The following is a 72089-nucleotide window of genomic DNA, read 5'->3' on the forward strand; positions in this document are numbered from 1 at the left end:
AACTGCTTTGTTTGGCTTCCAAAAACGGATGAATCAGAGGTTAAGATTTATTTACAGTATAAAGCTGTTTCTGAGCAGTACAAAAGTTTGCTTGCGCACAGCGCATTTGACCAGTTTTACCATTTATTTATTACCAAGTATTTTTTGGGGAGAATCTATACTTTACTTGAGTTTTTCTATTTCTGTCAACTTTCACTTTTACTCTACTATATTTCCTAAACAAATTTTTACTCTGATACATTTCCCCAAAGCATATTTCTTAATTACTACAAAATAAGTTCGGAAGAAAAAAGACTACAAGCAAGCAGGTTGGACGAATCAGTGGTCTGGTGCTTGCAAGTTCCTTTGCGCATGTGCAAACAAGCGCTCACACAACCGCTGTTGATTTAATTTTCCACTCAAGCCCAAGCCAGATACCTGCCCATGTTATGCTAGCAAGCAACTGAGTTCCACTGGACAATAAGACTAAAGGCCCGGGTATACTTCGGCCGTCCGCGTTCGTGCACCGCCCGCATGACGTAATTTTGCAACAGCGCATGCGCCAGCAGTACAGAAGAGTCCACTAGGTGCCAATACGCACAGTATTGAGCACAGTGTTCAGCCGTCGAAGAAGAGTGTGCAAAGACCGGTTTAAAAACAACACACTTGAAAAAAAGAGGGAATTTTTGATTCTTCAGTATTTCTTCCAAACTATGTTGCAATGGTGGATGCACTACAATTCTTCTCGATCATGCCCAGCGAATGTCCCGTTGATGACAGGACTCAGTGCTGCCCTCCGATGTCTGGTAGAGCATAGACACTTTTTTACTGCGCATGTGTCGAACGCGATCCTCCGCGCGCATCCGTTGTGTAGTATACTTTGAAAGACGCACGGACAGGGCTGCGCGCGTGACACGTCCGGGCGCGGTAAGTGAAGTATACCCGGGCCTTAAGATTTCATGATGGAAACAGAAATAGCGGCGGCTCCTCTCTGAATGACACTCAGCAGAAGCACTCTCTCAGACAGCGTGCAATCCCGAAATCAGTTCTCTTTGCACCTAAATGGTCAAATACAGACACAGTTTTCAAAATGACCATCATGCGGAGCTTGGTTTAAAAAAAAAATGGATAGAAACAGGAAAAATGGGCAAGTGTAAGGATTTGAGTGAGTTTGACAAGGGCCAAATTGTAATGGCTAGATGACTTGGTCAGAGCATCTCCAAAACTGCAGCTCTTTTGGGGTGTTTCCGGTCTGCAGTGGTCAGTATCTTTCAAAAGTGGTCCAAGGAAGGAACAGTGGTGAACCGGCAAGAGGGTCATGGGCGGCCAAGACTCATTGATACACATGGAGAGCAAAGACTGGCCTGAGTGGTCTGATCAAACAGACGGGCTACTCTAGCTCAAATTGCTCAAGAAGTTAATGCTGGTTCTGATAGAAAGGTGTCAGAATACACAGTGCATCGCAGTTTGTTGCGTATGGGGCTGCATAGCCGCAGACCAGTCAGGGTGTCCATGCTGACCCCTTTCCACCATCGAAAGAGCCAACAGTGGGCATGTGATCAGAACTGGACCATGGAGCAATGGAAGCAGGTGGCCTGGTCTGATGAATCATGTTTCCTTTTATATCACGTGGATGGCCGGGTGCTTGTGCGTCGCTTAACTGGGGAACACATGGCACCAGGATGTGCTATGGGAAGAAGACAAGCCGGCAGAGGCAGTGTGATGCTTTGGGCAATGTTCTGCTGGGAAACCTTGGGTCCTGCCATCCATGTGGATGTTACTTTGACATGTACCACCTACCTAAACATTGTTGCAGACCACATACACCCTTTCATGGAAAAAATATTCCCTGGTAGCTGTGGCCTCTTTCAGCAGGATAATGCACCCTGCCACAAAGCAAAAATAGTTCTGGAATGGTTTGAGGAGCACAACAACGAGTTTGAGGTGTTGACTTGGCCTCCAAATTCCCCAGATCTTAATCCAAACGAATATCTGTGGGATTTTCTGAACAAACAAGTCCAATCCATGGAGGCCCCTCCTCGCAACTTACAGGACTGCTACTAACATCTTGGTGCCAGATACCACGGGCACACCTTCAGGGGTCTAGTGGAGTCCATGCCTCGACAGGTCAGGGCTGTTTTGGCAGCAAAAGGGGGACCAACACAACATTAGGAAGGTGGTCATAATGTAATGCCTGATCGTTGTATATCATCATGATGAAATAAAACATCATATCATGAAATAAGTTTGCGGTCATAGTGCTCACCCCAAGTGGATGCAGCTTAAGTGTGCTACACAAATATTTGGTGAATGTTTTTGTCAAGCGAAGTTATCACTCGGGTCACCCTTTTCTCTTATGCTTACCCATACAAAAACTCACAGTTCAACTGTTTTACTCACTGTTAACATTTTTAAACTGGATTCTTTTTTTACTTAAAACTTACAATAAACATTTACTTTACGTAGTACACATACTTCATCATGGGTTCATCATGAAGAAGTTATATAGGTTCTGTAATAAGAGCACCTCACTTTCCCCTAAGACACGCCAGTGCTAAAACAACAAGCTGTGCTTGTCCCGTGGTAGGACTCTGAATTCAAGGCTTTCCTCTCAAATCCTCAACCTCATGCTGGTGGCCTTTGTTCTGCCCCACTTGGTCAGAATAAGATGTTCCAATCACATTCTTTGCAAGGCTGGTACCGCAGAGGAACACCTCTCACACAGACAGCGATTCACAGTGTTTTCCAAACCCCTGGGGAAAGACGGACACAGTTCCTCTCAGATCTCACGCATGTAGGAAGAACTCCAGCACTGTTAAATAAGAGCACCTTCTCTTATGCCTCCTACAAAGAGTCTCTTTTTAAGGAGAGCTTAATAAAAGACTCTTTATTGCTGTCTTTATACCGTCCTCATTTAGAACTCATCACGCTGAGGGTCTAACAAACATAAGTTCTGTATGTTCCTGCAACTCTCACATGGGGTCAGAGTCATTGGCCAACTTCTGCTGGTATATTTGACCTTTTGCACCAGCCCTGGATTAGTAAAGAGTTTAGGGTGGAACTACTACCCATATGTGTTTGTGAGGCAACATCCTTTTTATGGTTGTGTGAAAGTAATGGGGCTTTCCAAATCCTCTTTCTATAGGTGGAGCGTGGTAAACTTTATCACATTCCCACACCCTGAGCAATCTGTACAAACAAGAGCAAAGTGGCTTACCTCAAATAAACAGAGCATTTGGTCTTGTGAATACAAAATGCTTTATCATAAGAGATAGCTGTGTGTATGTTAATGGGAATAACCAAGACGTTGTTGTAGATTATACTTAGAAACAAATTAAATTCATTAGTCAACTATTCACTGTTTACTACTTCTGCAAAACAGAGAGACCATTCAGAAGAGTGTAAGCTATTTGAAGTATGACTAGTCAATATTAAAACATGAGCGACTTTAGGAATCAAAATGACTTGGGTCAGACTGGCTGGGGTAGATATTGAGATAAAACACCCAAAACAATATAACAGAACTTGAGTTGGACTGCAACAAAAAGTCATGAGTCAGTACATACACAGACATAAGTCAAGCAAAACATGCTGTCACATCACAGAGAATCTGAAATTGTGGTTTGCACAATGGACATTTTTTACATATCTGTGGTTATGACTTATATGCAACCCAAGTTAAACAATGGGTCATGTATTTGTTTGCCTTTTATGCCAGAAGTAGCTTGACCATACTGGAACTGCGAAACCTTTTACAGTGATTCATGTATTCCACTGGAAGTTCTTCAAATGCACAATAAGTCTTTATATAATCTAATTTGAAATATTATAATGTATTTTAAATATAAGTAATGTAGGAATGTATTTATTTGGATTTGGTCATCATTTTCTGTGATGTAATTCAATGGAAAATTTGCAACAATTTGTAAGCACTCATTTGGTAGCTGAACACCAGTCAGTGCGTTTCATAAAAGCAGTAAACACTTTGGGCTTATAATGACTTTGTCTATTTATACTGTCAACTTTCTTCTAAAGGATCCAAAAAAACAAAAAAAAATTCCCAAAGTAAACATCTGTCTCATTGATTCTGCCTCTACAGGATGCACCTGGGAGAAAGAGGGAGGCTGTTTGTATATAGTGAGAATGAGGTAACAACGTTTACACTGCGGATCACACTCAATAATTTTCCACAACAGGGTATTAGATCTGAGGTTTAGGAAATGATGTTACTCTACTGAAATATGGCACAAACAGCCTACTGTGAGCCTATATTTACATACAGGACAAACAAGTACATTTCTCAGTGCACTGTAACTTGCTCGCATGCAAACCCGGCCACACTTCACCAGGCCTTGACATAGAATACCGCCCACTACACCAAACTGAAACAGATGTTTGGGAGTTGCATAACAGCGGAGGTCTTGCAGCTGTTTTGGGAAGCAGACCAAATGTCAAATCACCAGTGAATCCAATCCGATTCTGAACATTGAACCATTGAACATTGTCCATGGTTGTTTTTCTCCATTCCAAAAATACTGTGAAAAACTTGGTAACACTTTACTTCAAGCCTTTATATATAATGCACTATAAAAGTATTTCAATGGATTATTTATGCCTTGCAATGTACCTTATAATCTATTCCATGGTCTCATGAATTATTGTAAGCACAGTTATGATACATTATAATACTTAACTATTCATTGCTCTCACCTTTACAAAGTAAAATACATAAAAAAAAATGGCAAACAACCAATTTCAGGCAAACAACCAATTTTTTAAAATGCATTTTAACTTTGGTTTCAATTATTTATGAAAAGATATAATGCATTATATTATGAATACCTTTATAATGCATTGTACATAAAGGCTTTAATTAAAGTGTTACCAAAAACGGATAATTTTATAATAATATAAATTATTATTATTTTGTTTGTTGGTTACTTAGTAACCTTAGTGATCCTTCGGTAACACTTTAATGTACATTCTTCTTGTTGTATTAGTCATAATTACAAGCAACTAACCGTGAACCAAACCCTGATCTATTGTAAGTACATGTTGTTAATTGATATTACTCACTATGTATGAATGTATAATTGCATTGTAACAAGGACACCTTAGAATAAAGTGTAACCGAATCTTCATATTCACACTTAACAAATGCGTATTAATGTATTTATTTTAATGTATCGTTTGTCTATTCGGAATTTGGAATAATCTGATCATATTATACTAACTTTTACCATATAAATGTTCAGTACAATTAAGATTAATGGCATATAGCAATAACAGCAATAAAACGTTAATGAGACCTCAGATTAGAGTGCATTTGGCTTCTGATATTTCCAGAAGTCATTTCCTTTTAAACCTCCACCCATCTGCAATCGGACCCTGTGGACGTAGTCTTTTGACTCTACTTTATTACTGTCTACCTTATAGGAACTTTTGTAGAAATGCTGAGATGTGGGTCTCATATAGAAATCTTACATCAGGGACCTCTCAGAGGATTGAGTTACACTGAACGTGCCTTTCTGAAGGAGAGAAGGATGAGGGTTTCACACGCCATGATCTCCTTTCTCACTATGCTTGGCCTCAAAGCCTTCTGGATTACTATGGCACAGTAGCCATTGTGAACTTAGCTCTAGATCTGTGTGTGTATGTACATAAACCTCTGCAATTAAACCCTCTTTTTCCCTGTATAGTTTTTTTAATAGTCATTTTGATGGTTCAGTGGAAAGTTCAGCCTTTGCATATTTTATAATCATGCACATGCGCTCGCTGAGGTCAATGACATTTCTTTATATATGTGTAATTACTGGAAAGAATTTGATTATTCATATAAAGAGATTTAATTGCATGTAGTAAAATGTGAGCAGCGAGTGATGCCATTGCATATTGAATAGCAAATGTCAATCATAAACTGCAATGCATGCTAAGGTTATGTTATTGGTTTTCTTGAAGGCCTTATCTTCCATGCATGACCTTTACTCCTATAGTCAATTACCTCATTTCCATTTTCAAAGGAATTTTTATAGATACTAAGAATCTGACTTGTAACTTGTCTAAATATATAACTGCAGAAAATGCCTGTGTCCTCCAAGAAGAAAAAGCAAAAGATCTGAGGGTAGTGTAAACAAGGTTTATTGCAATGTGCATTTTGCATCCATAAATCGTTCAAAAAAATACCATGGACACAATGAAGCAACAATACCCATGTTTCAAAAAGACTGCTGTCGAAAAACTTCTCCCTGTGAATAGTTACACATGGTCCTGTTGGCTTGTGAGTATTAGGCAAGTCTTTGGTGGTTAGAAAACACAAAGTTCATTGAAAAACATGTGGCCTTCCTCGGACACCAGTGTGCCTGTTAGTTGGTTGGCGTGGAAGGTCAACAGAACACATTTTCGACATGTCAGCAGAACAGTCGCAGCAACATTATCCACCCCTCACTTCCGTCGGTTTCAGAACATTTCGCTTTACATCAGTTGCTAATTTACAGAACTATGCAAATGTATACAGATTTTCGTTCCCACAAAAAGAAAAAAATCATTTTTACACACAGCCCATATAGACACGTTGATTTTGTTCCGTTTCAAAACACAAAACAAGCAATAATCCCCATAAGCAGCAGGCCCCATCTGCAGAGATACAAGCGATGCTGTACAAATCATATGGCAGGAGTCACCGCCGTGGACCAGTGAGAGGACCAGTGCTCCGTACAGGTCCGTCTCAAGCGTCCTTAACTACAGGAGCTAAGAATGTCCACAGGGCTAGGGATCAATGACACGGAGGGCAGGAAGGCGAGTCCCGTATAGCTTGCGTCAGGTGGGGCATCTCGTAGGGACGTACATTTCCTTGGCTTGACTTGGATAGGCCGAAGGTGCGCTCTCGGCCAGCTCCATCAGGCAAACCCCTCTCCGTCTCTTCGTGAGAGGGACCAAAGGAAAGCAAGGCTGGGCCCCCTTCCAAGCAAGGGGCACGTCAGTCCCGTTGTACAGTAACCTCAGACGTCTACATCACTCTCTCTTTTCCATGTTAGTCCGAAGAGATTGTCGGATATTACAGAACTTGGCCACTGGTACGTCGTAGTGCTTTCATTTCAGGTCAGGTTTCATCTGTACAGCCAGCTTCATCTTGAAGTTGCATATCTGGAGGTCCATTTCAGGTGAGAGCTGTGGCTCTGCCCGCCCCATGGCAGAGCCACTTATACAGCAGATCCCGTGCTGCTGTACTGGCGGTCGCCATCCTCGGGGGAGCCCAGCTCCAGGGGGAGGCTGGAGTCTGAGGGCAGACGTGACTGAAACTTCTCCAGCTGCTCTGGGCTCGCCAGGTTCTTCAGCAGGCTGTTCTCACGCTCCAACTGGTTGTTTTTCTCTGCCAGTTCCTTGATCTGCTCCTTCAAGATCTCCACTTCTTCTCTGACCGCATACATTAAGTGATTCTTCACGAGATCCTAAGAGAGAAGAAAATAGAGTTGAGTTTCCATGATCACACCAAAACATACTGACTATTAAATACAATTCAACTGTTTGCTTGTGGAATTCACGTATGAATTCAGAAGAATGAGGCTGAGCTTTCCCAGCTAACCAAGCACATCGTTTTTTACTCCTTGAATGGCCCAATGAAATAAACAAACAATACCCATTCACATGGGCCATTTATTTAAGGGTCCTGAATTTGTAATACTAACTGTACATTATGTTCTACTTAATATCATTGTGAGGGAAAAGACAATGTAAGGGGCCCTTTACACAACACGGTTTTCAACTAAATATTGAAAACTTTAGGCGTTTTGGCCATTCATTTACACGACAATGGCATTTTGGGGGCCTGAAAACGACAACTTTTGAAAACGGGACTCAAAGTGCAAGTTTTGCAAACTACAAAAGCACAAATTTACAGAAACGGTGGCGTCATGCGCATTACATGTTCAGTCTATAGGCGCGTAGTGCTTCTTTACAAAGTGACATCGCCAACTACTGGCCTGACGAGGATAATACAGCATTTTTAATAGTTTTCACTGACCCATGTGAATGGTTTGTTTTGACAACGTTGTCATTGTTGTGCACGAAAAACTCAAAGGAAAAACGTTTCCATGTTTAGTACGTCGCTGTCATGTAAACGTACCCTAAGAATAAATGCATGTTTCCCATTTGTATTTACATTTTCAACTTTTTTTTAAATTCTTTAATGAATCAAGTTAGTGAAATTTAAATGTTTACATCTATTGTGATGAATTAATAAAAGATTTATCTGTACCAGATATTGGTTTTACAGTTATTTGTATGCATTTGCTTTTACAGTTAAATAGTAATAGTAAATAGACCTAATATGAGTTTTGGTTGCAGATACTACTGGGTGATTGTGGGGGATAAGAAAAGTATCTAAAAATGCTTTATTTAATTACATTTACATTTTCCAACATCTTCAATCTGCAATCAAGTTAATTATTCAAATGTCACTCTGGGTTCAAATAAATGTTTACATCTATTGTGAGCACGATTTATTTACTGTAAGAGAGCAATCTTAATACAATAATAAAAGTCTGTTTAAAGATTATTTGCATCAAATATGGTAGTTATTCTCTGCTTTTTCATTTTATACTTATAGTAATGTGTAATAAATATATTAGTAAATAGTGCATTAAGACTTTAAAGTCAAATTACAGATGTTGGGGGATTAAATGGGTATAAAACGATTGCTATAAGTAGGGGTGTAACGATTCATCTACTACATCGATGTATCGATTTATTTTCCTACGATCTAACTACATCGATCTGTGCTCGGCAAGTTGGCCTTCCGGACGACATATATCGATCTAACATCGTTTTAAAAGGTAATCAATCGATTGTATCGATCATAGGAAATAACGCATTGGATTTAAGCACGTCAGACTTTAAATGGATGTTTTTTCTTAGCACTTTTAATGATAAAGGCGTTAAACGTTACTCGATTCAGTCTGCCTATCTGTGACATCATCGCAACGCACGCACCAGCAGCAGCGCTAAGAAAACAAAACAGCATGGCGTATGGCAGAGGAGAAGCCAACCAGCGAGAAATTATCAAGTCACCAGGAGAAAGAGCTAAGTTAGTAACGTGTTACCTGTACTTTCAACCCTTGCTAAATGTTACCTGTGCATTCCTGGGACCAGTGTGCCAGCAGAGCGAGTTTTTAGTACTGCTGGCAACATAGTGAACGCACAGAGAAGTGTTCTGCGGTCAGATCATGTTGATATTTTTGAAAAAGAAATATGTAGAGTCATTGAAGAGTAGTTGGTTACATTTTATCTTTGTTAAATATTGTTTGTTTATTAAACTGAGAGTAGTAGCAGGTTCAGCCAGTTTATTCAAACTGAAGAAATGTTGGTTGCACTTTATTTTTGATATTAATATTGTATTTGTATTATTTTAATGTTGAAAAACAACAGCAAAAGTAACAGGTACACCTACTATTAATTAAACCTGAAGAGAAGTTAGTTGCACTTTATTTTTGATATTAATATTGTAATATTATTATGTTGGATAACAAAAGCAGAAGTAGCAGGTTAACCTACTGTTGAAATGTTGGTTGCACTTACTGTGCTTTTATTGAATATGTATTGAATATTGAAAATGAGAGCAGAAAAGGTTAACTTCCTGTTAATTCAACCTAAACTGTTGGTTGCACTTTATTCAAATAAAATTTGAATGCATTTGCCATTAATTGTTGTTTACTTGTTTGTTTATATCCATAATTAATTGATACCTGATTCCCTTACAAGAAACAACAGGAATCTAGGAAACTTCACCTGCACTGACCAGTATCCAGATATTTATTTCAGTCACACAATTTTTGGCTAAAAAGTTACTGAATCGATTTCAAGTCACTGAATCGTTTCGGATCGTATCGTTCTAAATGAACCAAAATCGTCCTTGAATCGTATCGACAACCTCAAATCGTGATACGAATCGAATCGTTGTTAAAACGAATCGTTACACCCCTAGCTATAAGGGTGCATGTGGTGTAGTACAACGACCTTTGACTTTTACTGCAGGTGGGCCAACAAAGCATATGCAATGAAGGTAGATGCAGCAGCTCTAGAGCGTGCCACAGCTTTGGTTACAGCCTACACAGAAACTAGATACTTTCCACTGCAATTCTACAAACATGAGCTCATTCTGCGGATCTGATCGTACAGTTAAAATAATAGTTATCCATCTTACCATTGCTTGTTCGATCTTGTTGTCAATTGCCACAACGCTTGCGCCAGAGGCACTGCAAAAGACAAAGACACAAAGTATTAAAACGCAGTTCAGACTCAGCAGTAGTAAACAAGCTCTTATGTGCGTGACATCTGTGTTGAAGCGCAGTGAATGCCGGAAAAAAACAGCAAAGTAAGATTTGTGTCCGACTGTAATTCCTATCGACTGTCAAAAGCATCTAATAATCTCATAAAATCTGCATACCTGTTGTCTAGTTTGACCGATACTACATCTCCTCCAAGGAAGGATGAGAAGAAGGAGATGGAGAAATTGTGCAGCTGATAGACAGCGAGCTCCATTGGCGTTTTAAACATCTCCGTGCTCATGTTGAGTACAAGACCCGTCTGAATAATACTTCTCGCCACGTTTGCGACTTGTTAGAACACGAGGTTAAGATCCTGGTTGTTTTGTTGCGGTGCTCTGTTGCAATACGCACAGAGAAGCCGGGCGCTATGAGTGAACTAGGAGCGGTTTCAGAGAAACACTGTCGACAAGTGGTGCTATTTCTGCCGCAGCGGGCTTTTATACTCCTCTCGGTGACGCCGCGTGACGCATGCATGAATTATTCAAATGAGGCTTGTGGCATAGATTTTCGTTTTGCCCTCTCACTGAACTCGCTCAAAGAACACACAGCATGCAGCAGCAGACCGCAGGACAAACGTCCACAACACATCAACATAAACAAGATACGCTATTAACAAGCAGCCTTTTTTTGATTATTGAAACGTTTTGCGAGCTATGACATGCCTCGTGAAATATATAGCTGTCTAATGACTAAATTCGAGAGAATATGTGTTTTCTTCAGGTAACGTTGTCACTTTTAAGAAACAACGTGTTCCTATAAACCTCAGTGATTTGCTCATGGTGAAAATCAGTAATTGAGCAGTAGCCTATTATTACAGTGAATTGACAAAATTGGTCTTTCAATCGATCGAAAAAGTTCACCGTTTTGCAGTTGACATCTCCGAGACAAGACTTGGATGGGGAAATTGGTTTAAACAATAGTATTTTCTCACAGTACTTTTTTCCATAATGTCTAAATTCAGCCTTTAGTGCCTCTAGTGGCCAAACCGTGTATAACAATCATAAACATTCTAGACCAAACTGTCTCTAAAGGTTGGAATCAAAGTCATTGACACTTAAAAACTTGCTAATTTAGAATATAAGCACACTATTTCACTGTCCATCAGTTCACTCTTTAACATTAAGGCTCATGAGTTCATAATAAAAGCGTACAACTATTATTAAGTCCACAGCAAGTACATAACAGCTTGAAAGAAACAACACCAAAAATAAAGTAAACAAAATAAATGTTTTGATCTTTCTAAAAAAAAAAAAAAAACCTATGTGTAGACTCCAAATGTAAATACAACTAATTTAGTCCAACTTAAAAACATGCACAACATACAAACAGACACATAATGTATGCTTTGTGAATTGAATTTTTTGGAGGAAAATCATTTGAATTAGGGACGATATATGATTCCAATTTACCTCTGACGTAATGCTAGCCTATGGTATTATTTAAATTCAGAGAGACTAATTATAAAAATAAAACTAGAGTCTTTTTTACTCATTAATACAGTTGTTATTGGTAAACACTTTTAAAGATGGGACTTGCTAGCAACATTTTATGAATTTATTATGTTACCAAATGACATCTTATGGACATTATCGACCTTCATTTTACAATCTATCTAGTGGAGCAAGAATTTGTCTAGATCCCAGTGTAGCCCTTTGAAAGGGGACGGCTCAAAGTTGATCCTCCTAATGAGATTTCATAGAAAAAGCACAAATTAGTCACCGTAGTGCTGTCACTTTCCATTTCATGCCGAGTTAAAGCTGACAGATTAGATTTCAGAGGAGCGTTCCAGAAAGAGTTAACGTCTTCTCCTCTGACTGCATGATTCTGAGCTCCTGGTGAGCTGTAGACTGGATAATTGGCAAGTGCTTGTACAGTTTGTACTGTATGAAATGATAATCATGCCATGTCAGACGAAGAGGGAAAGACCAAGTGGCTTCTTAATTTAAAGAGTTATGAATCTTGGTGAGAGTCTGCAGGCAAGGAAGTGTCAACAGAACCTTCCTGTTATCTAGTACCTACCAGGGCTATATAATGTAAGTACTAGTAGCTAAACATTTCATATTTGACGATAAAAACGCTAAGCAACCAGCAGTAATATGAGGTGATTCAAACTTGACATTTTTTTAATGAAATTTCACCATTTTGAATTGAAAACATTACTTTATTTATGTAAATCATAGCTGAATTTGATGTGACAAGAAACGTTTTGCATTTTTACATATTAGGCAGGTGAAAATAAAAATATGTGCATATTTAAAAAAATAATAATAATTGCAAATAGTTTATTTCATAACTGCAATAGAACTGGAACTTTTACCGTTGAAATGTCTTTTTCTTTATTTCCTTAAATCCCTTGAACACCTTCAATAATTTAATTACTTTAAATAAACCAATAAGACCAACACCCCCCCCCCCACACTCCACCATTCCCCACTCCAAAAAAATACAATAATAATAATTTAACCCCCCCCACCAGTAATAAGTTAATATTCATAATATTAGTGGCTGGTCTTAACAGGACAAAACCAGAAAAAAACAACCTCTCTAGCAAAGAGAAAGCTGCATGTATTACATTCCAAAGAAACCAGGATTGACAAAAAAAACTGCATGCTTAAAAGTTGTTCAGTATTGAATAACTTCCACATTGTTTTGATGCAGCGAGATGAGCAAACAGATGCTTCATTCAGTCGCCACTCCTCAAAAAAACCTTGCACATCACAGTAAACACAGATGTGCCATAGTACAGTATGTCTCCGTCTGTCACCATGGCCAGGGTGGAGACGTCCCAGACTCGCTCCAATAAACAAATCCTTCACACTGCTACTACATGGTTTAAAACAATTCTGGAAACTGGTCTCAGTGTATTTTATGTTCAGTACAGTAACACTGAATGGCACTAATTATTTACACTTAAACCCGTTATGCAACAAGACTTAATTTACTAAAAACCCACAAAAAAAGGATTAGCGTTCTCAAGACACACCTAACCATATGGTTAACTTAGCATTTGCATACGTAAGGACACACCAATAATCATGAAGGAATGTGTGGAATGGCATATTTTCTGTCTTTCAAGTTTGCATACTGTGAATAGCTGCTGCTTATTAGGTCCAAAAAATATATATCGTTTCTTTAGGAGGACAGCTAGAGAGAAGAATAAGCAAATATCATCATCTACAGTGTAAAATCTTGATTTAGCATCCTACGACATGAAAAAAACAAGTTATGCAATACGCGCATAACCCATCTGTATTTACTTTCCAACATGATCCACAAATGATGAACCCGGTATTGCACTTCGCTGACTCTAACGTAACGATTTTCACACCTCGTACAGCAAGACTTGCAGTATTCGCCAGTCTTGAGTGGTTGGACGAGACTAACTTTCCTCACATTCTCACCTACACAATTAATCCATCAGCTGTCAGCTGTAATGATATACTCACGCGACTCCAACATTCTTACACTTACCGCCGGTCCCTTTTCTTAAATAGACTAGGTGAGTAGACAGGTGGCAAACTCATGGCCGTCGCTCTATGTGGACGGTGGTATCTATGAAAAAGAGACTACGGACGCTGCCTAAGATGCAACTTTGCGACTCGAGCAGCGGAGATGGTGTGAAAATGTCCCATTCTCTCAGCTAGTTGGGAGGGAGGTGGACATACAGAGATATTGTGTCTTTTGTTCTCCGTTCACTGTCTGTCTGTCAGACAAATATGGAGAATTTTGTTGATCAGCGACTCTCAGAGTGACATGATTGAGAGCAGAATATTCAGAGGATGATAAATTATTAAAGTCAACAAAATGACAACGCAATTCAAATAGAGTCTCACTGTTGCAATCTGGAATTTGCAAACATATCCATCTCGAATTTTCCATAACTGTTTTTGTACAGTTTAAGTTCCCTTTCGTAGGAAGAGAAAAGACATGTTTCAACTTTTGTGTATTTGCCATGCTCATTTCTCAGCAGACAGCTTTGTTTCGTGTCTTACAGTCTGAATGGACTTATGCATGACTGCAAAAAAAAAGAGTTATGTAGCATGCGTTGTACAGCATACGACTGGGTGTTTTGCTCACATAAAACATGTCGGCACAGGAGACGCGTATACAATGTGTTACGTAAAACTCTATTGCTTTAATTCACTGGATACATTAAATTGCTTAATTGGGCTGAGTCAAGTACGCATTAATAATTCTTACAGACATATATCATGTCAGCCTGTAGGCAAATAATGTGTTTGTTGGCATCGATAGTCTAAGTGAATTTCATGTTCCAAAAGTAAAACCTACCTCTTGAACAACATGTGCAAATATGTATTTGTTCTGCTTGTTTTTCCCATGTCAGGATGGCTTTCCCATGTATTGTGCTTTCACGGAAGCCCTTGACTTGACCTACTTGAGTGTTAATAGTAGTGCCAGGTCCTGCCCTGAACAGCCAATACGATGGGAATTTAGAACAGAACATTTGTAGAACTTGATTTTACGTACTGTTAAATATGTCTGAGTGTGAGAAACTCTACCACTCAAAAAAAGTTTTGGGTTTGGTAAGATTAAAAAAGTATTTTAAGCTCACCAAGGCTTACTCAAAATACAGTAATGCTGGTGTGGTAAATGTTATTGCCATTTAAAATAACGGTTTTCTATTTGAATATGTTTTCAAATGTAATTTATTCCGGTGCTGGCAAAGCTGAATTTTTTTAGCAGCGTCACATTTTTCTTCAGAAATCATACTAATATGCTGACTTTTGATACTCAAGAAACATTTATCATTAGTGGGCATTATTTTTTGTGACAATTATTTGATGAATATAAAATTCCAAAGAACAGCATTTATGCCAATGAATGCCCTTTTCCCTTTGCCACGATGAAATTAGGTGCAAAACAGGTTATTATATCACCCATGCACCAAGTTACTTGCGTGCAGTGGCTGACTGAGCAATTATGATTGGTCAGACTGTCAATGGCACTATTATCTTAGTGCATGAAGGAGCTGCTTATGTAAGACTTCATTTGAACAGTTATAGAACCACCTCTAATCATACAGCAAGATGTAAGCAGATGTTTACCTTTACAACCCAGGTGTGTCACAGATCTAACCCTCTTTGTTGCTTTGTTATCTGTCTAGACAAGACTCAGCGTGGACTAGAGCGCTTATGGGTTTGATGAACTTCTCTGTTGTTATCCAGTTTCCAGTGAGCCTCATGGAAATTCTGCACAGCCTCCGCTAAAAACCCAATTTGTTCATGACAGAAAGCAGAGGTCCCCTGTAATACGTTGAGTCAGCCGCTTGAGGCTGTTGTGGACATTCAGAGCCCCTTATTCCAGCTGGATATTTACACCCGCTTGAGCTGTGTCATCTCAGCAAACGCAGTCATCTGTCTTTACGATACTTAAGAGAATCTACTGCCCTCTCCTGCTGTGTGGGCTTGTATTTATTTATTTTCAGATTTACAAGCTACAACAATCCTGGGCTCATCCTCATCCTAGATTACTAAAACAACAGTATAGATACACTTCCGTTTAAAGATTTTTTTTACTTAAACGCATCTCATTCAGATACAAACATAATTTGACTCTTGAATGCACATTGCACTTGTATTACTGTGCATGCAATATATTATGGAAATAATTGGTCTGCTCCATGTCACCATTTTCAAGTTACATGACAAATTGCATCACTCTAACTAATGCATGTAAAGGGCATGTTAAAGTATGAAATGCAGGAATGACACATTAAATGAGGTAGAGATGCAGTTTTGTCCCCATATTTCTAAGATGATGGTGCCATGTTTATGTTTTTTGATTGGAAATCTATGAATTATCTGATAGTTGTCCCAGCTGGGTACACTCTTAAAATAAGGTTCTTTATTGGCATTTATGTTTCCATGAAGAACCGTTGACATTCATGGAACCTTTCCTTTCACACAACAAATCCGGTAACACTTTACAATAAGGTTCAGTAGTTAACATTAGTTGACTACATTAGTTAACATGAACTAATAATGAACTGCACTTATAAAGCATTTATTTATCTTTGTTAATGTTAATTTCGACATTTACTAATACATTATTAAAATCTTGTTAACATTAGTTAATGCACTGTGAACTAACATGAACTAACCATGAACAGCTGTATTTTTATTAACTAATGTTAACAAAGATTAGCTAATGTGTTATTAATGGTTAGTTCATGTTAACTAATGCATTAACTAATGTTAACTAATACAACCTTATTGTAAAGTGTTACCAAAAACCCTTTATAGTGAAAAAAAGAGGTTTGAGTGGAAGAGTATTTAACACTGACTGACATAATATTCAAGTCCAGTGGCAGAACCTTCTCTTCAACAAAAATTTCGGCATACTTTGTACAATTATAACAAATTGCTCTAATTAATCTGTCATATATATTTAAGAAATAAAAGGAGAGAATGCTCTGATGTCATCGTCATTATCATCACTATTAATATAATCATCATAACCACAGAACATTAGTCCCAAGGTTATGTTAGATTAATAAAACCTCCATTTCCAGCCATGCATTCACAAATGAGTACAGTGAGATGAGAAAATATGAGTAGCCTTCAAGTGACAATCCTAATTTCTTACATAATATAATAGGGGTGTAACGGTACACAAAACTGACAGTTCGGTACGTACCTCCGTTTTGAAGTCGCGGTTCAGTATGGGTTCGGTACGGCAGGGGAGAGAAAACTAAATATATACATTTTTTTATTATTATTATTATTTTTTAAACAAATTGTGTCTGTCCCTGAATTCAATTAACTAAAAGTTTCTTAAAGAAAACTATAAACTATATAGGAGCCCTACATTACTATAATAACAACAACAGAGCATAAACTATTAGCATAAATTAAGTTGTTAATTTATTTACACACTCAAATAACACATCGTATGCAAACATGTAAACTTCACATAGTTTTTGCATTAACTTCTAAATCGAATTATTGATTTATGTTTTTACTCCAATTCATTTCAATTATTTAAATATACATTAAATAATCAAGACATCACTAACAGGTTAAGTAGAATATAATGAATATATAGTGTATATATTTAGTGAAAGAGTTAATTTGTCACGTCATTAAAGAGCGTTAAAATGGCACTTATCGTGATAAATGGACAGAATACTTCATATGTTCGTGTGGGAACCCGGATTTAAGTATGTTCCGCATGTAAAATAAGCCTACTGTTAACTGTTAAAGATTGCATTTGGTACACATGTGCACCGTACCGGAAGTCCTGTACCGAAACGGTTCGGTACGAATACGTGTACCATTACACCCCTATAATTTAATAAGGTCAGAGAAGGGATCTGTCTTCATTTCTGTACGGTATGTACCAATGGTCCACGTGTTCAAGCAGCCCCTGCTGTGCAGACATGAAAAGAGATCATTCCAGATGTGTCTGTTCTGCTGCACATACACACTCTTAATTAATAATGCATTGTTTTCTGCAGAGAACCATCAGAGCGTGTTACGCTTGCACGGTTGCTCACAGCTCATACTAATCAATGCCTCTCGCTGGGCCGCGACCTCCCATGGGCTCGGCAATGAGGAAGAACACCTTTCCTCAGAAAGTGGGCCTCACATGCCACGGCAGGCTTATGTAAGCATCTGCAGCCAGGTCATAAAGTCATTGCCAATGCAGCAGTTCCTCTACAGCAGTGAAGTCATAAAAAATTTATTACGGCTGTTGTATATGTTCCATCAACCATTTTCCCCTATCAATGGTCAAAGTAAACACGTATTCCAATAATAATATTGAAGTCTACAGAAGTTTGATTTCGATTTTCTTGCTGTATGATTTGAAGTGATATTCTAATGTTAAAGTTCTAAAGGTGCCTTATAGACTGAGAAAAGCCAGAAAATGTATTTTTGGCTCATATGGATGAAAGACAACAACTCCCAGAATGCACTTGCTTCGCTGCCCTTAAAAGACTTAAAAAGAAATGTTATATTTTAGAAAATTCTAAATTTGGAAAAGACATTTTAAATTATAATAATTTTTCACAATATTACTGCTTTTATTGTATTTCTCATCAAAGAAATGCGAGTCTTGGGGAGCATAAGAGAAAACGGTAACACTTTGTTTAAGGGTTCAATTCTCACTATTAGTTGATTATTAGCATGCATATTACTAGGATATTGGCTGTTTATTAGTACTTATAAAGCACATATTAATGCCTTATTCTGCATGATTCTATATCCCTTAATCCTACCCAATACCTAAACTTAAACACTACAAAAAACCCCTTACTAACTATTAATAAGCAGTAAATTAGGTGTTTATTGAGGCAAACGTTGTAGTTAATAGTTAATACGTGTTCCTCATACTAAAGTGTTACCGAGAAAACATTTCAAAAACATTTTCAAAATCGAACTGTCCTCAAACGTTTGAATTGTATATCATTATTATATGAAACAATATATCATATTGAATAAACTAAATGAAAAAATATTTCATTGTATAAAGCTCTTGTGACTGAGGAGGGAATATCCGTTGAAAGTTTCATTAACAGACACTTTTAGTCTGAAGGGAGTCTGACGTGAGCTACAGAGATTCTGTGGGTAGCCAGTGGCTTCCCTGCCTGCAAAGTGGCAGCAATGCAAGCAAAGCCCCAGGGTTTTGGCCTCAGAAGATAAGTGCATATGCCAGGATACGACTTCTGATGTCAGAGCACAGTTATTATATCCGCTTTAACGTAGATCAGCTGGCATCAACACACACATAAAAAAAAGCCTGGCAGTGTGCCTCCTGCTAAATCTGTTCATTAGTGCGACTCATCTCAACTGAAAACAAAACGTGTGTGTATGTGTGTGTGGAGCGATACTAATTTATTTTATCAGGTACGGTTCAGTGTCTGTTGGCTGGGGATCTGCCTGTTTGTATTCTGCGCGACCAATGAGGCTTGAAAACAAAAGTCAATCAATTTAAAACATAATTGTGCTAATCAGGGCAATAAAAGGCCACTGTGAATCATCCAAAATGTCTGTATTCATTAAAGGGGACATAACACACACAGTTTCTCATCTCATGTTAATCTTGTGTACCTATAGAGTAGTATTGCATCCTTCATATCTCCGAAGAGTCTTTAGTTTGATCATATTTATAAAAGACAGATACGCTGTACAGATTATTTCCGAAAACAGCCAAACTCATGAAGGCGTGCAATGGGCGGAGCTAAAGAATCTCGAGCACACACACTCACTGGGTAACTTACGCTTCACTATACGTTCGTGCTGTTGACATTATATGCACTAAAACATTGCCAACAAAACACAGACATTTGATGCAGTTTCACTCACAGCCTGCGGTTTCGATTCATGACCAGGAACAACCAAACACACTTGCAGAACTCTTGCTGATCCGGAAAAACAAACTGCATCCACTGTTTCCTTAATGCTGGGTTATTATGGGAAGCTGAACAAGGTTATCTTTCCCTCACTTCTTTAGGGACATTGATTTTGTCTAAAAAACGCTGCCGACGGCTCCCTGAATCCTATGAAAAATCATTCTTTATTTACTTGATTTACTTTCTTGCATTGTATAATCTGCACTGAAAGAATTGCCCTCTAAACAATATGATGTTGTCATCGGACAATTTCCAAAGACAACACAGACGAAATGCCTTTGACACAATTGAACCATAAACCTTAAGGCAAACACTGATGTCTAAATAACTAAGGAACAGGAGCAAAGGTCAAAAGATACAGTGTTATCTTGTATGCATGTTGTATGCACAGCGCACGATCACACATTTGAAGACATACACAAACAGACAAGAACAATCCACACAAATCCTTTCCCTCTCAGTCTATATCAGGCCGGATGAGATCCATGTGTTGGCTGAAGTCTGGCTGGAGCTGGCAGCGAGGCTGGGACGATTTACAGCAGCCTCAAACTCTATGCCCCAAATCAATTCCTCTCTCTTTGTCATGAATGGATCCAAGCTAAAAAAGAAAAAGATAAAACAAAAGGCATTTCCCAGAAACGTGGTAACCTCGCTCACCCTGAGCCATAACTGAAATATAACCGCCTCTGCCTGAGTACAGGTGTTTGTGTGCTTATTTACGGTTATGTATGTGCATTCAAGCAATTACCTCGGCAGATTGAAAATGTGTTATCTTGAGGCTTTGTACATTCTTAATCTCCTCCACACAAAAGGATTAAATCGTTTAAAAGTATGAACTGAAAGATGATACATGTGCAGGTAGCAGAGGCGGTGACGTAAAAGCTGTGATCAAAGTCAACCAACCGGACAGAAACACGTAGGTCAACTGAACAGTGCAAAGATGCTGTTGTCTGATGTGCAGCGTTTTTACACGTAGCCAGTGTTTGAGCCAATTAGCTGTCAGCATATCTCCAAAACAATCTAAAAGCCTACTGAGACTTCCAAAAGTTGTCCAAAAAATGGCGATATGCTGGCGTGCGGCCACTTTTGCAGAAACAAGCAATTTTCAGATCAGTCGGGGAAGGTGGAGACCATATGCTTCCCCACAACAGCATGATACAAGGCTTTTCTGAACTGCAATGAGGTCGACTATTTGCCTCAGATGATCTCTGATCATCTAACGTGCATCGTAGGGAATTGGTTGGGAATGAATTATGCAAATCAGATAATGTCACACACTCACCCACAAATTAGTGCCGAATGCAGTTTGCCCGTCGCAATTTCCAGTCTTGCACGTTGCGCGCTAGAGTGATCTGCCGTACCTTATTGTGACTGTGCATGTATCTTTAAAACGCAGAGTCTAAACTGGATTGCAATGAATAACACAGATTTTCCCACTGATATACTGTGTGCAAAAGTGGCGCAACTGTTAATTTGCTCCATAATGTGAGGAACTCTGTGTGCCAACAGTGCATGTTGAAAGACCATATCTGTATGCAACAGCTTCTCTCTACTCTACAAACTTAAAATACGGAGCTTGAAACAGATCAATGCCATCAATAATGCGTCTTTCCAGACATTGTTTGCAGTTCTTAGTCACTGTAAAAACAAGCCAGTTAGTAGAAAGCCAGTCTCAATCTAATGCAAATACAAAGGGCGCAAACAAGTTCAGTGTATTTGCACAATGAGTTTATCTTCACTTTCTCTCTCGCAGTCCCTGTCCATGATTATTCAATTTTTTAACAATTAAAAGTTACTAGTAGTATTTTACATAAAAAAAGGAATTGATAGAAGTGCTTAGCTCAAATAAATGGCAAAACAACTAAAGATCAGAAGCTGTTCATGTCACTCTGCTATCAAAGCTTCCCATGTTTATAGAAACAGATATCAATATGGCCCTTATTCCTATTTAAAATACCACTTACTTGTGTTATTTTCAGATACGCAGGAACACAGACATGGTTTTACATAACAGTGAACCAAGCCAAGCCACACCTAGATTAATGCAGAAGTGCAGAAGGCCGTTTTGAAACACCAGCTGCATTTAAAACACCAGGTTTCAAGTTTTTGTTATAGGTATTAACACAATCTTTTTTAACATTGACTCAAATGTCTCAACAAAAAAAAAATTCTCAGTGCATAGTCTCAACGTAAGATCAGACTTGACCCCATTTACTTCCCTGATGCATGTTCCTGGTGATATTGTGAACGATTCATCCGTGCATGCTATTATTCATTAAAAAAATCCTTGTAATCATTTATCAAAATAAAATATCCTGCTATGTCACTGAGACACTTTCCATTTCTGTTGACGACAGACACTAGGTGATGGTGATAGAAAAATATGAGATTTGTAGACCAATTCTTTTTAAAAGTCAGCATGAAATCAAAGTTGATCCTATTTATGGAAGCTTTAGCGTAAGTTCTGCCAGGAAGACTCAATTGTCATGTCACTTTAATTTTATCTATCCAATCACATGCTAAATACCTGGGTATAAAAGATCGGTACTTACTCATGTCTGAGTTCGCAGATGCTGACGCTCCCATTCACTTGACGATCCGGGCGTTCCGTAGTGGTCGATCGCTGGTCCTACGATAACTAATAATGTGTTTACAGTGGCGTTCTAAGTCCATGTCAGCCTTTCATCTGTTCAATGGGTTACCGCAGTAACAGACGCGAGTGCTTCACTAACAAGAGCAAGTCTCACGTCAGACTCAGATCAATCGCTTCATGAGGACTATCTGGGCATGTTATCAAAGACACGGCGGTGGTTTTCATCACCATTCTGGCGACATCACTACATCAGCATTTATCACAGTGATATGCATATGGTTATGCATTCCGATGCCGATTGGGTGTAGTATATTATTTTTTTTCAACTTTGTCGCAAGCATGTCTGTATAGAGCACACACATGCATCGTGTGAGACGCGCACAGGTGCTTGCCGGTCTGCTCGTGCAACGTGATCTCTCGTTGTGACTCGTTTGTGCCCATAGTGCTCGTAAATGATTCGCATGACACCGGTTACCGCTATAGATAGTATTTTGTTATAAAACTGAAACAGAACAGATATGCACAGCATATTTTGACTCTATCATTCTCCCTACGAATGCAAGGAAAATTAACACGGGTTTTAAAGCAACATGCACCCAACTTAATCGGGGCTTCATGTTGAACTGAAGTTAAGCTGAAATCGCGATTGGGTTCAGTGTTATCAGATCATTAAAATTGAATTTAAAAACTATGCTGAGCAAATAAGCATATTTAGGTACAGCACCGACATCAGTGCTTTGATCCGGTCTGATTCAATGGCGTTAGATTCATCTTCCAAGTGTTGTGAGTTCGTCACATATGCAATTTAACTGTCACAACAAAGTTTCAAGCTTGAAGTGTTGGCTGTCATCCAGCAGAGTACATATTTTGCTCAAACATACGGGGCACCAAGCGTTGGACCGGCTTCCTTTCGTGGTTCGATATGGCTTCCTTCCCTATGAGGAAGATCTGTAGCGTTCTGTGCTCATATAAAGGTGCTGTTTTATGTTCAATCTTCAGGTGCTACATGGAAAGCCTAATGAAATACTCATCCACCTATTCAAAGAAAAAACATCTCAAATTAATTTTCTAGAAATTAAACAAAAGTGTGCTTTGATGAACACAGAAAAACACATTTTGATGGTGAGAACAAGAAAATATATGTAATTCGCTGAATGGAAACATTTCGTTTTTTATACGTATTGTTGAAGGTTAACAATGTTTGCAAGATAAATGAGTTTAAATTATCTCCTTGATACATTCTTTGCATTATGATACTTTTTGATGTTGTGATGGTAATGACGTTTTGCAGTGCCAGTTGGCAAATGGATATAAAATACTCAAATTACATTTAAGCTCAGTCGTGGCCATTTTTATATCTTTACATCAAGCATGTAAACATTGTCTTGACATAATTTTAACAAAATTCAACCAAATTTCATTCATCAAAATGTAAGATGGCAAAATAGCCCCCAATTGAAGAATCACCCTTATATTTCTAGAAACTTAGAATTTGGTGTTATGTCTCCCTTGGTCTTCCGTGCTAGGACGCCATGGCTACATTCATGAATAAAACATATGTGTATCTCGCTTGTACTCTCAGCATCATATGTTGGGTAAGGTTTGCATACAAAACAAGGTTGACTTGATATTCGATAGCAGTACTAATTTAATTCCTTACTCAATCCGACCTGTTAACATAAGATTGCATCTAAATGGCAGCACGGGAATACAATTATTCAAATCTTTTATGAATATAGTGAGCAGAGTGCACTCCTTTATAAACGCATGAAACTGCCAGATGCTTCAGTTCAGATAAACTCAGTGGAAACTGCTGTGGTCAATCTGACTACACCGAATCATGATCTATTGGATGTTCTACTATTCGTTGGTCAAACGTATGCACTGGAAGGCAGAATTAGCGGTTAGAATAAGCTCTGAACCATTCAATCCTGATTGTGTGTTTTGTGTAGCGCCTCCAATTGGGCATTGTATTCGAGTGCCCAACGGACATTACATTTATGCATTTGGCGGACGCTTTTGTCCGGGCACCTTGAGTTGCATTCAGGGTGCACATTTGGCGTTTTCGGGTCTTGCTTTTCCTGGGAATCGGGCCCGCGGCTCGGCGTTGCTGGTGCCATGCTCTACTGTTTGAGCTACAGAAAAGACATGCCTGTGATCAGTTACACTCACACTGAATTCTATCGTGACTAAAACAATATACAGGGGAGTAAATATAGCATTGACTGTTGCACAGTCTGCATATGCGTATTGATTTCTGGCTGCGCCGCAAACAGCGAGTTCTCTCGCAGTAAGTTTCTCTTCACTAAAGCTGGCACACACGGTGCGCTTATAGACATTGTGATTTGTTGCTTTTCAGACTGCGATCCTGATGCCACCCTGGGGGATCTCAGTGCATTTACAGCAGGCTGTATGTTAATCAGACGCACGAAGACGTGTCTGGAGTTTTACATCAACTAATTCACTAAATTATCATGGCGTTGGGGAACATGTCAAACTAATTATTAAAGACATCAGATTTTATTCTAGGAATTTTTAGGATTGCGATATTGTCTCATACTGCCAAACGTGGCTAAAATCACACAGTATTATCCTGGCTTAGGTATCAAATGAAGATTTCGCTTCGATCTCTTCCATAGGTTCGGTAGCGGTGTCGGTTCCTATATAGCTAGTTATGGTTTTATTAGCTAGTAAAGCTTAAACATATAAAACATAATTTTTCCTTTTGCAAGGGCATCGTCCGGTGTTCTCAATCACATGCGCATGTTATGTATTTGTCATGCTGTTCTGGTTTATTTTCTTTTGGGTGTTCTCTCAGCAGGTTGACGGTTAGATGGTGTTCTATCAAGATGTGAGCGGGAGCTACGCCCAGGGGTTTAGAATCCTCCTAACTGCAGATGGAAAGATGTGTGATCTCTAACTCGCCTGTGCATGGGCCATTCTTTCAGATTGGTGTTGCTACGAACATAGCTCAACGCGCAGAGTTGGCATCCTCTACTAAGGTCTCTCCTATCAAGAAGCATTTGAATGCAGGATTCCATGATGGTCAAGATGGTTTCTTCAGCAATGCTTAAACCATCAGGCATGTTCATTAAACTCTCCCATAATTCCAAAGGTAAAACTAGGATTACCTACTTGTCTTAACAAACATCAGGTACGTTCAAAGCTTTTAAGGTTGATCTTCCACTTACACCGATATTCCGATAGAAGCCATGTTTTATAAGCCTTTCGGCTTCATGTGTCCAGGGAAAATCACTTTAGAAACTAATCAGTTTGATTCTACTCTCGGTCTTTCCTGTTCTGATCGTCACTTCTCACCCAATTTCTTTACTCTTTTACTTAAGCATTCTAGAATGACTTTAAAGGTTCTGGTATCACATGAACAATTTCTAAGATGAAGAATAATTACTGTCCCTTCACTTCTAAGGTTAAATATCTTCACGTTCATCCTAAGACTTCTGACCACTCCCCCCTATTTTTATCTAATGGAGCACCTCTCTCTAAGGCCTGGTTCAGACCCACTTTTATACTGACTTAAAAGCTGCAGTCTACCTCCTTCTCTTCATATCAGACTTTCTACAGCTACGACAGCGGAAATTCTAGGCCAGCATTTAAGCTACCGTGAAGATGATGTTCTTCTGCATTCAAGTCTTATATAAGACAGATTCTAAAATCATCCTTGAAGCTCAGCAAGCTCTCCAGTAATGGTTCTGGTAAATCCCTATGCAACTACTGGTGGTGGTGTTCCGGCCAATTCGGCTCGGTACGTTATGATAGCATGGTCTTTCTACTATATCAAAGATGGCGTGTGGCCCTGCGGCCTTGTCTCTGTGGTCTAGCAGACTGTGTGGCCCTGCGGCCTTGTCTCTGGAAAGAAGAAAAAAAAAAAAATAAAAAAAAAAATAAAAAAAAAAAATAAAAAATAAAAAAAAAAAATATATATATATATATAAAAACCTGTTACACTTATGCAGCAACAGATATGAATTGCTCATGTGTAGTACTCCTCTACAAATTATAACTTCAAGTTCTGTTTAATCATGAAGTGGCCTTTAGCCATCAGCAGGCGGCGTTCCATGTTCACGCTTAACATGTTAACTCTTATTCTTCTTCTTTGTAGGAACTCCAGGACACAAGACCGGTGGGTCTATTTTATTTACCTTTTTTCGTGTGGCCCTGCGGCCTTGTCTCTGTGGTCTAGCAGACCGTGTGGCCCTGCGGCTTGTCTCTGTGGTCTATCAGGCCGTGTGGCCCGGCGGCCTTGTCTCTGTGGCCCTGCGGCCTTGTCTCTGTGGTCTAACAGACCGCGCGGCCCTGCGGCCTTGTTTCTGTGGTCTAGCAGACCGCGCGGCCCTGCGGCCTTGTCTCTGTGGTCTACCAGACCGTGTGGCCCGGCGGCCTTGTCTCTGTGGTCTATCAGGCCGTGTGGCCCGGCGGCCTTGTCTCTGTGGTCTATCAGGCCGTGTGGCCCTGCGGCCTTGTCTCTGTGGCCCTGCGGCCTTGTCCTTGTGGCCCTGCGGCCTTGTCCTTGTGGCCCTGCGGCCTTGTCTCTGTGGTCTACCAGACCGTGTGGCCCAGCGGCCTTGTCTCTGTGGTCTATCAGGCCGTGTGGCCCGGCGGCCTTGTCTCTGTGGTCTAGCAGGCCGTGTGGCCCGGCGGCCTTGTCTCTGTGGCCCGGCGGCCTTGTCTCTGTGGCCCTGCGGCCTTGTCCTTGTGGCCCTGCGGCCTTGTCTCTGTGGTCTAACAGACCGCGCGGCCCTGCGGCCTTGTCTCTGTGGTCTAACAGACCGCGCGGCCCTGCGGCCTTGTCTCTGTGGTCTAACAGACCGCGCGGCCCTGCGGCCTTGTCTCTGTGGTCTAGCAGACCGCGCGGCCCTGCGGCCTTGTCTCTGTGGTCTACCAGACCGTGTGGCCCGGCGGCCTTGTCTCTGTGGTCTATCAGGCCGTGTGGCCCGGCGGCCTTGTCTCTGTGGTCTATCAGGCCGTGTGGCCCGGCGGCCTTGTCTCTGTGGCCCAGCGGCCTTGTCTCTGTGGCCCTGCGGCCTTGTCCTTGTGGCCCGGCGGCCTTGTCTCTGTGGTCTAACAGGCCGTGTGGCCCGGCGGCCTTGTCTCTGTGGTCTAACAGGCCGTGTGGCCCTGCGGCCTTGTCTCTGTGGCCCTGCGGCCTTGTCTCTGTGGCCCTGCGGCCTTGTCTCTGTGGTTCAGCAGTCCGTGCGGCCCTGCGGCCTTGTCTCTGTGGTCCAGCAGACCGTGCGGCCCTGCGGCCTTGTCTCTGTGTCTAGCAGTCCGTGCGGCCTGCGGCCTTGTCTCTGTGGTCTAGCAGTCCGTGCGGCCCTACGGCCTTGTCTCTGTGGTCTAGCAGTCCGTGCGGCCCTGCGGCCTTGTCTCTGTGGTCTAGCAGACCGTGCGGCCCTGCGGCCTTGTCTCTGTGGCCCTGCGGCCTTGTCTCTGTGGTCTAACAGACCGTGTGGCCCGGCGGCCTCGTCTCTGTGGCCCTGCGGCCTCGTCTCTGTGGCCCTGCGGCCTTGTCTCTGTGGTCTAACAGACCGTGTGGCCCGGCGGCCTCGTCTCTGTGGTCTAATAGGCCGTGTGGCCCTGCGGCCTCGTCTCTGTGGCCCTGCGGCCTCGTCTTTGTGGCCCTGCGGCCTTGTCTTCGTGGCCCTGCGGCCTTGTCTCTGTGGTTATACATGTTTTATATATAAATATATATTATATAAAACAAAAATGGCCAAATGTACATTTATGCAGCAGCAGATATGAATTGCTCACGTGTAGTACTCATCTACAACTATAAATTCAAGTTCTGTTTAATCATGAAGCGGCCTTTAGCCATCAGCAGTTGGCGTTCCATGTTCACGCTTAACATGTTAACTCTTATTCTTCTTCTTTGTAGGAATCCCAGGATACAAGACCGGTGGGTCTATTTTTATTTTTCACCATTTTTGGGGGTAGGATAGGCTCCGTCCAGGTGAAAGTATTCTTCCACTTATTCTTGGGGGTCGGCTGCGCCTCTGCCTTCGTCTTCAGGCAGGATATGCAGAGTCCGGACCCTCAGATTGCGAGCTACGGACGGGGCCTATGCCAATATACTTTATTGCTTGCTGGGTTGTTAATAAATGGATAATTGTCACAGTATTTATTCTCCCGAGTCTTTCTGGCAGAAATGGAAGCTTTAGCGTAAGTTCTGCCAGGAAGACTCAATTGTCATGTCACTTTAATTTTATCTATCCAATCACATGCTAAATACCTGGGTATAAAAGATCGGTACTTACTCATGTCTGAGTTCGCAGATGCTGACGCTCCCATTCACCGCCATCCTCCCCACCACCTCCAAGTCAAATCCTTCCCTACATCCACCCCACCACCACCAGGATGGTCCCTTCCATACCTCACGTGGGGGTCGGCTGCGCCTCTGCCTTCGTCTTCAGGCAGGATATGCAGAGTCCGGACCCTCAGATTGCGAGCTACGGACGGGGCCTATGCCAATATACTTTATTGCTTGCTGGGTTGTTAATAAATGGATAATTGTCACAGTATTTATTCTCCCGAGTCTTTCTGGCAGAAATTTTGTTATTGCACATTACTAGTTTTGTGGTGAACAATTCATCCGTTTATTCACACACACACACCCACAAATTGTCTTTGTAATTCAAATTCTGATAATGTACTTCCCCTCTGGAATGGCCTTCCATCATTGTAATTTTGACAGCTATAACATCCCCTCCAACTGCAAGCTTTGACAGCGAGCTGAATGGAACGTCCACTTTTCTAGATTCAAATAATTCCCATTGGGAAAAAACAAGCCACGCCCTTTTTTTCTCATTCAATATTCCGTTTCACTCAGAAAATACGCCACAATACTGAAAGTCAGTCGCAACTTCTGGTTTAATGTGACTTTAAACACTTTTGCGTTGAACTTTAGCGTCCTCCTGCAAAACTTTGGGCTCGCTCGCAAAAAAAATTTTGTTCTTGTGGAAAACTATTGCTCTCTCTCTCTCTCTCACACACAAAAGTCTTGCATTCCCCTGAGAAACATTGTTTGCTCACAAAAGCACTTTCACCTCATATTATTTCCATCACCAGTTTCTCTGGGAAACGCAAAACTTTTGCGAGCGAATGCAAATCTTCTCAAAGGAGTGCAAATGTTTTGTAAGCGAACGCAAAGGCATCCTATCTTTTTTTTTTTTCCCCATCACCCTGACTCTTTAGGGGCTCCGTATTTAGAAAATGTGGGCAATTGGATAATTTAGGCTTTCCCTTGTTTCACTTGGAAATAGATTACGGTTGTAAAATGAGTTGTGAACAAGAATTTATTGTGACTTTAAAAGTTCAATTTCATGGAGTAATTTGGTATTTGTCACGCAATGCACACAATGACAGTTCCACCACAGGACGAAAACACATCTGGAGTGCTCAAGGACTGGAATTATAGCTGTAAAATGACAAAGGCAGAATGTCAGCTCAAATAGCAGACTGCAATAGCTGCCATTTCATAAATCTGCTCCAACACCTTCAGTTGCCCTAAAAGCATTCCTTTCGTTCGGAGTTGCACAATCTGCACCAGATTGTGAAGGTCAAGCACTTCAGCAATTGTCTACATGCTAAGCTCATCCCATCTGCACTTTTGCTTATGCCCCTCCCTGCTCCAAGCTTTGCATGTCTGCAAGTGTTTGCCTGTTGTCTAGCTCGGGCGCTATTTCTGGCATGAGGTGTTATGTTTGGTGTGACATTGAAAATACCTATAACAAGGTGAGTCACTTCTACGTTGACACTTTCTCCCTGTAGTTTGTTATGAACCGCTTTGACCAATGTGTCATTGCTAGACATAACTCTCTTCACTGTCTTCACAACACCCTAGAAAACATTCATCATCCTTCTTCTGGCTCTGGGGGAGCCTCTAAGGACAGACTCACTTCAAACGGCCCTGTGACACAAACATGGTAAGCAGCATGTTCTCAAAAGCCCTGCCCAAGTAAACAGACCACGGGAAGAGACTCTGCATGACCCTCACATGAGGACAAGAAGGAAGCTTGTTGACACAGGCTCTATTATTAGACAGTCCATGATAGACGCTGGCATGGAAGTTGTGGTTTGTGTCGTGCAAGACTGTGCCTACACTTTGCTCAAATGAAAACGAAGTGGATGAACTTCTAAGGAAGAGCCTAAATTTGTTATGAATCTTCAGGTTCCCACATTCAAAGCCAACGTGAAATCAAATTTTACCCTACAACTTATTTACTTTTATAATACACATGTCTAGTCCTATTATGAATGATTCACCGGTAATTCCAAGAAAAAGCTAAACACAATCAGAGTTATATTAAAACATATCCTGGCTCTTCCAAGCTTTATAATGGGAGTGAATCGTACCTTGGATTTTGAAGCCCAAAAAAGTGCATCCATCCATCATAAAAGTAATCCATATGGCTCCAGGGGGTTAATAAAGGCCTTTTGAAAAGGTCACTCTTCGGCCGGAACTCGGCTTGCGTACGGCCGTTACCAGAAGCCAGTGATTACAGTTTATAAAGTTATAATTTATAAATATGTATATATACTTAAAAAATGCATCGCTTTACTTCAGAATGCCTTTATTACTCTGGAGCTGCATGGATTACTTTTATGATGGATGGATGTGCATTTTTGGGCTTCAAAATCTATGGTACTATTCACTCCCATTATAAAGCTTGGAAGAGCCATGATATTTTTTAATATAACTCAGATTGTGTTTGGCTGAAAGAAGAAAGTCATATACAACGATTGAGGGTGAGTAAATTATGGGATAATATTTGGGTGAACTAACCCTTTACGGCAAGGCACTACAGGCAAAAACATTGTTTTTCATGCACTGGTTAATTTTTAGATATTTGAGAATTTTCAATTTCTCCATTCTGATATGTAACACAAATTTTTCAAGCTCCTATCAAATAAAAGTCCTTTTTCTAGAGTTTCTCCTCATTAAATATCCTGTTTCACTTGGAAATGTCAAATTATGGAAGTTAAATGGGTTAAAAATTGGCAAAATGTTCTTTATTTTGCCATTGTTGTTGTTGTTAATACTATTCTTTGATAAGTGATATCACAATTAATCTGAAGAAGCTTCCTGTCGTTTGAAGTATGGGTGGCACAAATATAGCTCTCTTCTAATTCGTGCCATAATATAATTTGTCAATATCTAAACGGACATGTGATGTAATGTCATGTGAAGTTTATCTGGGGATGTCCTGTGTATCTTTCAGATCTGGATGATTGTGAGTGTGTGAGAGAAAGACATAGAGTGCATACTGAAACAGGGAAATAAAAAAATTGAGGAAGAGAAAGAGCTGTGGTGTGGGAGGGCTTTCACAGCTGTTGTTCTGCTGTGTTTCCTCTGATAGTGGACTTGGCTGTACTCCCAGTTCTTTAGGTAAACGATTCAAAACACAATTACATTCAACGCCTTTTTATTAAAAGACAAGGTGGAAGTATGCAAAGCAACACTTGTTCTGGAGTTCTGGATTTCCACCAAGATTTCTTATTTTTCTCTAAAATGTATATGCATAGTTGGGTTGTTTTGCTTAAATGTTTTAAGAATAATGCATGTTGCATATTATTATAAGTGTAAATACTTTAGATATTGACAAATTAATTCCACCCTTATCCTCTTATAAAACTGTTGCCCATCACACAAAATGCTGACAATGCTGACATTAGCTTCTTATATCTAGATCAGCTTATGGCACACACTTTAATTCTTTAATCTGTTCTACACAAGTGACACGTTGAGAGTTGCACTTGGTCTGTACGTTGAAGGGACAGAACCTTATACTAGAATACTAATTGAGGAGAACAAAAGCTTCCGATGGGCCCTCACCCATGATTCTCCAGGTGACCATGGCAACACTGAAAACCTGAAAGATAACGTCTTCTTGAATTTCAATGTGCATCGAATGTCTTTTATAGACGTTTGCCCAGTAACTCTTCAGAAGTGTGTAATATTGAAGCTGAAATGAAATCCTTCAACTTTCAACTGCACATTGCAACTGATACTGCTCTGGAGAACAAGGAAGTAAAACGAAAGTTGGTAATAAAAATTATAATTACGTATAACACTATGCATAATTGAGAAAATTAAGTTGTGTGAACTTGACAACTCCACATATTTACTTAATAATTTGAACAGGTTAAAAATTATTAAAGAATAACAGGTTACCTCACTTTTTTAATTTAAGGCAACTGATCACTTGTTACATTGTATATATAATTATACAGATACTTTTATGAATATAATTATTCTCAATACCCTTTTATTGCCCACATATCTGCCTACATCATAGATTCAATTTCAGAAAATATATGAAAAGCACTGTTGTACTAACAATCAGTCTAACATGCCAAGACATTTCGCTCATAAGTTAAGGTATGGTCTGTGAGAAAGCTCTAATGATGTAACTGTAACTAGATAACACCTAAAATAAAGGTGTGTCTCATCTACAGCACAAACTTTCCATGGAAGCATATGTTCTGTCAGTCTTACATCCTTTTTTAAGCAACAAAGGGAAAAACGAACAGCTACGGGTATGCCTTGAAAATCCTAATTTCTTTGCGCAAGCTTTACAATAATTTCCCTGTGTCCGGGCTATACTGGATTGGCATCGTTTCATTTTAGAATAAATATTTGTTTTGGAGGAAAAGATAAATGTTCTGTTGATCCAGACTTCATCTAGAACTTTGGACTGATGTTAAGTACATTCACCTCTGGAAATGCAACGTAAAACATCTGACTCAAACAATTAAATGACAACTAATTATTCCATTGTGACTTTGTAAGTATGTATTTGTATGCAAATCAGCATGTCAGAATGATTTCTGAAAGGTTATGTGACATTGAAGACTGGAGTAATGGCTGCTGATCAAAATATATTGAAATATAACACAGTTATTCAATTGTAATACTATTTCACACTATTACTGTTTCACTGAGCAAAAATAAAGCAGCCTTTGTAAGCATTGGAAACTGCCATAAAGAAAATGAATAAAAAAATTGTGTACCAACCCCAAAACTTTCGAACGCTATACATGCTCTAATTAAGTGAGAATCTCACCTGTCACTTTGGTGGTTATTCTGAACTGCTCCTTTTAAAATCAGATGGGATGCTAACTGCAGTACTTTGACCCCCTATTGTTAATTTACCCAAAAAGTTAGATGTTGTAAGTGTAGATCCACAGTGAAAGTTTAAAGTATACATTTTATCATGTGTGTTGCCATTTGACCTGGTACGCCGCACTCTACAGTACTCGCTGAGATCCAGGAAATCAAAACAGGAACCTCTGTACATATTTATAAAAGGTACATGGAGGAACATACATTTTCTCAGTGAGGAGCTGTTTTGATGGTTATATTTTTAACCTAGAAAGAGAGCTTGGGTCAAAGGGGAACATGATTCACTCTGGGAAAAACAAAATCCCAATCATTTTCCTACGAATGGCCCATCTCCTCCTCAGATGCTGTCTCTGGATAAGTACGTCCTAGCCTATGAAGACTAGAATGTTCTTACACGGACATAAGAGCTGGCCAGTTCTCTAACAAATTAAACATGCAGGCCCTGGGAGATTGCAAATTTGGGCCACAGCTCTGTAGTTTAAGTCCAAAAAGAACCCAATTGCCCCTTTGGACAAGGCTGAGAGCAGCATGTTTCACATTCCAGATCCCAATGTCTTAGAGTTCTTGGCAGAGCTTCGTTCATAAGTTACATTCGCCTGTCCCAGAGTTCACTGTTCTGTTTACTCATTTGTCTAATTGCATTTGCTTGCATGGCCAACTCATCTTGATGGACCATTCCATGACATGTCAGTGGAAAGAATGCTGCAAACGTGGTTAGTGGCTCTAGTAATTGGCACAACACAAGAAAGCGTGAAAACAAACTACATGCTAACACTAGACATGCTTAACATGGCAGATACTGTAAACAACTGAGAGAAGTCATGACTTACAAAGTGTATCTTGTTCACAGGTTTGGATCTTCAGTGCCACTTTTTAACTTATCTGAATTAAAGGTAAATTATGGATGATTTTCTTAAAAGAATCCTGGAAACTCTTGTACATTTAATGAATGTGAATGAGAAATTGGCTGTCAAGTTGCCTAACTGCTAGACACTGCTAAAAGTAAACAGATGACAAAAGCACCATAAACGTACAATAGAAGTGATCATTCAAGTCATTCAGTGAATTTGAAGAAATCTGACACTGACACAAAACAATTTGTTCACAAATCATATCGTTACGTCTCGCATGTATTCTAATGTATTCAAAAAATAATGTCTTCAATTTCAGGTTGTTCCACGCAAGCTATCATATGACTTCAGAAGACTTGGAATATAGTTTAGTACCATTTTACGATAGTTTTACAGGTATAACTTTCATTTTGGATTTCATCTTTCCCTTTAAGCAACCTTTCTGCAGATCAGACTGTTCAAAAAAGATGAAGAGTAATTAAAACTAAGTAAAGTTCTTTGGGACAAATTTTGATGTTGGCTTGACAAAGCTGTATGACAGTTTGAAAGTTTTATAAGCTTTACATTTAGTGGAAGACATTGCTAGCATGAATTATCATGTTGCTGGTATGATTTACCATGTTGCTTACATGAATTAGCAGCCTTTAGCGTATTGCTAACATTAATTTTAATGTTGCTAACATGTTACATTGTTATCATGAATTAGCATGTTGCTAGCATGTTTTAGCAGGTTGCTAGCATTAATTAATGTTACAAACATGTTTAACATGCTGCTAGCATGAATTCATGTTACTAACATGTTTTAACACGCGGCTAGCCTGAATTAGCATGTTGCTAACATGATTTTGCACCTTGCTAGCATATCCTAAGCTAGTTGCTAGGCTTTGCTAGTGATAGATACATAGTGGATGAAGCTTAAATAAAATAAACATCTATCAATATTGTATTAAAGTTTTGACCCCCTCCATGAAAGTATATGGGACTTTTCGTAGTTGTGTAGTCGGATCAGTTTGAAAAGATATAGCAAACCGAGTCAGAAGGTCTGAAGGTCTGACCCGAGTTTTAAAAGTCTAGGACGAGATACTGTTTAAATTTCGGCTCAGAAGAAGAAGTAGTTTAAATTGTAGACAAGTGTGTTTGCTTGACAATCACCTATTTTTTTCTATTGCAGGATTGCACAACCTTATCCGGTTTACAAGAAACCCAAGACTGAACTTGGTTATCATTTATCACAGTGACTGTTGGAGTCAATAAGAATTAAAGACAGAGCAGTCTACTGGCTTGGACATGTTAAGGAAAGATACTTTGCAAAAGAGCTTTAAAAGGGTTTCCAAGACGCCCCAAACGTTTCCGATAAAAGGACAGGAAGGTTACTTACATAAGAACTACTTTCATGCAAACAAGTCGGTTCCAATGAAAAAGCAAGCCTGATGAAGCAGTGTTGTTGTTATTCTGCTCTTCTTTTGTCTTTGAGAATTGACGGCAACAAACTGTAGACCTATGTAAATAAAGCTTGTAAGTAATATCTGATTAGATTTAGCAGTTAGTCAGCATCTCTTCACATAAGGGCTCTGCATTTATGGGAAAACAGTGCCTTTCCTTCATCAAGCCTGGCATTTATAATGAATTACATGCTTATGGGAAGAAATGCTTTTGAGTTGTTGCAACAAAACCGCTCCATGTTTGTTTTCAATCGAAGTTAATGCGGGTGGCATCCATACCATATCCACAATTTTGATTGATAACATCAAGATAAACTCAGTTCTATTCATATGAATACTGTACATAATATGCATTAGACAAGCTTTGTATGTTGTGATGACTCAAAGTTCCCAACATTATACAAGCCTACAATATCTTATTCTTAACCAAAGTGGACAGCCAAATGCAAGTTTGGCAACTTTACGCCACAAAACAATCTCAGCTTTATTGCTTAAAATATGGTTATAGTTCTGTTGCATGAGACTGGTGTTTTGAGAAACCAAGTTCCTTTGATTAGCCGCCCAAGTCTAAAAAACCAAAACAGAGAGTTGTTTACTGTGAAATGACTGTTTTGGACTGAAAATTGTTCACTGCATGCGTAGCCACACACACACAGATTTGACTGCAACCTGCTGTACATGCCCAACACGCCAGTGCAGAGACAATTTGTCACTGGTTTGTAACATGTGACCGGTAAATACTGGTCCATAGTCCATAGGTAGAGCTATGACATCCTGCTTGGATGCTACACGGCAACCCTGTGGAGAGTCTTATGTCGGACTGTAGACGAACAGGGATGAGCTCTAATAGCAAGCTGATTCATTCACTGTATAGGTGTTTTGGAGGACACAATGTTCCAGCCAGGTCAAGACAAGCCCGTGGCTTGTCCTGGTTAAACGTTCAGACTAGCACAGTGGACATTTTCCATAGAGGTCTGTTCTATCCACAGCAGAACAGAGCAGTTTTCTTGACCATACACCATTAAGTGAAAATAGCTGTGATGTACCTTATACATTAAAAATATTTTGCCAGGTACTGTAACCTTAAAATGTGCTTGGTAAATTGATGTAAATTTGTTTTATTTAAGACAAAATTATTATTTAAAATGATTTAATCAACCAGATTGCAGCAAATAAACTGTGCCAGAAACTGGCAGAAAAAAATACGTCTTTAAAGTTGCACTTTACTAACTTTTTTGAATCTATGTACATCCATGAATAAAAATAATGATTTCGTTACTCTCGTAATCCAAGATTTTTTTTTTTTACACATTTCCAACATCAGGTAATTTGTTATTTATATATATATATATATATATATATATATATATATATATATATATATATATATATATATATATATATATATATATATATATATATATATATATATATATATATATATATATATATATATATATATATATATATATATATATATATATATATATAATAAAAATGAATAAAACATGAATAATTAATAATAATAACATTAATAGCCAATAGTCAATAGCCAAGACATTTGATGTTTAATAGATAACAAATCAAGTAATTTGCCTGAGCAATTTTTTATATTGTTGTTATTATTATGATTATTTTCATTATTAGTATTATTATTATGTTTGTATAATAATAATACTAATAATACAAAATAAAATAGTAACAAATATTTTAAAATAAATATAATAACACATCATAAAAACATGAATAATTAATAATAGTAACATTAATAATAATAACATTGATAGACAATCAGAAGACATTTGATGTTTAATAGATAACAAATCAAGTAATTTGCCTGTTTTTTTTTATTATTATTATTATTATTGCATTACTATGGTAAGTAAATAAATAAATAGGCCTAAATAAATACAGTTATTTTTAATATTAATATGTAATATTTTTAATGGATTTCACCATAGAAAATAGGCAACTGACAAAATATAGCATTACTTTATCACATCACATCACATGACAAGGTATAATACCAATGCCTAAAGCCTCTTAACACCACCACACACTCAAGCAGTGCGAAAGCCAAGATAAAGCATAACTACAACAGCATGATCCCATTGTGCATTCACACTTAAAACAGCTCTGTACAGAAACTTCAAGCCAAACATATTTTTTATCCAACAATTGGTCAGTAATTCCCCCTATTATTTGATGTTCCTTCATAAAAACCTATATTACAAAAGATAATGTTGATGAATAGGTTTATAGTGCACTTCAACATTTTCAACTCATATGTTGAAAAAATATAGACTAGAAATCTAGACGCACACTAGCGGCAGCAAATCTAATTTGCAGCCAGGGTCGTCTAGCAACTCTCCGTAGACTTGCGAGCTTGAAAAAACAAAATCTAGTCAGGCCAATCACATTGTGTATAGAGTCGGTGGGCGGACTTAACATAATGACGGCAGAGTTGTGACGGTTCCGCGTGAAATCCCTGCTAACAAAGAACGTTACGGCACTGAAGTCATTCTAAAAAAAGGAAGATGTGTTCTGAGTTTTGCCGACTGGATACGGCAAAAGTTTAATCTATCAACTAGCTCCACTGGTAGGAAAACACATGGGACTCATGGGACTTGACCCCACTGATGCTCCGGTTGGTTGTAGCGTTATCCTATAGCGTGCAGAGGGAAAATGAAAGACAACCGTTTATCCCACCTCTCGGATCGAGCCCTGCCAATGGTGTGATCCCAGACCCAACATCTTGATCTGGTCTGGCTTGTCAGGCTAGAAAAAAATAGACACAGCACCGAAACTCTACTCATACATTTTTCAACGGTCCTGATATACAGCACTGCTCTTCTAGGGCGGACAGTGTGAATACTCTAATCTGATAATATGGGTGCTAAAATAATTGCACGCTGCTTTGCCTGCAGTGTGAGAAAGGCCTAAGTCATGCACAGATTCTGCTCAGCCCACGTGGGCTCCCAGACGCTGATATAACAAGGGCAAATGCTGCAGAGGGCAGACTACTGTTGACAGGTTCTGTCATTATCTCAATGGACGTCATTGCCAGGGCGTGAGCAGATAAGACAATAAAGGGCAAGCACTTTTTGCAGGTCTGACCTCTGTATCATATAAACAACTCATGCTGATGCTTTCCACGTTAATGCAATATAAACAAATATAATACTGATAATGAATATGGCACTAGATTTCTTTGGTAATAGAATAAAATCACATGAATCGAAACTGTCCTTTCACTTTTGACTGCAGTGAAGCTGCTCTGTACAGTACATTCGATTAAACTGGCCTTGGGGGAAATTAAGGATACAGTCCTGTATGTCTGCGATCAAACCGCTATTATGTCTCAACATGATCAGATTGCTGTTTTACCCTGAGGTAAACAGAACTGAAACCATCCAGAAGAGTGTTTTAACAAGTCAACAAACCATGAACCCATGAGGCTATTACACAAGCCAGCAGGGCAATTTTATTTCACAAGATCTGACCTCTTCACTTATACTGGGGTAATACATTGTTTTATTGAAGGCCTGCCTTAATCAACAACCTCCCAGCAGACACCTTGTGCTGCTGAAAAAAAAAAAAAAAAAAATCACAATTATGTCATCATTTACTCACCCTTGTGTCATCCCAAACCTGCACACAAAAGATGAGTTTTCCACAAAAACAAAACAAACAAAAAAGCGGTCAGTGCATTTGACGTGTGCTCCATACACTAGTGTTCAAAAGTTTGGGGCCACTAATAATGCATTTTATTCATAAAATGTTTTAATGTAGTCTTTTATGCTCGTATTTGATAACTGCAATATTGTGAAATATTATTGCAATTTAAAAGAACTGTTTTCCATTTGAATATATTTCAAAATGTAATTGATTCCTGTGATGCAAAGCTGTATTTTCAGCATTATTACTCCAGTCTTCAGTGTCACATGATCCTTCAGAAATCATTCTAATATGATTTGGTGCTTGAGAAACATTTCTTCTTCTTCGTATTATTATTATTATTATTATTATTATTATTATTGAAAAGAGTTGTGCTGCTTGATATTTTTATGGAACCTTTGATAATGTTTTTGAATTATTTGATAAATAGAAAGTAGGCCTATTAATTTCTTTTAAAAAAAAGTTGTTTTTTTAAATCCTAAAAAACATAGTTCCTAATATTATAATATAATATAATTAATATAATATATTTTATTTTTTTATTTTATTTTATTTTATGAATTATATTATAATATATATTTTAATATACACAATCTTTACTGACCTTTTTAATTGTTCTATTGCACGCTGGAAATGAAGATTATCGTTGAATAACAAATTTCCTTATACAGTTGCTTCAGAAGACTTGCAACACAGCACATGGATTTTAGGTACTTTCACATCCTTTTTGGAAGTAAGCCTTCATTTAGCTTTTAAATTACAAATGCCACCATGACAGTGTATCACTCATAGTAACCCTTATTAGACAATATTTATATCACATGATTGTCAGTGACATTATGGTCCCAGTTATATTAAATAACAGCACAATGTCTCTTTATTAGCCTGTCTAAACATTTAGACCGTTGTCCCAGGTCATGGACTCAGAGGCACTTCAGTGCCCTCAATAAGTATGTTTGTGTTTTGGCTATAGCATGGCCGCTCTGGATGAGTGAATGCCAGTGCTGGGTGGGCTTGCAGACAGTGCCTGTCAGTACCCTGAACCCTCCTTCTGGGAACAGGAGCACCTTATACCAGACAACAAAGCCTGGGCTGGCCCCCAGCCTCTGGCTCACTGTCAACTCTCCACCAGTCCAGTCACAACAATGCTGCTATTCAGTCAGCCAATTAAATGGATATTATACACCTCTGTGCGTGTTTGTCTGACTATGACAAGTAAATTACTGAACAAGCCTCTGCCATGAAGACAATTGACCTGTTAAGCTGCTGTGAAACTTGATCCACCTGTTGCATTTTATTAAAGCACCCCATCGACTGTCTGCAAGCCATTTATTGCAACCAGCTTGTGTTGAGGATAGCGCTCACTACATTCATAACTGCGTGTGAACTCATAATTAGAATTATCTATGCAAATGACTTCTCACAGCACGAGCTCAATGGAGGTTTAATTTTCAGACCAGCTGCACGACTGAATGCATCACATGTGTTACATCAAAAGACTGCATCTCATTCAAATAATAATCAATATTATCAATTCATTAGGTTTTATGTTTATGAAGGGGAAAATTGATGGCATGTGATCTAAGGCGGGTGGAATACGTGTATTGCTTTTCACCATTCACTCTTCTTTTTAGTATGTGGGTCTACATTTATTAAAGGATTAGTTTCCTGATATTTTACTCACCCCCATCTAATCCAAGGTGTTAGTGTCTTTCTTTCTTCAGTCGAAAAGAAATGCAGTTTTTTGAGGAAAACATTCCAGGATTTTTCTCCACATAATGGAATTTGATGGCAACCAACAGGCTCAATGCAGTTTCAAAGGGCTTTGAAGGGCTTCAGAGGGCTCTGCACGATCCCAGCTGATGACATAGGTGGAAGTACCGCTCCAAGCGAACGTATGAAGACTAATACAAATGCCCTTTTCCAAAAAATCCCTCCATCTTTAACTTCAAAATCGTCCGACATCGTTGTTTTACCTTTTTTTGCTAAAGGATGTTTGTATTAGTCTTCGCAAGTGTGCTTTGTAAACACGGGGCGGTACTTCTGCCTACGTCTAGCGTGATCTTTCAGACGTAATTACGTAATCCATGGTGCGCCGCAGAGCAGCGCAAAATGAGCAATTTATGTAAAAAAAAAAAAATACTTTATTATTATTTTTTTTTTTAATTACCTATGGTTTCGCTAGATAAGACCCCATTCATTCTATGGTATCGTGCAGAGCCTCTGAAGCCCTTCGAAGCCCTTTGAAACGGCATTGATTTGGACCTTCAACCCGTTGGTTGCCATAGAAATGCATTATATGAAGAAAAATCCTGGAATGTTTTCCTCAAAAAACTGAATTTCTTTTCGACTGAAGAAAGAAAGACATGAACATCTTGGATGAGATGGGGGTGAGTAAATCAGGAAATTTTCATTTTGAAGTGAACTAATCCTTTAATGCCTCTGTTAAAAATAAGCATGAGCAATGTCACACTAGTAAGAGCTCTGTTTGGCCGTAAGAGATCACAACCTCGTTGCTATTCAGTCCAACGGCACGATTTTGAGTACTTTTGATTTATACAACAGTTTAATAAACACAAATTTAATGTTGAGTATATTTTTAAGCAATCTTTTTTCGGCAACAAATAGTTCATACGGAGCCCCTAAAGGGACAAGGTGATGGGGAAAAAAATTAGATGGCAGGGGGAAAAAATATTTCAATGCTTTTGCGTTCTCTTGCAAAAGTTTTGCGTTCCCCCAGTTAACTTTGCGTTCACTCGCAAAGAACTCAAAAAGGTTTGCGAGCGAATGCAAAGTTTCTTGGAGGAACGCAAACATCTTGGAGCAAAAGCAAAGTTTCTCGGTGGAATGCAAAATATTTGCGAGAAAACGCAAAGTTTCTCTGGGGAATGCAAAAATGTACTTTTAGGGCCTCCATAGGTTCCAAATAAGCCACCGAGTCTCACACACACAGTAGTGGTGTTCCTGAATGAATCAGTGTTTTTGAACGAATCGTTTTCGTTTTGATGAATCAATCCTTGTTTCCAAAAATCTATAGGGTATGCACGTGACGTCACCATCAGCTGGAGTGCCTGTAGTTACACAATCTGAGTGGCAAAAATGCTGAGAGGCAACATTGGTTTACAGTGTGAATGCCGCGAAAAACACATAAAACCAGGCCCGGCACCAGAGGGGGGGTTGGGGGAAGCTTGGATATCCCTATGCCCCCCTCCGGACTGAGGGAGACGGACTTGATAGTAGCGTGTAATTTCCTCACTCAGACCACTGCCGCCTGCTGCTTCTGCTACTGATTGCTTTTAGAGGGAAAATCTGCCCAACATTGCTAGTCTAGGATCTGTAATCCTCTGTAAGAATTCGTAATAATAGCATAGAATTAGCGAAAAAGAGTTGGCAAAAGATCCAGTCCGTATCAGTATTTGCACTCTTAAAATGATTCAATTTCTAACGTGTTTTCGCTTCGTTGAGTAATGTAGCCAATCACAGACATGTTTGTTGATTTTCTTGAACAGCAAAGCATACCACGAATGATGCAAATAGTTATGGCAGAAAAAGTAGGCTATGCTATTTTAAATTCAGCCAACCTGTCTTGACTGGACATCCCAGTGCTGTTAGACTGTATACTAACAAAAACTATATTAAAGGAAGACGGTGCAGTCTGATTACTTATGAATGGGAGAATGTGCAACTCCCAATATGGCGAATAAGTCCAGCCTTTTAAATGAAAGAACCAATCATTGATGAGTAAAGTCATTGCGTCACTGCAGCGGCCATTAGAAGCTCCTGTTGCTAGAAACAGGCAGTATTCTGAGACATTTACCAACTAAATGTATGAGACAGTTGTTGTCAGATTTCTTTGGTGATTTCAAATATGAAATGTAATCGTAAGCTTGGTGAACAGTTTTGGAGAATTTGATGTTTCTCCATTCAAAGACACAGGAGCTGCATTTTGGTACTAACGAAAGGTTATAGCACAGCTTTGCAGTCCGTGGGTAATTTTCCACATTGTCTGATTGTTCGCTTTCCATGATATGGAAATCTGATAAAATCCGCAGTTAAATGATTGCTATTTTTTTTTTTAACAGAAGTCTTATGAAAGTGTTCCTGCTCCTGTTGAAACAGCTGGGAATGGTCAGATGTCTTCAGAATGCGGTGTAATGTACATGTGTCTCTAAGCTGATCTTCTTTATAACGATGACCATGTGAAATAAATAGCCCAGTGAGACCGCGGAGAGCCTGGGATGGTTGGGAATCATGCTCAGAGGTTCCAGGCCTGGGGTTTCTCAAAGCCTTGATTTCTTCACGCTTACAGTGCAGAATCAGCCTGACGTTCTCAAAACAACTTTAAAAGAAAGACCACTCAGCCAAAACCACCGAAACCCTCATGACCCCAGAACTTTTATGTAACAGTCTGCTGTGTGTTCCCTTCCGGAAAATATCCTGCAGGCTTTAGGAGGATCTCTCGCAAAATAGTTTCATCTTTTAATATGTTTTTGTCCTCTGCTCTAGACTTGGCAGTGTACAGAGGTTCATTGTTATCAAAGAGTATTTTTTGGCATATCAGTACTACTTGCGTATATTGATAGGGATTTCTCAAGTCTCTGCTTCAGCAAGTCCGCAACATCTTGAGAAAGAACAAAAAGCTTGAGCTCTCATGTGGCGAACATTAGCTCTCTTTACTCATGTGATGTGCTGGATGCCTTTTATTAGTAGTGGGTCCTTTTCATGCTGGCTGGAGACAAAGTGTGCAGACATACGCATGACTTTTTATGTGTGAGTGCGCACGTACCTGTGATCCATTTGTTCATGGAAAACAGTTTTGTCGTGCAATCCAAAATGGGCTGACTGGCTGGAAGGTGTGCAATAAAATGCATTGGTTTAATGCACTGGTAGTTCAAAGTCAGTTAAATCACTGTTCTATATTACTGTGCTGTTTTCGTTAAAGCACACATAAGCATTAGTCTAGGTCCATTGCTAGTTGGGCGAAACAATGGTGGTGATTCTAGTGGTGACGTGATTAGAGATCGCACTGCGCACACACAGAAACATTCAGGAGCACAAAAACGTATCAACGCTTATATTTCTCAGCAACAAGGGGGTACCATCGCTGGTTTTGAAGTAATTAAACTCACAGCTTCATTCTTAGTAGAGAGAGACGCTGAATTTACATGCATATATCTCTCTCGATGAATTCCAATAAATGCTATAATTCATTAATTTAAATAAATGTAATCTTACGCACTACGGTATCTCTGTGTCTGATTAAAAGTGGCCAGAATGCTAGATCTAACAAGCCATAACTTAAGAAAATAATGTAACTTCTGATCAAATATTGCGCTGAAAACATCAATAACAGCTGTCAAGTTGTCAATGCTGGCAAATGGCCATGGTATAAGTGGGATAATCCATGGCTAGCTGTTCATTAAATGATTTTATACCATGGTTGTTTCTGAATTCTCGATTCTGATTGGCTGGAAGGTGTGCAATAAAACCATTTAATGCACAGGTAGTTCTATATGAATACGCTGTTTTCATTGAAGCACGCACACACATACGTCAACACGGTCGCACACAGAGAACAGAGATTGCGCTGTGCACACACGAAAATAACCCATAAATTTTACCCTTCTAGTCAAATATTGCACTGCAAACATCAATAACAGCTTTAAGTGGTCAATGCTGGCAAATGACCATGGTAATAGCAGAAATAATCCACGGCTAGCTGTGCATTAAACAATTTTAATGCACTTCGCGGAGGCAACCACCCTCCGCTTCGAGTCCGGCGGTTCTTTGCCTCCATGACGTTTATTAAAATTGTTTAATGCACAGCAAGCCGTGCATTATCCATTACATAATGCACGACGTGGAGGAAAAGAACCACCCGATGCAATGCTGTGGATGGTTGCCTCTGTGGAGTGTATTAAAATAGCTTAAAGCACAGCTAGCTGTGGATTATCCCTTACATACTGTATATACCCTTTAGATCTTTAAGGTAGCCTAACCATTGCACCATTTCACTTTTTACAGTTTGAACTTTTATTGTAGAATTGTTTACTTTTACTGTAGAATTTTAAAGAAGCAGCCAAAAATTCTCACTTAGGATGGAGGCCTGAGAACAAGCAGTTCTGACTTTTGTTTGTTAATCAAACTGTTTGCAAAGAGATACTGGGGTCAGTCTGGACAAGGCCGAGGGTTCAGATGTTATCTCACACATGGGCATTGGCCATGAAGGGTGGCACAGTGTTGTCTTTTCATCATGTTTTGGAAGGCGTAGACGGCATTTAGCAAGCTTTTGCATGTTCTGCATTTTAACATGGGTTTGGGGTGTGAGTTAAGTAGAACGTTGCTCCCAAGAGTTATGCATGTTTATGAGTCACTTTTTTTTTGCACAGGTTGATGAGCCTTATTCTCAATTATCTTTCTTTTCAGATTCTGAGCAACACATTTATCACATTTTAGGAATCCAATGAGTCATAAAAAAGATTTCACTGAAGAATAAATATATATGCTATAAATATTTGGATGTATTGCACTATATTTAGAGCTCACCAAGTATGTTTAAATATTGAATTAGGGCTGTCAGTTTAATTATTTAAAAAACAAATATGCAATAAAATACTGAGTGCACTTGAATATATTGTGCAATCGCACCCATTGACCAGGCACCAGGAACACACCTTTTATTTAAATCCCCATGGATAATTCCCAAAAACACTGGCTCCCAGACACTATAGTGCAGATCATGAGCTGTTCAGCTTGGCATGTCTGGATCCATGTCTCTGCATGCCTGGAGATGTGGATTACATTTCTGCATATTAAGTAAATAGACTGGCATTTTAGAAATATGTCTGAGGGTTTAGTGGACAGGACTTATTGTTGGCAAGACCTCTGTTACTCTGTGTCCTACATACTATTAAACAGACACACCTTTCTTATCATTGTTCTATCAATAACACAATGTTCCTTTCTCAAGACATCAATGACCTTTGACCGAAACACAAATATGTCAGTATTTAGTCTGCAAGAAGCGTGAAATATGAAATATTATACTGTATAAGGAGGAGAGAAAGGAATAATCTCATCCATAAGACACTAGAGTGCCAATTTTGGAAAATTGCTGGGATCACAAAGAAAGTAAGCCTATCCCATGGCAGAGAGCAGTCCAACATGAAAGAGAATTGCCTTTCCTGTCATGGAAAACAAGAATGGGTCGGTGTACAGACAATGGCTATTTGATCATATTAAAACAGAGGACAGTTGAACTCTGTGTATTTAGTAACTGAGACTGTGAAGTGTCATTGGGATAGAGGTCCCACGCAGACTGCTCCTGTTTACATCCCGACACCAGGCTCATAAAGAAAAGCTAATTGTGTAGACTGTAACCTTTCACTGCCACGTATAAAACTGAGGACACCCCGATAAAGAAAATTAAACATTAACTGGCACACAAGAATCTTGTCTCAGTCCCAGTGAGGTTAAGAAGTATATTGTCCTGTCGTAAAACAGATTAGATGCAAAGCAACAACTTTATCGCATTATGGGAAGAACAGCCATTAATAAGATTCCACTGAAGAATCTATTTTTATTGCATATTATATTTATATTTATTGCATCAAATTTAGAGCTCACCAAGGACATTTAAATGTTTGGTCTGTTTTTTTTTTTTGTTTTTTTTAAATAAAAGTTTTTTTATTATTGTGATTAATTAATCTACATATCAATTCAATTATTAAAAGCTTTAGTCAATTTACAGCCTTACTTTTCATATTGTTCTCTTAAATGCAATAGCTTGAGATCCAACAGTTTTTTTTATATATATATTTTTGATATGTAATATGTCTCATTACTATGTCATGCTGTGCTCCTTTCATTAGTCATTCAGATTATGATGTTATTATTTACTGTATAATAGCTGTTTCAAATATGGATTTTATATGCCAGAGTAAAAATTATTTGCTGATTAATTGATATCTTGATGGTATTAGCGAATTTTACTATTACTACTACGGTCAAAACAAGCAATTGTCTTTCTATTAGAGAAAAAAAGTAGACAAGCTATTACTGTCAAATGTTACCTAAGACAGTATGACAGGCTGGCTATAAACATTTAATCCATACCTCTGCTAGATTGACACTAAATATTTCCAAAGTGATGTGCTTTATAACAAAAGCATATTAAATGCACTCTTATTATCTGGCTGCAAATGTAAATTAATACAGTTCAATCTTTTTGTAATGGCCCCCTTATCTGGCTTCATCTGAAAAAAAAATTCCACTATAGGCCACATCTCTAATTCTCTCGCAGACTAAACATTTCAAACACTATCGGATTTTAACAAACTATCCTGATGTCCATATACGTTTTTTTTCAGTTTGGAGAGCATGGTTTCATGGAAAAATGTGCTGGGAGCTTGATCCTGATTAGACGCTTTTGCCAAATACCTGCTCTGGATGGCTTAGAATCCATTTTTGACAGTTTAAAATGCTGTAGTACATCACAGTGGCTTGTTGAGATTTCGATGCATCCAGGGTTGCATTACATTGTATAAACATGCATATTACCTGGAAAGGAATTTGTTTTGCTGCATACTTCAGCTATGGGGTGAAAGACCATGCCAGAATGGTATGTAAATTGCTCATAGTTTGTAAATGAATGGGTGTTTTGCAAATCAGACTGGTTGGGGGAAAAAATCCACATGCACTTTCTGGCACAAAAAAATGCAGCATGTGTAGAGTATTCGCACAAAATCATTGCATGTACCTGATGAGTTGCAATGAATGTATTTAAGAAGTGAGAACTGCTATAAGGTGGACTGACTCAAGATCCTCTTAAGTTGCATGCGCGAAGGCATGTTTTTCATACCAATCTACACATTCCTGGAACCCTGCTGAGAACGTGAGCCACCCTGTTCTTAAATAACACAGTTGAGCATGGTCTTTAATCATGATTTTATCAGGAAGTGTAAATAACTGGTGTTCAGTGTTTGAATTGAGATTGCGTAACATTTATTTGTGTTGGCTGGTGGTTGGCAATTAATAAGTGATTAATTAAAACACCCAAATCAATTGAAATGAGCTTGAGACTCATTTGGTTCAAACAAAACAATAGTGTTACCAAAAACAAATCACTTAACATTATACTTAAAATCATGAATAGCCAGGAAGAGGCCAGAATTACATAAGTGAAAACCACAGAATGTTGTTGTCGTCAAAACTCAAACATTCTGACATTGGTCAGCAATCACAGCTCTGGCAGAGACTTTTACCTTTTTTATGATCTGAGCTAGATGTGTGTGCAAGAGCAGGTGTGTGATGCATGTGCTTGATTTGAGTTTATTCACATACCTGTGGAAGAACAACAGTATGGACAGCATGGTTTGGTCGATGTTGCTGTTGCAGATGCCCTCGTTGAGCAGGTAACAGGGGTCCCGAACCACCGACTCCAGTGAGTCCTGTCTCATGATGTTGTTGAGCTTATCTGTGTTTAGGTTCTGAAAGTGAAGCTGGTCTCGGAGCTGTCTGAAGTGGTTGACTGACGTAGGACTGCCCAGGCTCGGGTGGCCCGCTTGGCCCGGCTCAGGCTCGCAGCCATTGGCCAGATCCAGACAGCAGCTGCAGCAGTCCAAGCCGATGGGCGAACGGCACTCCTCGTTTGACATCAGGCGGGTCAGGTTCCCCACGAGGGAGTCAGACGGTGGCGGTGACAGGTTCTCCTCCACCTGCTCTAGGTGAACTCAGAGCAGACCTCCCTTCTTCTCAAGTCCACCTTCTGTGCGCAAGTGTATCAGGTGCCACGGGAGAAGCTGCTGTGAGTTGATCCTTCTCGACAGCGAGTGCAAGAGTGTGTGTGTGTGTGTGCACACTCAACACAGGTTTTTATAAGCTGGGCTGCCTGTTCGCTCGTAGTGATGCAGCAGGAATGCGTTTGAAAGAAAAACCAGAAGCTGCTCCTGTTTTTTTTTTGTTTTTGTTTTTGTTTTGTTTTCTTCTTGCTGTCCCTTGCCCCGCACTTTTCCCTGCCCCTGTGTGTGCATGCATACAGTGCAGACAGCGAGAGAGGAGGTGGAGGGATGGAGGAGAGGGCTGGACGGGAGGGAGGAGGAATCTTTCTGATTGGTAAAGCCGGCTGATCAGTTCACAAAAAGATCCCGCCCACTTTGTCAGGGAGGAGCAAGGTTAGGAAGGGAGTAAAAGCATGCTCTTTAACGTGCACTTCAGTGCTGCCAGGGGCGGAACCCTGAGAGAGAGCAAACACATAGTACTTCCCCTGTTTATATCACTGAATCAAATACAAATGCTGTTTTTTCCTTGCTGATTTGGTCTCACCTTCCTGAGGCTATTAAATTCAGGCTCGACTTGTACTCTTTGCGTGTTGCCGGTACAAAAACTGCTTGTGTGCAGTGTTCCGTATCCAATGATTCATCACTAAAAAGTTTCGATTAGTCTTTTACCAGTTCGCCTTTTACCTTTTTTCCCCTTTCCTTTTAACCCTTAAATGCATGACTGTTTCGCCAAACATTCTTACATATTCGGGGTCTTTAGCGACCCGGATCTATATCTAACATGGATAGATCTATACTGCCGTCCAAAGGCAAAGTGCAGTAACTACACATTTGGTCAAAATTCAGTTAAGACTTGAAATGGGCTTTGTGACATCTGTTCTGTCTTGTGACAAAGTTTGCTGGTTCAATTTTGTCCTGTTTTAGAGAAACGAGCGTGTCAAAATTGCAGTAACTACAAAATCCAAGCCAATACCAAGGCAAACCGCAGTAAGTGATGTTACTGCGTTCTAGCTTTGTTTCCCCGTTTTTGACACCGCAGATACTGCGGTTTCAGCCTCGTCACGATCGGGATTGTAACTTATGCGGTTTGCCCCGATCGTAACACACAGAAACAATCCCGCAGCCATATGATGGTTGAACTCGCGTTAAAACGCAAATATTCAAAGACTGGTAAGGAAGATAGCAAAATAAAACTCATAGTAAGGCAACTGACAGCTTTATAATCAGTTAACATTGACTAGCCAGCCGCTAGCAAATTTTGATGTACCTGTGCTGCTCTATTAAAGGCAATATCCTCTGACAACGTAATGATAATCCGATTTAATCACGTTGGTGTTTGTTGATTCGAACATCTCTCCGTTTCAGGCAGCTAATCCAATTGTATTGACAGGGGTTACTCCTTCAAAAGTTAGCTGGGTCTGGTAAAGTTATCTTGTTAGACAAAGTTACTGTAAAAGTTAGCGGCGCCAGTCAGCAGGTGACAACCGGACGAGCGCAGCCGGGCCGACAGCAAGCACACTAGGTGAAAAAGTACACTTGCATAATGTACTGAAAGTACTCTATTTTCACGCACAAATTTCGTAGGCTACTTAATATACACAAAAAAAAAAGTGCCTATCAGTTTTTTGGATTTCACAGATAGGCTAGCTAAGAATACATAATAATTATATTTTAATTATTAATTATAGCTTTAAGGGTGTAGATAGCATAAATAGGAAATGTACATGTTTGAGAATAGCTTAGAAGTTAGGCTAAAGGGAGAAGAAATATGTAAGTTAACTTACTCTCTAACCTCTAATTCTAGGAAATTATGTATGGCCATATTAAAGGGATAGTTCAACCGAAAATGAAAATTCTGTATTATATAAAGTTTATTATTACTATAAACATGTATTAAGAAGCATGAAAAAAAGTTGGATGAACACATTTAGTTTGTAGATACTGCACTTTGCCTTTGCAATAGTGTTTTAGTTGTTTAAGGTCATCCAAAGGCAGAGTGCAGTATCTGGATTTTGGGGGTCAAAGATCACATCGGTGGTTATGGTTTTTATCTATAAAAAATGTATTCCTAAGAAGGCAAAACATGAATGCATTACCAATAATCTATCTACAACATGTTTGACTGGCTGGTGTAAAAACTTTAAAGCCATTTTTCTCAGTTTCAATGTTTGCGTAGTTACTGCACTTAGCCTTTGTAGGGCAGTATACCTGTCGCAATAATATATAAAACTCCTGATATTAGAGAGTAATTAACAATTACAGAAGAAAATAAAATAAAACATATTTTGTTACCTTTTGGAGCTTGGAAGGGTTCAGTTTGAGCAGACCATCTTTTTATACCATCATCACAGTCCTCATCAGAGCTCATTTCCCAGTACATTCAGCATTTGGATCATATTCGCGATCTCACGCATATTCTCAAAGCTAATTTTCAACACCATCGAAATAAATATTTTGATCACTGACAGCTTCCTTCACCATATCCATCATCAAGTGATAGTGACACTATAATATTTGATTGTGTTCAGTACTTGCTCTGCAGTAAATCGCTGAGCCATTTCAAGTTTTGCAGATTATAATTTTTATTGTTTCGTTTTCTGTCTCAGGTAACTATGAGTGAAACGTCACTTCATCATTGAGTATCAGACATTGCCACCTTGTGGGATAAAGGTCAATTGCACTTTTTTGTCATTTTAGATTAATTTATTATTGTGCAGAAAAAATAAAGTACAATCTTACACACCTCGGGTCATTAGCGACCCTATACAATTTTGACAAAAAACTAGTGGAAAAACAGGCATTCAATTATAATTTTTTGTGTAAAAAATGTGTTTAATTGTTTAAAATGGATTGATTGAGGAATACTAAGAAGGTTGATGTCTAACTTTAAAAAATGAATGAGGAGGAGGGTTATGAATGACATCTCGGGTCACTAAAGACCCGAGGTATGCATTTAAGGGTTAAAGATACCAGCTTAAGTACCAGTATCTACAAAATGTCACTTCAGACCTTAATTTAGTTTGAAGACAGTATTATGCTGCATTCCATTTGCCTGGAAAGAGGGATGTAGGAGCTGGGAATACTTCTGAGGGGACAGAGTTCTAGTAAACAGAAAACTAAGATTGACACGTTCAGGATAACTGTTGTTGTGCTTGCTCTTTCAGAATACAAACACATAAAAAGTTTTATTTTTTTTTTTACAGATAATGCCGAAGTCCAGAAATAGAGGTTGAACTGTACTGTGACTGTGTTTATTGAGACACAGACAAACAGTAGGACGTGATAATAAACAATATTTTACAAGTGTTTCAGTACAGTTGATGCACCAAGCAACCAAATTGGATTCTGAAGGGTTGTTGCACATTCCCCAGTCATTTCCCACATCCAAGGAAAAATGGAATGCACCATTTTTCCAAGCATCCCAAACAAATGCTCAGGCATCATTAGTTAAAGATTAAAGTTCAGTAATCAATATAATTTGTCTATTAGATTCTTATTTCAGGGAGAGATTTTGACGGTCTGTTTATCTGAACCAGATTAAGAACTTTGAGTAAATAGGATTCTATCATGTTGCTTAACATGATAAAGTAGAAATGCTGACTTAATGCAACACAGTGTGCTCTAAAAATCATTCAGTGGTCAATAAATTCTCAGAACACTTTCCGATGTTCCATTGATTTCTTAAATATGTAAAATGTGATTTCATCACATTTTTAGCTGGACTGAAATTCAGTCAAAGACCAAATATTTGTATAGGGGCAGTTTTAAACTTTAAATTTTAAAAGTCTGATAATTCTTGTGCATAGGCTAATATGCTGATTAATTATGCACTTGTGTTATATCTGTAGTGCAGAGCTCATCAATTCAATGCATTGTGCTCCTTTAATAACATGTTAAATGCCTTTTTGGATCATCTCTTGAAATGTAATTTATTGTGTAATAAGACTTACCAAAAGCCCCTTAATAGGAGTTCAAGAAATTTAATTTAGCAGAGAATAGGTGAATTAGGATTGCTTTATTGAGTGTGTAAAGTGGTTGAGACACGTTAGGGCCATTTAAGGACTTTGCCAGTGGGGTCATATCAGTTGATTATTTGGCCCTCTGCTGGCAGAAGCAGTGAAATGCAGATAAAGAATTGACTGTGGGATATGAAATGGTTCCATTAAATGCTGAATAAGCTCTCTGAGTCCAAGTGTTTAAGTTTTGTAACACAATCTGAGAACAAAAAACATCAAATGCATCATAAGGCAGATTGTTTTAAAGACAAATAGTTTCTTGTATAGGCTTGGTGAATGCAATCTGTCATCAGAGAACACTGTTTACCGTACTGCAAAAAGAGATGCACTGTCAGATTAAAAAAAACCTGACCTGGCATTTAGCATTCTGTTTTATCCTAGTAATCCCAGAAACTTGCTCTGTATTAAAAGGCAGCACAACAGGACAATTCATTAATTTCATAAAAATATTAAATTATATGAAACGGCATCCTTAGTATTATATATATATATATATATATATATATATATATATATATATATATATATATATATATATATATATATATATATATATATATAAAACATTTTTTGAAGGCACAATAAGGCACAAACATTTCTTAATCAGTATTTTGCCATATTTTCCAGTAAAAATACCTCAATATCCTTAAAACAAGATACATAATCAGTTATTCAATTGCTTGACTTAGATAGTTTATCTTTAACTGTTAATTTGTGTCAAAGTGTTGTTGTTTTTTGCCTTTTTGTAACTATAAATCTATTCAAATTAAAATTCAGTTAGGATAAAAACAAGAACATTACCAATAAGCTAAGAAAAATTATTCAAACTGTATTGAATACTCTTATTCATATAGCACTACCACTCATCCATTATTGCTTGAATCTTCTTTCTTTAAAAAAAGAAAGAAAAGAAAGACATAAAATAAGTAAATACAAATTATTAATTTAAGTTAAATAAGTTAGTTAGTTAGTTAGTTAGTTAGTTAGTTAGTTAGTTAGTTAGTTAGTTAGTTAGTTAGTTAGTTAGTTAGTTAGTTAGTTAGTGTTACGTGTGAGCAGGGATGACGCTGAGTGAGAATCCAAATGCAGCTTGAATGATTTAATAACAAACAACATCAACAGAAAATCCACAACGACAGGAACACACATACAGGAGTAACGACCGACACCCAACAACTGTAGCACAGAGGTTTAAATACACAGTGCAAACAAGCTTAACAAATGAACAAGACACACCTGGGGGGACTAATCAACATGAAAACCTACAAACAACAAGACAGGAAAACACTGGCTAGGATCATGACAGTTAGTTATTTCACAAGTTAAAGGGTTAGTTCACCCAAAAATGAAAATTCTGTCATTAATTTGACACCTGTAAGACCTCCGTTCATCTTCGGAAACAGAAATGAAGATATTTTAGTTGAAATCTGATGGCTCTGAAAGGCCTCCATTGGCACAATGGCACTTTACACTCTCAAGACCCTTAAAAGGTACTAAAGACGTCTTTACAAAGTCCATCTCACTACAGTGGTTTTAAAATAACTATGAATCAGCGAGAATAGTTTTTGTGCGCAAAAAAACCCTAAATAACGACTTACATAGTGATGACAATTTCAAAACAAGGCATCATGAAGCTTCGAAGCTTTATGAATCAGCGAGTCAAATCAGCGGTTTGAATCGCCAAATTTCAGCAGTTTGGCGGTTTGACACGCGATCCGAATCATCATTCGGCTCACTGATTCATAACGCTTCGAAGCTTCATGATGCCGTGTTTTGAAATCGTCATCACTATGTAAGTCGTTATTTAGGGTTTTTTTGCGCACAAAAACTATTCTCGCCGATTCATAAAGTTATTTTAGAACCACTGTAGTGAGATGGACTTTGTAACGACGTCTTTAGTACCTTTTAAGGGTCTTGAGAGTGAACCGTGCCATTGTGCCAATGGAGGCCTTTCAGAGCCATCAGATTTCAACTAAAATATCTTCATTTCTGTTCCGAAGATGAATGGAGGTCTTACGGGTGTCGAACGACGTGAGGGTAAGTAATTAATGACAGAATTTTCATTTTTGGGTGAACTAACCCTTTAAAGAAAGAAAAAAGTTTTCTTATATTAATACTTTTATTCAGTAAAGACATGAATTCGATGAAAACTGCCAATTGTTAGCAGGGTGCAGACAGACAAATGAAGATCAGGAATAAAGTTCAAATGCAGAGTTTAATAACAATCCAACAGGTAATACATTCACAAACTTTAACGTAAACGACACCGGACAAACACTGAGTGAACATAAGGAACTAAAACACCCAAGGTGATGAACTAAGTAACGAACAGAAGTGAGGATTATTAGTGTCCATGGAAACTAATGAGTGGTGGGGGAACTTGAACAAAAGAACACAAGTGCCTAATGAAAACAAACTAGAAGTCCATAAAAACGAAACTAAGAATAAAAACAACTGAATAAGTGCAGATCCTGGAAGGCGCAATCTCACGGTGTGGAGAGGAGAAGGAGGCGCCTAAGGAAGCAGACGAGGAGGCAGTGAAGGGATGGTCACAGGAGGTGGCGAAGGGACGGTGATGGAGGATGGTGAAACCCCGGCAGCAATGATGGATGATGCCCGCTTATGCAGACCCAGCAGGGATGACAGCCCATGGTGGAGTCGACGGAGGGGGAAGCCAAGATGCCCGAGGGACGACCGACGGAGCAGGAGCTGATGGATCCCAGGGTGCAGACAGAAAGCGTCCGCCTGCCGCAAGAAAGCAGCCTGTGACGAGAGCGCTTACCATCGCCCCGGACCCGACGCCCCAATATGAATCTGACCAGGGATGTGAGCCGGCAACAACCGCAGCAGATGGGATTTTGGTGCAGCTGGACAACGAGGACTGGCTAGTAGACTGGGACTCGGATGTACTATTTCCCACCCTATCCCACCCTGCGTTATCTGTACTCTTCTCATCATCAATTCAGCCCAGTATAATGCCCATGTAATCATCCTGTATGAAGACTGAAGAGTCATCACTGCTCCCGCCCAGCCTCCCTTTCGCACCTCCACAGCAGAGCTCAGCCACTCCTTCAGCCTCACTTCAGCTGGTTCCCTTCAGCCCTTTGTCTTCCCCTCTGACGCCTTGTGGCTTGAAGAAGCCTCAGGTCTTACGGTCACCAGCCTCGGCGAAACAAGAGGATCCTTCGGCTACGCCTCAGTCTGCTGATCCCTTCACTCCACCTCAGCCCCTCGACTTGGCTCCTCCCACCCTTGGCTCCACCAAAGACCCTCGGACTTGCGGCTCCACAAGGTTCCCCTGTCTCTCTGGCTTTACCTCAGTCAGCCGTCGCCCTGCCTGCACTTACAAGCCATCTGCTGCGCTCCATCTATCCACCCCTTCGGCTCCAGTGGGCTCCGTCCTCCATCCAGCTCTGCCTCGGTCACACCGGCTCCGCCTTAGTCCTCGGGCACTCTAGTTCCACATCAGAAGCTCGTCACCATGGCTCTGCCTTGGTCTCCAGTGTCAGTGGTGTCGCTCGGTCCCATTGGCTCTCTGTCGGCACCCTGGGCTCCACCTCCATTGGTAGCTTCTTTGTCGGTCGGCCAACGGATTTCATCAGCCAAAACTCCATCATGGATACTCCCTCCATCGACTCCGCCGTGGGCTTTCATTCTGGCAGTGCTCTAGGTCACCATCTGGCCACTCTTCCCCTCTTCGCCTCCCTGGATACTACCCCCATCATCACCACCTTGGTCCTTTCCACCGGCCCTTCCACCACCCATTCGTCTAACCCTCGAAACCAGGGAGGCAAAGAAGGAAGGAGTGGCCAGATGGTGACCTAGAGCACAGCCAGGGTGAAAGCCTAAGGCAGAGGGAGGATCCCTGATGGAGTTTTGGCTGACATATCCGGGAGACGACCGACAAAAGAAGCCGCCGATGGAGGTGGAGCCCAGGGCACCGACAGAGCCGACAGAGAGCCATCAGAGAGCCGGTGGGGACCCAAGCGACACTGCTGACACTTAGAGACCAAGGCAGAGCCTAATTAGTTCTCATTTGTCCGGTCACGTTAATGTTAGTGTTGTGTTTGCTCGCCTGCCTTTTGTATTGTTTGCTGGTGTGTATTATTAAAGCCTTTTTTAACCTGATCTACATTCTCCTGTTCTTCCTACAACCCAGAGTGGCAGCAGTAAAGACATTTTTCATTACGGAAAGTTTTATTTCAAATAAATGCAGTTTTTTTTTTCTTTCTGTTAACCAAAGAATCCACAAAAATATTAAGCAGCAAAAATTATTTTCAATATTGATAATAAGAACCATTATTAATAATTGAGCGACAATAATAATTGATAACAACTGAGCAGCATATCAGCATGTTAGAATGATTTCTGAAGGACCATGTGACGCTGAAGACTGGAGTAATGATGCTGAAAGTTCAGCTTTGCATTACAGGAATATGCAGAATACATATGGAGGGAAAATATTATACATACAGCATATACAGTATATATGGTGGAATATTTTAATTGGTTTTTCCCAGTCTCAGTAGTCCCAATCCTTCCCTGCTGTACTATTACACTGGGCCTGGGGAGAATAAAATGTCATGTGACACCAGTGGGTTACATATGCATGAGGGTGTGTATGAGTGAAATATAAATGTTCTCTTTGAATGTTACCTAATGTGTACACTTTACATTGATTCTTTGATTGAACACATGCTAACTACTAAGACAACAGTCACTGTTGTCCAGGCAAATATGCTGGGCTGTGCTTGGAAAACAGGCCTTTTCTTGTTATTATTGATTAATTTTCATTATCATAGATAATATTTAAATCAATAAAATGGTGGGATACCAAAGATGATTTCAAAGAATTCTGTGCAAGTCATGCAACTGTCTCAAAGCTTGCAGAGATGTAGACATTGCTTCGTACCAATCTTGCATTGATCAATCCAGGTCACAATTCAGGTGAGCAATAAACTACACATTATCACTTCCATGTTTAGAGTAGTCCACTCTTCTAAAATGTCCAAATTATTTATTTTCCAGCTTGTGAATGCCACATGATCAGTCAATAAGTTCTAAAATGACTGATATCTTTTTGCCCGTTATCCACAGACCAACTGTTTTCTTTCTGCAGAGTCAGTACAAAAAAACATACAGTGCCTATCCTGAATGCTGACGGGTCAATACAGCGTTCCAACTGTGCTAAAATACACAAAACACCTGTTCACCTGTCAGGGACTATATCCTTTAGCAGAAAGGTAGAGCTTAATGAACATTACTAATAAAATATACTTTAATGAAAATTGGCATCCTTAGTATTTTTTTTTAAATATTGTGTATCATTTTAAAGCAGCAAGGCACAAAATCATTTCTTAATCAGTATTTCGTCATGTTTTCCAGTAAAAGTATCTAAATATCCTTAAAACAAGATACATTCCCCTGAAAAGCAGTTGCTTGACTTGCCTTTAGATAGTATATCTTGAGCTGTTTATTTTTGTTACCCTATTAGTAAAGTTTTTTTTTCTATGACATAACAAGAATGTTTTACCAATAAGCTAAAAAAAAAAAAAGAATTCAAGATATGATTAATACTCATAATATTCATAATATAGCACTACCACTATCCATTATTGTGTAAAACTTAGGCAGTCTGTTAAGAAATTAATAATTAATGCATTAATAATCCTTAAAACACTTTTCCTGTGGGCTTTAAGCTTGAAGCTCTGCTGCAAGGTTTTGCTGCCACCTTTTGGAGTGAAAGTTTAGTTACATTTAAGGTTAACTAACCCATTTATATAATATTTTGTGTGTATGATTTTGGGACATGGACAGAAATTCTATTTAATTCACATTTATTTGTATAGCGCTTTTCACAATACATATTATTTCAAAGCAGCTTTACAGAAAATGCATGTGTCTACATTACAGTCAGGACAGAGATGGCAACGATCCCTGGTACAAAATGTACTCATCACATGCAGTCAAAGTCCCTATAACAGCATTTGATTTCAGATCTCCTTGTTCATAGTTCAGAGTGCATACGACAGAGCCAAGTGCTTAACACAGCCTTTCCTGGACAAATAAAAATGTATTATAATTATATTATATATAATCATATATTAAAACACTTCATATAATGATATATATGAAGTAAAACATGTAAATGAAAGGAATGTGTGTGTACATGTTTTCTATCCCGGTGGGGACTTAAGCTTGAATGCACACTGATTCGTGGCGACTCAAGTCACCGTGGGGAACTAAATTGAGGTCCCCATGAGGAAACAAGCTTATAAATCATATACACTGAACAAAATTATAAACGCAACACTTTTGTTCTTGCCCCCATTTTTCATGAGCTGAACTCAAAGATCTAAGATTTTGTCTGTGTACACAAAAGGCCTATTTCTCTCAAATATTGTTCACAAATCTGTCTAAATTTGTGTTAGTGAGCACTTCTCCTTTGCCGAGATAATCCATCCACCTCACAGGTGTGGCATATCAAGATGCTTATTAGACAGCATGATTATTGCACAGGTGTGCAACTTGGCTGGCCACGATAAAAGGCCACTCTAAAATGTGCAGTTTTATCACACAGCCCAATGCCACAGATGTCGCAAGTTTTGAGGGAGCGTGCAATTGGCATGCTGACTGCAGGAATGTCCACCAGAGCTGTTGCTCGTGTATTGAATGTTCATTTCTCTACCATAAGCCATCTCCAAATGCGTTTCAGAGAATTTGGAAGTAGGGGAACGCAGGGCACAACCTAACGCGGGTTTAGTTGTAACACGCATGTTTTAACCCTTTCCACACATGCAAGATTGACAAAACTTAGTGTATTTACAAGTCGCCATATCAACATTATTTAGAGAAAAAAATAGCGGCAAAATTAAAAAATCTCTGGAAGATATTACTGAACATGTATTTAACCATAGCAAAAGTGAATTTCTTACCTAAGTTTAGTTTTCATCTCTGTTTTTTGTGTTTATTTAAAATAAGACAAATCCGCTATTATTTTAATCTTATATCTGTTATTTAACAGTTGAGATCGTTCTTCATGCGGGAAGGGGAAAAACAGTGGACTAAGCCATCACTCCCAGAATCTGGCCCACTGAACGCAGCCCGGGATTGGGAAATGCGGGTAGACCTTTAACAGAGGCTCACCTTCCCAAACGAAATTGCAGCAACCAACCTGCGCCCAGACCTTGTCCTTTGGTCCAAGTCCTGCCGGCGTGTCTTCATCGTTGAAATGACTGTCCTGTCATGGGAGGATGCCATCGACGAGGCATTTGAGCGGAAGAGACTGCGATATGCCAATTTAGCAGCTGAAGCAGAGGGGCGGGGCTGGAACGTGAAGGTGTGGCCAGTGGAGGTGGGATGCAGAGGTTTTGTAGCCAGTTCTACCACAAGGCTCTTGAAGGAAGTAGGGATCAGAGGGCAGTCCCAACGGAGGGCAATCAAAGAACTTGCCACTGCAGCGGAACGGAGCAGTCACTGGCTGTGGCTGAAACGTATGGACGCAACATGGGCTGCTAAATGATTGCATGGTGCCACCACCGTGCGACACACACCCGGGTCTAATCAACTCGTGGTGGGCCAATCCCGGCAGAGGGTGTCTTGTGATAAGTGGCCGAAACACCCAATGAGGTCGGGCACACAACTGAAGATGTGTCGCACTGGTGGCACCATGAGATCTGTGCCAAATTTCACCCCACACAAGATGACATCCCTATTAAAAATCCTGATCTAACCAGCAGAAGACACGAGCCGCGATTTAAATCCCAGTTGCGCAGATGGGGTGCATTGTAACACTGCATTACAATGAGCCCCTATTAGAAATATTCCATTATATTCTATACTTTTATGAATTCTTTTGAGAAACCATGAGAAAAGGGTGAATAATGACTGAGAGTTAATGTTCAGAAATGATTAATTATAATTATGTTTTGAACTATTCTGTATAGCTGTATTTAGCGATGTGTTTGTAGTCAAACTCAAAAATCCTTATATTTTTAATTATTAAAAATTGTATTTTGTTGACAAAATATTTTAGTTTGTCTTGTATATTTTTTTGATTATATCAGGTAACATTTTATGCTGTTATTTGGTCATGTTACATTGTGCCCCTCCACATGTTACAATGTACCCCACCTATGGGGCATGTTATCACATTTCACTTCCATTCTTTCGGGGTAAATCAAGAAAAAAGTATACACTGTATTAAGGAAATAAAACCACATAAATGTACTAGACATGTGTGCAATTAATGTGGGAAAAAATAGATACTCTGAACCCCAAGTGGATTTACACAAACTGAGAAAGTCAAAAAGCGTTAGGTTGTGCCCCGCTCTCCCCTACATCCAAACGACCTCACAACCACAGACCACGTGTAACCACACTAGCCCAGGACCTCCACATCCAGCACGTGTAGTGAACCAGATGTGTGTGTCAAGCCTGTAGCCCTATTCTCAGAAACTGAAACCTCTGCGCCTCGATCGCCCCCCAGGTGGTTGGTCCCAGTATAGCTCATAACACCCGCCTCTCAGTGTTTTCTAATGGACGCGAGACTAAACAATCAAATTACACTTCAAATAATTTTTTCCAAAAGTTGGTTTCTGTCTATCACGATGATTTCATGTCAAGTGTTTGTTTTTTAAATAAGTTTAGTTTTTGTTAGTTATTTGATGCTATAACAACAGGGGGTGTGACGTCATGATTGACAGCTGAGTTTGACGGCTTCTCTGAGTGAAGTTGTCACTGAGGCACTAACAGACTTTTTCTGGATTTTTGGGAGAAGATTGGAGCTTTAGCTTTAATTTCTACATTTCCATAACTGTTTATTTCACACCAACATAATGAATTGTTCTTCATCTGCGAGAGTGTGGGTGGGCTTTTGACATCGCGTCTCTACTTCCTGCTTTCTACTGCGCAGATCCCGAGATCACTACTGTGCAGACTCGGTCCCAAGATGTCAGCGCCATATTCGGACCTCCGGAGGCTTCAGCAGGGTTCCTACGGGGTTTGGAAAAGTATGGAAAAGTATGGAATTTGATTTGAGTATTTTCCAGGTCTGGAAAAGTATGGAAAAAATAAATCAGAGTATGGAAAAATATTTATGTTTCCAGACTATTGTCCCTATTTCGTTTTCTAAATATAAAATTAAGAATTTCTAAATGTATATACCGTAATAAATATATAATATATACAATCGTTTTTTTTTTCATGGCGTTTGGATCAGTCTGCCAGCGCTGCCGATCGTTTTTACACTTGATCTGCTGGAGTTTAGGTCTGCAGTGATTGGTTGTTACGTTGTTAGGCGGCAGTTGCCATCACAGCGCCCCAGCCCCCCACCTCAAACTGCTTGACTAAAAACACCTGGAACCTGAGTTTTACATTTGTGTGGCGCAGATATTTTCTCAGTGTTACAAATTAAAGTTGTGTATTTCCATTTCGCAAAACTTCGATATTTACTAGAGTATCCAATCTGGGCCGTTGAATGAACATGTGCATCCATCAAATAAGCAAATAAGCAAAATATCGAGGGAGCACGCAATCATTAAGATTAGATTGTGTTTTGTTGTTAAGTGATCTATTATGACGAGGGAATTAATCTGTAGAAAGAATAAATATTTACAGGTGACTGTACGATGGTAAACTATTAAATGTAACGTTAATGCTGGGAAAAAAAATTATATAAAATGGTTGAATACTTGGAGGACTTTGATGGACAACAACAATGTCTTACAAGGCTTTCTAATAAATTAAATAATTGTATAGTGTCGCAAACATTATTATACTAGAGTGCATATCTTTTCATTGTTATAAAAAAAGTTATCAGTGACATCTTTTAACTACATTAGCAATTTAGGACTATAACAAATCAAATGAAATCAAATGCAGAGGTGGCAGAGAAGCTGCAACTGAAGATGACCTCTACAAACCACTACACAACAACTGCAACACTGTTGGGATTCATGGCATATTGCAGCTATCAATGGATGGACCGAATGTAAACTTGAAGTTGTTTGACACGCTTTCCAAGGATTTGGAAGACGAGACTGGCTCCAAACTCCTCTACATAGGGAGTTGTGGGCTACATGTGATGCACAATGCATTTAAAGCTGGTAGCAGTAAAACCGCTTGGGACATTGAGCACACTCTGAGTTGCCTTTATTGGCTTTTTAAGGACTACCCAACCAGGCGTGATGATTACAGCAAAGTAACAGGTTCAACTGTTTTCCCTCTGAAGTACTGTCAACATAGATGGCTTGAAAATGTCACAGTGTTAGAAAGAGCCATTACAATATGGCCACAGATCCAGACATACGTTGCTAATGTTAAGACCTCTAAGATACCACATCCAAAAAACAAGTCTTTTGAGTCTGTTGAGAAGGCATGCACTGACCCCATGTTTTTGGTAAAAGCCAACATCTTCCTCTCAGTTGCGCAAGAATGCCAGCCTTTTCTAATAAAGTATCAAACTGACAAGCCCATGCTACCATTCCTGGCAGATTATCTTTTTACTACATTGATGCACTTTCTCCGGAGATTTGTCAAAGATTATGTACTTAAGAGGATGAAGACTGCAGTGAAGCTCTTCTCAGAAGACTTCACAGATCGATCAATTCACAAAGATGCCTCCTTTATCAACATAGGATTTGTTGCAGTCAAACAACTTTCAGAGCTGAGGGTGAGGAAGAAGGTTTCTGAGCTAGATGTCCTTACAGTTAGAAAAGAGACCAAGGAGTTCCTTGTCACAGCTGTGACAAAGCTGCTAGAGAAATGCCCTCTGACCTTTGTGAGAAACAACTGAGGCGGTGCCTGCAAATCGTCTCAGGTTACGAATGTAACCATTGTTCCCTGAGAACAGGGAACGAGACGCTGCGTCAGCTTGACGCTACGGGGAACGCCTCCAGCGTGACTGGTGCCTGAAATCACAATGAAAAAACTTCAATCCTATTGACCAGCGACAGCCTATGATGTCATCAAGGTGCGACCAGGAAGTATATAAGGGCGCCTTGCCAGCATGACAGTATCTAATCGTCTGAAGGGACTGTTTTCGGCAGGCAGGCCCTGCGGCATGGCACAGCGACGCAGCGTCTCGTTCCCTGTTCTCAGGGAACAATGGTTACATTCGTAACCTGAGACGTTCCCTTTCGAAAGGGAACTCGCGCTGCGTCAGCTTGACGCTACGGGGAACGATATACCAACGCCGCCATGCCGACGGGAGTGCATGCCCACTGGCAGTGACAACTGTCAAGACAAGCAAATTCTACTGAGATGCCTGAACCACTCCCCTTCTGGTCACATTAGGCTGTCAGTGACAGCGCTCCCTACGGTCATAGCCCAAGCTATCGCCCAAGAAGGAACCTTCACACACATGAGGTCCTTCCCAGGCCCTGCTCGAAGGCCTGGAACCAGCCCATTCGACTTAGAAGGGGTTCCTTTAAGGGAACGTGGCGAGGGAACTACGAGGGAACCCTATGCCAGTCACTATTCGGGAGGTTCTCACCGAATGCCACCAGGGAGACCTGACCAGGTGACCCAGTCTGTTATGGGACACGTAATACGGTCAACCCTGTCTGTACAGTACAGAGCCTCTGGTACTCGCCTCCGAAGAGGCATCCCGCTAGGGTGCTGCAAAAAAGGCAGTGACATCCACTAGCCAGATCTCAGAGACGGGTTATCCCGGAGAGCAGCTCTCAGCGAAGTGCTATATAACCCTTGCTAGCGAGGGGAGTTTAGCCGCTCGATCCTCGGATCTACCAAGCACCTACTTTAAAACGTGCTTAGGAGGCCAGAGGCCTTACAGGCTGATTATGCCAGGGAGGCCCCGAGGGGCCTACAACCCTTAACCAGCGCCAAGCGGCCGTAAGCTCATAGTAGACCCTCATTCGAGAGGAGCTCATAAGCCTGCCTGGTAGGTAACCATGCAGTAGGCAAACTATGAAAGTCCCCTCCCGTGGGGACCGCATAGCAGCAGTAAGTTTCGTCGTGCTAGGGTAAGAACACCGCCTCCAGGTCTCGCGAACGGCCAGAGACCGGCGCCTGATAGCGGGTGACCACTAGCTGTCAGCGTAAAGCCAGTTGTGCGTTCCCGCCAGGGGAACTCGTTCCCCATGGAGGCCGAGAGGAGCCTCCACCTGGTAACCCTTGCAGACTGCTCGCGTGTCCAACAGCGGAGCTCGCCCTCAGGAAGGCCAAACGGGCCTGAAACCTGATCGCAGTCGTGCTAGCCCTCGAGGTAGCAGGGAAGATAGGGACTCGCATCATCAGGGAGGCCTAACGGGCCTACCACCTGCAACAATGCCGGGCATTTCTCCATCACAGCCCTCTGCTCAGTGACTGGACCTATCCAGAGACCACGAGACAGGAGCGTGCCCTCAGAGGAGGCCACGTGGGGCCTACTACTCCAAGCGAATCCCACAGGGAAGCCCCGTGCAGCTTTGCCTGATAGCATCCCGTGCTACGATCCGTTACCAAACCTGGGGACCGGGGAACGATTTCAGGGAGGCGCAATGCCTCCACCTGATAGCAGAGCGAGCCGCCCAAGCCAGAATGTGCTACTCATGGCACTTCATGGTCACCGCCCCAGCGGCTGCATTAGGGGAGGCCGGTTGAGGCCTACTACCTACTAGCACTCGTGCTAGCCATACAGCGCCTACTAGCAGCTTATACCAGCCATCGAGGGACTCAATGCCAGTCGTGCCCCCTCGGGGGAGACCAGGCAGCGCCTGCTGACCACAGCAGGCCCTCAGGGAGGCCAATCGGGCCTACCATCTGAGTAAAGGTAAACCAAACCGGGAGCCTACCCCTCAGGGCGGCCTTAAGAAGGCTGGCTGCTGCGCCTGGGCTGGCTGCTGCGCCTGGGCTGGCGGCAGCTGTCTGCTGCTGACAAAGCCTGGAAATCCAGTTCACACCTGGGAACTCATCCCCAAGGAGAGTAGCTGACGAGGTTACTGCTGACGTCGACACCAGTGGAGAAGAGCCTCCAGGGCCCACTCGTGGGCCACGGCGTCGAGACTTCCTTGCAGGGAGGCCGGTTGATGCCTACTACCTGTTCTGAAGTCCAACTGCCCAGACTGCCGAGGCTGGCTACTAACAACCAGCTGGCTCCTATGCCCACACCTGGGCTGGCTCCATCCCAGAGGCAGCTAGGGACAACTTGCATCGCCGTGTCCTAGGGCCCCTAGGACGGCGCAGTCTCTCGGGCAGCGCCTACAAACATGGACCTAATCACATTGCCAACAGCAGTGTACTCAGCGAAAGTGCTTAAACAAAGACCCTCTAAAGCGAGGGGAGTACAACTTACGTCACCTGCCTCGGGGCGGCTGTCTTACTTTCCATGCAGCGGCCAACCATAAGTGCGAGGGCGTCAGCCATTGGTAATGCTCGGGCCTCAGGGGAGCATCCGACCAGAACCTTCACAGAGGTTTATCCGATGTTCAGTTCAACCCGAGCCCTAAAGGAGGTGGAGCAGAGACATAGAGCAAGGGTGAAACAATACCTTTTCTTTTAGAAAATATAGAACCCACCGGCCGAACATCCTCCAGGAAGAGGCCGGGGGCCGCCAAAAGATGGCGGCCACCAAGCTCTGAAAGGCGGAAACGGCAGATAAAGTCTGATCGCAAAACCAGCGAAAGACGCTTCACTCCGCCCCACGACCACTGGCAAAGTCGCTGTCTGCTGCAACACCCCGACTGCGTTACTCGTAACCCCAGAACGCAGAGAAGGGGGCGGGCCTTGGCCGGACGACTCTGTAACAAGAGGAGGCTGAAACAAGGATGCATAAACCAAGCCATGTTCTCATATCAAAGGACAGGCCAGGGGCGAACAACCTTCATTAAAAGGGAACGCCCCCATCCTTGACAAAGCCTAGGCCAAGTGGTGCGGCATACCGCACTAGATCTACTCAGGGCTCGGGAAAGAAATATTATTACCTCTAATATAACACACTGAGGCCCCGAAACCCCTTTTCCCAAAGCCCCGCAGAGCTGGGCGCAGATCTTACTACAGCTCGCGCATTAGCGCGTACCCGGTCTTCAGCTACTTCCCACTTTTACGCTAGGAAAACACAGCTAGCCCTCTACACTACAAGCCCTTGGGCAAGAGCGCAAATTAAACACCCACATAGTGGGAAAAATAACACGGAGAGGCAGCAAGACTCTACTAGCAAAAGTGAGGCATTCACAGACAACCACATAATGTTGCAAAGAAGATCGTTCTTAGCCTACTCACGGGGAGCTGCAGGCCCTGCGAAATCCCTCGATGATCCAAAATTTCCCCAAGCAACCCCTCAGGGGAGCGACGGTCAAAAAGTCCTGAAAAACATAGTTTTGAAAATGTTTCGCCCTCATAGAGGGGGACTTACCAATCGCTCCTCGCGGTGCTTCAACCCAGCCATCGAGCTAGTATCCGCCCGCCATCCTGAGGGGGGCGCTTTCACCAAACTAGCCAGGCGAGCCGGCAGAATCTTACATTTTCTGCTCATCATAGGCCACCGGCCTGATGTAAAAGCGCCCGGGGGAAAACCAGAGGAAGGGAAAAAAGGCAGCGTTCATCTCCGCGCTCCTCGGGGGGTGGAGTCTGCTGCCTGCGCTGGTTCCGGTTACCAGCCCCGGCTTCCTTCCTCTTCCTGTCGCGGGTGTCCCGCCTCCCCTGCGCCCCCAGTCCTCCGCGGCGGGGCGCACGAGAGGCGACGCTGGCTCGCTATTCCCGTCTCCAGCCCTCAGACTGGGACGGGCCGGGGACACCCGACTGCCTGGGCACGGTCCCGGACCTCAGCGGAATGCATGTCCTGAATGCCGCCGAGCGCGCCTTCGCCTCTCCGAACTTTCCCACCACCGCCTCTACGGAGGTGCCGAAAAGTTCAGATGGCGAAACCGGGGCATCAGGGAGAAAGGATTTTTTCCTTCTCCCTGATGTCCAAACGGTTTAACCACAGATGTCTCTCAGTGGCCACCCTCGCCGCATCGGCGCTATTTGTACGGTGGCCCGGAGAGCGAAAACCGCGGTCCGGCGCAACTCGACTACCGCCTCAGGGGGTCCCTCCCCCCTGATCGAGGTCCCTCAGCAGGTCCGCCTGCAACACAGCTGTGGTGTGCAAAGCCGCTGCAGCGCGACCCACTGACATGTACGCCCTGCCATTCAGGCGTTTAGACCGGCAGGGTGGGAGCCACAGTGTCGCCGGCCGCCCAGAGGCGAGATAAACATAACATCTCGTCCACGGGCGGCATCGACATATACCCAGCCAGGCAGTCCCTCGACATCAGCGACATCTAGCTCGCCGATGTCGACAGATGCGGGGCTGAGTATGGTTTCTTCCATTCCCTCGAGATCTGTTGATGGAGATCTGGAAAGAATGGAAGACTCCCAGGAGTTGGGAGGTCATGGGCGGAGAGAAACCGATCGTCCGAACTGTTTGGACGCTCAGCCTTTCTCCTCACGCGCCGCAAGGCAGCTGCAGTCTACCCGCAGCGCGTTCCATGACTTCCAGCAACTCCCCGTACATGGGACAGGATGGTTTGAAAAGCTTCAGCATCTTTAACTGACTCACCCATCCTCTGCTCGAGCCTCTCGCGATCTGGATCGTCCTCAAGAACCATAACTGTCTCCAAGCGACGAGCCAGATCCATCTGGGAAGCGCATTTCAGACGCCGCTCAGCCTCAGCTTGAGCGTGGTCTTTCCCAGATGCTGAAACCTCTCCCCTCGAGAAGAGGTCCCACCGAGAGCGGAGCGTTTCCAGAGGACAACGCTCACAAATACTTTCACAAGAGGTTTGCAAACCTCTCATGCATGCTCTTCTCCCAGACAGTAAACGCAAAGTGTGTGTGTATCCAAAGCGCAAGATACACATTCAAAACACACCTACAGAAGTGGCGTTCTCAGCACACTTCATTGTTATCCTTCTTGTAGACGTTTCACGTGAAGACAGGCAAAACAGTCCCTGAAGACGAAGAGATACTGTCATGCTGGCAAGGCGCCCTTATATACTTCCTGGTCGCACCTTGATGACATCATAGGCTGTCGCCGGTCAATAGGATTGAAGTTTTTTCATTGTGATTTCAGGCACCAGTCACGCTGGAGGCGTTCCCCGTAGCGTCAAGCTGACGCAGCGCGAGTTCCCTTTCGAAAGGGAACATCTCCAGTGCTGGGAAAGTTAGAGAGAACAAGTGTGACACAATCCTCAACCAGTTCAGAGACTTTGCTGTGGTCTGCAAAATGAGTGAAGATGCCTCAGAGTGGCCCACTGGTGCACACTCCAGACTGGACACCTTCTTTCATGCACAGCTGGCTAAAGAGCATGCATTCAAAGATCTGTGGGAAATTGTCCAACAGGTTCTCCTGCTGTCCCATGGTCAGGCTTCTGTGGAAAGAGGGTTCTCTGTTAATAAGAACATTACTGTTCCTAACATGAAGGAGAGAACCTTGATTGCCCAGCGGGTTATAGTAGACCACATGTCCCATGTGGGTGGGGTAGCTAATGCAGGGATGACCAAAGAACTACTACAGTCTGCTGACTGTGCAAGAAAGAGATACCATGCATACCTTGATGAGGAAAAGAAAAAGAGGGAGCACACACAACAAACAAAGAAACGGCAAATATTACAGGATGAGGTGGACCTAATGAAGATGAAGAAAAGAAAGCTTCACAACAACATAAATGCACTTCTGACATCCGCAGATGAACTTGCAATTGAAGCAGAAGCCAATGACAATATCTCTGTGCTTGCAAAATCAAATGCCCTTAGGAAAGCTGCAAAGGATAAAGAACAAGAGCTACTGAAATATGACAGAAACATTGAAATGAAAATCAATGAAATGAAAAACGTGTAGCCTAGCTATGGCAGTAAAGGTCAGACCTGTGTGTTCCTTCCTTTTCACAGTTCAACAGTGGTTAACACAGCACTTTGTAGTTTGAGAAAGCAAGTTGGGTTAGAGTCGATGGTGGATTTCTTAAAGGAATAGTACACCCAATATGAAAATTGTCATTTATTCACCCCCATGTCTTTCAAAACCATAAGACTTTATGTTAACACAAATTAATATATATATATATTTTAAATCTGAGAGATTTCGGTCCCTTTATTAAAGGACTAGTTCACCCCAAAATGAAAATGTCCTAATCATTTACTCACTGAGTTGGTTGCCGTTTTGGATGGCATTGGGGTGAGTAAATGATTAGGACATTTTCATTTTGAGGCGAACTAATCCTTTAAATATCTTCATGTGTCCAAGATTAACAAAATTCTTATTAGTTTAGAATGACATGAGGGTAAGTAAATGATGATAGAAATTTATTTTTTGGGTAAATTAATTACCCTTTAAAAAAAATGTGACTGATTTTAGCATTTTGATCGTTAAAAAAGCAATATTTTAATATATGATTTCTAAGTATTTTATTTATAATTACAAGTCTTTACAAGTTTTCTGTACCTAACAGCCAATTAAGCACTGTCAATTGACTTTAGCTCTATTTTCTAATTTTCTGGTTAATTGTACATGAACGTCCCTTCTGTTTCTGTAGGGGTTTACAGTTATTTAAATGTACAAACTTACAAATATGAATAACATTGCACTGATTTAGCATTGCAGTTTGAATAAAATGCTGAGCTTTGAACTTGACTGGGTTTGGTGTTAAATTGACTTGTACAAGCAACAGTAGCTACAATTTTCAAATGTACAAATTTAACATAATAGCATAGAGGTTTTGACTCAGAGTGTAACAGACTTGCCGGTGCCGATAGCATTGTGGGTAAGTGCGGCGCCTTGTAGTGCTGTTGTGCTTCGGGAGAACCGAGTTTGAGTCCTGCCTCATGGACTTTTCCCAATCCCGCCCCCCCTCTCTCTCCCACCTTACTTCCTGTCTAGCTACTTTCCTATCCTAATAAAAGGCAAAAACGCCAATACTAAATCTTTAGAATGTAACATACTTGTTAACAGTTCGGTCTGGACTTGATCGGTAGAGGAGTAATTATGCCTGAACAGAAACTGTTCGGACCAATGAAATTGTCAGGGTGGGCTTTAGACGATGATGGACAGATGATAAACAGTAACGGAATCATCCACGTCATCAAAGGTGCTTGGGTTGAATTTGTTCTAATCCTAAACGGAGAACTTGTTCGTATACATTTACCTTTACTATTTCTCTCAGAAATGATGATCGTGTTGGTTAGTACTCTGTGTATCCTTAAATTCTTTTTTTCATTTACACTCATCTTTTTCTTCTAACGTTAGGCTACTTATTCCAGCGTGCCGGCAGACAGGGTTGTCAAGTTTTTACAACAAAACCCACCCAATTGCTAACGTTCCTCAAAACTAGCCAAAAACAAGCCCCAATAGCTTTCCAGGGGGGTTCTCCGAGCAACACTGTGTGCAGTTGAGTTCTGTTGACATTTGACAACTAACATTATGCGTCGCTCTGATTGGTTGTAGGTCTATCCAATTGAGGCCTTTCCTGGTTGGGTTGAAACACGCCCCATAATCACAGCCCAATAGAGCAGTATCAGACTCATATTCTGACTAGAATTGAGTATGATGACGTCAGGCTACAAAACAAGTTAAATATGGTTGGAAAAATCTGTAGGGAAGTTTGGAAATTTGAGTCTGGGAAAAGTATGGCATTTTGAAATGAAAATTGTGTAGGAACCCTGCTTCAGTTACTTCAGCAGAAATATCATCATATTTTCATAAGTATAAAAAACCTAATGTTGAAAACTTACTAAATATAAGAATATAATAACTTGTTGCTTGTAACTTAATAGCAGCTTTGAACCTTTTGATTTCAGAGAATAAAAGTAAAACATTCTCTATGTTCCATTATAATGCCAGATGTGCTTTGTGAAAGCACAACAGGAGTTGGACTCTGGTAATGGCTCCTCTAATCAGTGTTACAATCTGTGTCACTAAGCATAACACAATCTACTTAGATAA

At 40.5% G+C, this 72089-nt stretch overlaps 1 protein-coding gene across 2 annotated transcripts; it reads right to left on the reverse strand.

Moving 5' to 3' along the window:
• Positions 1-6101: 6101 nt before the first annotated feature.
• On the reverse strand, positions 6102-49424 carry tsc22d3 (TSC22 domain family, member 3). 2 transcript variants are annotated; one of them, XM_079838616.1, is made up of 3 exons: positions 48721-49424; positions 10178-10229; positions 6102-7427 (listed from the first exon to the last, which is right to left on the reverse strand). In XM_079838616.1, the coding sequence occupies exons 1-3, from the start codon at positions 49032-49034 to the stop codon at positions 7179-7181; spliced, it is 615 nt and encodes a 204-aa protein (XP_079694742.1). In that variant the 5' UTR covers positions 49035-49424; the 3' UTR covers positions 6102-7178. The 2 variants fall into 2 exon arrangements, with proteins under 2 accessions (XP_079694742.1, XP_079694743.1); XM_079838617.1 differs by lacking the exon at positions 48721-49424 and adding an exon at positions 10421-10715.
• Positions 49425-72089: the final 22665 nt, after the last annotated feature.

This window comes from Gobio gobio (assembly GCF_949357685.1).
Source record: "Gobio gobio genome assembly, chromosome: 16".
Taxonomy (NCBI): Eukaryota; Metazoa; Chordata; class Actinopteri; order Cypriniformes; family Gobionidae; genus Gobio; species Gobio gobio.

Coding starts and splice junctions, on each gene's coding strand:
- tsc22d3 (XM_079838616.1), bottom strand. CDS start 49,034: ATGTCAAACGAGGAGTGCCGTTCGCCCATCGGCTTGGACTGCTGCAGC. Junction 10,230..48,720: donor ATACTGTTGTTCTTCCACAG/GTATGTGAATAA, acceptor TGTCTTTTGCAG/TGCCTCTGGCGCAAGCGTTG. Junction 7,428..10,177: donor ACAAGATCGAACAAGCAATG/GTAAGATGGATA, acceptor CTTCTCTCTTAG/GATCTCGTGAAGAATCACTT.